General features: G+C 30.7%; 5 protein-coding genes and 1 non-coding gene across 7 annotated transcripts; 2 read left to right on the plus strand and 4 right to left on the minus strand.

The window, feature by feature from the left end:
- The first annotated feature begins 4,718 nt into the window (after window positions 1-4,718).
- Window positions 4,719-7,811, plus strand: LOC101219438 (BTB/POZ domain-containing protein At1g63850-like). 2 transcript variants are annotated; one of them, XM_031888327.1, is made up of 2 exons: window positions 4,719-6,153; window positions 6,801-7,080. In XM_031888327.1, the coding sequence occupies exons 1-2, from the start codon at window positions 4,981-4,983 to the stop codon at window positions 6,882-6,884; spliced, it is 1,257 nt and encodes a 418-aa protein (XP_031744187.1). In that variant the 5' UTR covers window positions 4,719-4,980; the 3' UTR covers window positions 6,885-7,080. The 2 variants fall into 2 exon arrangements, with proteins under 2 accessions (XP_031744187.1, NP_001274393.1); NM_001287464.1 differs by lacking the exon at window positions 6,801-7,080 and adding an exon at window positions 7,240-7,811 and having other exon boundaries at window positions 4,782-6,153.
- A 1,827-nt stretch (window positions 7,812-9,638) lies between these two features.
- Window positions 9,639-11,733, minus strand: LOC101220077 (protein NUCLEAR FUSION DEFECTIVE 6, chloroplastic/mitochondrial). Its single transcript, XM_011660774.2, has 3 exons — window positions 11,465-11,733; window positions 11,200-11,318; window positions 9,639-10,027 (listed from the first exon to the last, which is right to left on the minus strand). Exons 1-3 carry the CDS (start codon window positions 11,602-11,604, stop codon window positions 10,008-10,010), a joined length of 279 nt encoding a protein of 92 aa, XP_011659076.1. The 5' UTR covers window positions 11,605-11,733; the 3' UTR covers window positions 9,639-10,007.
- A 328-nt stretch (window positions 11,734-12,061) lies between these two features.
- On the plus strand, window positions 12,062-15,541 carry LOC101219679 (NADH dehydrogenase [ubiquinone] iron-sulfur protein 8-B, mitochondrial). Its single transcript, XM_004150369.3, has 8 exons — window positions 12,062-12,245; window positions 13,049-13,124; window positions 13,317-13,370; window positions 13,481-13,572; window positions 13,660-13,773; window positions 14,848-14,915; window positions 14,982-15,093; window positions 15,178-15,541. The coding sequence occupies exons 1-8, from the start codon at window positions 12,192-12,194 to the stop codon at window positions 15,271-15,273; spliced, it is 666 nt and encodes a 221-aa protein (XP_004150417.1). The 5' UTR covers window positions 12,062-12,191; the 3' UTR covers window positions 15,274-15,541.
- A 1,847-nt stretch (window positions 15,542-17,388) lies between these two features.
- LOC101220316 (transcription termination factor MTERF2, chloroplastic) lies at window positions 17,389-22,338 on the minus strand. Its single transcript, XM_004150372.3, has 7 exons — window positions 21,530-22,338; window positions 20,539-20,947; window positions 19,823-20,038; window positions 19,522-19,629; window positions 18,485-18,759; window positions 17,881-18,296; window positions 17,389-17,797 (listed from the first exon to the last, which is right to left on the minus strand). Exons 1-6 carry the CDS (start codon window positions 22,243-22,245, stop codon window positions 18,041-18,043), a joined length of 1,980 nt encoding a protein of 659 aa, XP_004150420.1. The 5' UTR covers window positions 22,246-22,338; the 3' UTR covers window positions 17,389-17,797; window positions 17,881-18,040.
- Window positions 17,577-17,674, minus strand: LOC116405324. Its single transcript, XR_004218528.1, has one exon. It is a non-coding gene; the product is annotated as a U6 spliceosomal RNA (small nuclear RNA).
- Window positions 22,339-58,214: 35,876 nt separating the features above from the next.
- On the minus strand, window positions 58,215-63,423 carry LOC101219198 (probable LRR receptor-like serine/threonine-protein kinase At2g16250). The gene is made up of 4 exons (XM_004149369.3): window positions 60,566-63,423; window positions 60,155-60,283; window positions 59,560-59,582; window positions 58,215-59,146 (listed from the first exon to the last, which is right to left on the minus strand). Exons 1-4 carry the CDS (start codon window positions 62,524-62,526, stop codon window positions 58,533-58,535), a joined length of 2,727 nt encoding a protein of 908 aa, XP_004149417.1. The 5' UTR covers window positions 62,527-63,423; the 3' UTR covers window positions 58,215-58,532.
- Between the last annotated feature and the right edge of the window lie 8,666 nt (window positions 63,424-72,089).

Genomic DNA, 72,089 nt, shown 5'->3' on the forward strand with positions numbered 1-72,089 from the left:
AAAGATCTTCCCTACTATTCTTAGGATTTAGAACTAGTTAGTGGAAACTAAATGATGATCAATATTTCTAGCTCAAACTAGTTTTCTAAAAGATAGAAAAAAAGAATTAATTTACATGATATCAAATTGAGCATATGTGCAGTGAAATATAAAAGTTTGAATTTAATGTTTAGTAAATTGATTTTTTAAAAATAATGAAATGGGTAATGATTTGAAGTGGGAGAGTGAAAGAGAGGAGGAGAAGGCGTAAATTAAATGAAAATCACGAGCAATGTGGGAATTAAATAAATAGAGCAACAAAAAAAGAGTGTAATTGAATGCCCATTTGAAGGAAAATCATAACCTCAAAACATGACCTTAGTTTCAAAAACTGACTTGCCATTTTTTGTTTAAAGAAAAGAATCTTGAAGACCCACCCTATACAAAAACTTCAAATCAGTCCTATTTTTGTAAGTAGTTTTTGGAAATCCTGTATTTTAGTAAGTTTTGTTTTCTCAAGTAGATTATTAAAATAAAAGGTCCGTTGGAGTTGGTTGATAAATACAAAAAGAAAAAGCAAAAATGGTGAGAGGAAAAGCATATTAATTATGATATATATATATATGTGGTTGGTCGGGTGGAAGCACAAGAAGCAAAGCAGCCTGCCTAGTAAAGGGTAATGCTACCTCTTCTTCAATTTTAAATCAATATCTCTTCCATCCTTTTTCTATGTTGTTCATGGGTGGTAGGACTATTTGTGGTATGTGGAGCACCCTCAGGTGGAGATGCATGTGTGTTAGGATATTGCCTTTTCTCGCCCTATCACCATCCTGCCTCCATTCTGCTTCTTGTTTTTGCTCTTGGCTCTAGAAAAATCATTTTTAATGTAAACTTTAAAATCACTGCACCTATGTTGGAAGAGAAGGTTAAAGTTCAAAATAGGATACACAAAAACAGTCGAGAAGGAAAGATGATTTTAACAAAAGTTGTGACTGTATCAATAAATTGATACAGTTAGGGATATAAGTTATCATATGGATAATATGTTATTAGTTATTCAAATCTATTATCAAAACATGCTATTTTGATATCTTTTCTTTGTCTATTTATGCTCAAAATAAACAACAATATCACTTTAGAGTAGTATTATATTGATGTTATTGATATATAGTAGCGTATTAGGAATATTACTTGTAGATGATATCGGTGATGTCTTTCTATTGCTATCACTGATAGATATCATAAGTGATAGTAATAGAAGAATATCATTGATAGTAGCTATCAAAAATATCAATTGATAGCCTAATTAAACCTTATCAATTCAAAATCGATATGTTTATCCAAGTACATATCACTCGTAAAAAAATATCTTTCTAATAATATCGCTTATAGTTGCTATTAGTGATATCCTTCTAATGCAATAATTGATAGATAATTTTACTAATACCTCACCTTCTATAGTCTAATTGACTGAATGTTTTATCCTTATTTTATGAGGTTATTAGCTTTAAATATTGAAATAACGAAGGGTAAAATAAGATATTATTTCTAAAAGAAATTAAATAATATTTTCAATTCAAAATTTGAATTGAATTTTTCTATTAGCCACAACTAATTCTTAATATGTTTTACTTTTTCAAATATTGGTTTTTAATTTTAATTCCCACTAAATGCCTTAAATTTATAGGTATGTTATGCTGAGGTCAATTTTTCTTTTTAATCTATGTTTATTATATTTTAATCAAATGTTTAATTTATTTCATTTTAATTGCTGAAAACAAAACAGTAAATTCATCCTTATATATGATGGGAAGTTTTTTAAAAATAACAAATTTTACTAAATATTTATAACTTATTCCAAATTGTATCGGTTACCGTGATTGATATGTTATAGGGATAGAAATAGAAGAATATTATTGATAAAATCTAAAATTTTGTTATAATTTATAAATATTTTAATTTATTATTTTATTTTTAAAAATATCTCTTATAAAACTTTACTACCACTAATATACTAATTTTATTTATCCAACTAAACCAATCCTTAACTTTGATTTTTTTATTACAATTTAAACTAAATTATAAAAGGAAAATGCCTCTTAACTTTGCATTTTAGGTAAGAAATTAAAATATCTTCAAACTTTTAAAAGTTTAAAAAATACTCTCAAACTTTAAAAAATGATTCAAAAATATCCGTGTGGTTAGTTTTAGATGAAAATTATTAAAGTTTTGTTTCAAAAATACATTTGAAAAAGTGAAAAATTCCAAATATATCTTTAAATTTTAAAAATGTTTTTCTTAAAAAAAATAAAGTACTCTCACAATTAGTATAAGAACTAAACAACTTGTTTAATATCTCATTCAAAACATAACTCTAAATTAAAAATGGTTGTTATGATGTAAATTTATTTGAAATGGTTAGGTTTTACGAGATTAACAATATGTGTAAGGTTTAAAGAGATATTGAAAATGTCAGTGCATTGTTATTGTTTTGAAAAATGGATGGTCTACAAGATACTTTCGTTGGTGGTTGCCTTTTCTATTTCTTATGCCGACGTCTTCCATTTTTAAGTGTGCGATTGTTATAGAAGTTAAGGTTGCTCCATGCTCATTGTAATTTTGCTATCCATATTCATATTAAAAGACACTTAGTTCGATACAGTTGATCATTCATTTTTTTTCCTTTCGAGCAACCTTTATATTACACTTTATTGTACTTGTTCCAGCTTGTGTTAGAAGAAGAGAATGTTACACGTATTGAAGACGTACCTTCATTCTATTTGTTACTGCGCATTGTGATTCCTCAAGAAGGGATTCTCTTCTCTAAATTTAGTGGGAGTCTAAGTAATTATAACAAAAGAGAGATTTTTTTCAACAAACGAAAGATACAACACTGAGACTTAAAAGAAGCTCAAGTTCTTCATAGAGGAAGTATATGTCCCATCTTCACTAAAAAGTATATAGCAAATAAAGAAAATTGAAGATCGAAGTAGTGTCTATAGACTTAATTAATAATACTAATAAAAAAAACTCAAAAACCAAATTATTACCGAAGGAGACCAATATAATTTTTCTTAAATTGATTTATTTTAGAAATATTTTTAATTTAGGGTTCTTTTACTATGCGATATTGATAAAATGTTAAGTGTGTTTTTAAAACTTTTGAAATAGTGATATTTTTTTTAATTCCATTTGAAAATTTGAAGATATTTTTAAAAATTGAAAAGTTTTAGAACTAATTTTTTTTTTCTAATTTAGGTTATATTTGAAAACTATTTTTCACATTAAGAAGAATTGAATATAGTGTGAAATGAGATGTTAGAATTTAAAATTGTATAGTTTTTAATTTGATAAGATTGGTTTGGATAAGGTTTCCATTTATGGAGCACTCTCAATCTCTATGCATATAATTAAAAAGCAAAAGAATAAACAATGATATGTTGTTGGTGTGATGCTTATCTATGTGGACAATTTGGATCTACATATTATTTTTTAGCAACAACAAAATTTGGTTTACATAATAATAACAAAAACATTTTGCCTATTGTTATTATTTTTTTTATATTAGCTGATGTCCAACTTAGTATTAATGAAAATTTAATATATAGTTTGAATTCTTGATGTTGTGGCTAATACATTATATGTGGATGTGTTAGAACTATAAAAAGAGTTATTTTATTATGATTTATAAAAGTGTGAATTATATTTTAACTTATTTAACTTTTTTTTGTCCCTGTTATTTAATTTATTTTTAAACTTAGCATGGCATTTTTAATTGAGGGATGATACTTAAGAAATATGAAAATTTTATGATCTTTCACTTTAGTGATCCAAAATATTGAAGATAGCAAAGATTTTAGAAGAATTTTTCCCTTTTCATAATTTCTTTCTTAGTTTCTTATTTATTTTATTTTATTTAAAAACTCTCTACTCCTATAACCTAATTTAATTCATTTCTCGCCATATATTCTATTTAACATTGCATCATCATATGCAATGAGTTTTTTTTGCAATATTTTCTAAATATATAAGGTGGTATATTCACCCTAACACTTTTTAATTACATAATTTCTCATATGCTATTTTTCGAGTTTATAACGTTTTCAGTATTGTATCATGGTATGCAATTGAGATTTTCGTATATACTATGCTTTTTCGGTAACATTTTCACTTGTATTTAGCTTTTTTAAAGTATATTTCTCAAATATATAAGGAAAATTGTAATTGATTGTCATTTTAGGAATAATAATTAAGGATGTAGTATCATTTTTAAAAAAATTACAAATATAGCAAAACTATCGTTGATATAGACTTGTATCGCTGATAGACTCGTATGATCTATTAGTGCAACATGATCTATCGGTGATAGACTTTTATCATCGATAGAATTTGACAAATTTTGCTATATTTACAAATTTTTTTAAAGGTTGTTATATAATTAATTACTCTAAATCTAATTGCTATATTTGCAACTATCCACGATATAATATGCTATATTTATCGGCATTTTTAAAAAAAAATTATATATAATAATTTTTATGTTGTAACTTTTTTCAACGTATACTGTGTTATCAATGTGATCTTCTTCTTTGTCAAAAGAATCACAAACGAAAATGTATCTTGGAAAAAGAAAGGAACGGTGGATTGAAAAAAATATTTTTGTATAAGTATTGAGTTATTATTATAAATATTATTAAATAGAAAGATTTAGAAATGTTGGTATGTTTTATAAATAGTCTCGATAGTTGGTTAATTTTGCAAATGCCATCTGCATAAATCCCAAAAAATGATGATTGTTGAGATGAACACTGCAGATATAGTTTCCATTTCTCTTTGAATAATTTTATTCATTTCAAGCTTTTCAATGGGAGGTCCAAATCTAGAACCATCTCAATTCTTCCTCTCATAATCCATTCTCCATCTTCTCTTTTCTTTCCAATTGATTTTGCAGCCTTGATTCCTTTAGGAAATTTGTAAATCCCGCCGGCGATTCGCTTGGACATGACCGTCGGAACTTCAAAGAAGAGGCAGCGCGTTCAACACTCTGTCTCTTCCAGCCGCAACTCTTCCGTCGCCGCTGCCGCCGACTGCTTCCCCTTACCGGATAACTCCTCAACCGAAGTCTCCAAGAAACCCCATACTCTCCGCCGTTCTTCATCTTTCTCCTCCATCCCCGCCGGCGGCTCCTTCAACGACGCCTCCACTGCCGACGTTCTTCTCCGTTTGTATTCGGAGGTTACTCCTTTTGATTCATCCGGTTCCGATTCTCTGTCGTCTTCCGATGTTCAGATTTATCTTCATTCACATGTTCTTCGCCGATCGAAGTACTTCTCTGCTTTGTTATCAGATAGATGGAAGCCTCGGAAAGATGATGATTCTGGACCTTTGAGGTTGAGTTTCGGTGTTCCGGGGGCTCAGGGTTCCATGGATGGCCATTTGGCTGTTCTTGAGCTTCTGTATGCTGACGATATGTCGGACGCTATCCATAGCGCGAAGGCTGCGTTGGATCTCCTCCCCGTTGCACTTAAATTTCTTTTTGAGGATTGTGTGAAGTCATGTGTTCGATTTCTCGAGGCTGTGCCGTGGACTGACGAGGAGGAGAAGAGAGTGATGGAGTTGATTCCATTTCTGCAGGAGGAAGAATCGAAGGAACTTCTTGCTAGGGTTTTGCCGGGTCAGAATGATTCTTGTGAGGAAATGTTGCAGGGATTGATTTTGGCTGCTATTCACAATTATCCCAATATGGCTTTCGTGAAGGCATTTGTGGCGAAGCTTTTGAAGGATTTCTCTTCAAAGGAGTCAGCTAAGAGAGTGCTGAAGAGGGCATTTGAAACGAGCTTGAAGGTCGTGAAGGAGTCTTTGGAGGAATATTCAAGCCCAAATTTTAGAGGAGATCATAACGAAACAGAAGCCATTCAAAGACTCAATTTACACACTGCAATGACAAATGCTAAGCATCTGTCATGGCTGGTTGAGAGGATGATTGAATTAAGGGTGGCTGATGTTGCTGTGGATGAATGGAGTGAACAGGCTTCTTTCACTGCAGATTTACAGCGAGCATTTCGAGACGATGGGTGGAGGGGCATTGTGCCAGGATTTCCTTCAGTCCTTCTAAGATGTACCTCCAAGCTTGCCAATGCGGTTGCTGCTGGTAGCATTTTGGCCAACAAACAGGTACCAATCGCTTTGCATAATCTTTCCAACATCCCATGAGTAAAATGATTATGTTTTCAGTTGAGTTTTATGTTTAAATGTGCTACCTGTATGATTTTGAAAAATTAGAAAGTTCTCTTTTTGTGTTTATCTAATTCTCCCAACGCATAGTGGGTTATCTTATCTCTTGTTCATTGGGTTGGATTTTATTTCATATATTTGAATTGCAATTGAAGTAGACAGATCAAATTTTTGTTGTCTGAAACTTGTTGACTGTTAATGGCTTAGAGCATATCATACTTTCTGCTTTTATGTCTTTTCTTTATGGTTTTTTTAGTCTTTTTATAATTTTGCATTTAGTTCTTGTTTTATCTTTGATTCTTGTCAAGTTCTTGTTTTATCTTTGATTCTTGTCAAGTTCTTGTTTTATCTTTGATTCTTGTCAAGTTCTTGTACTCGAGTCCTTGGTTTCCTCCATGGTTATTTTTTATTTGCTCGTTGATGACTGAATTGATCTTTTAAAGTTGGAGTTAGTTATGTCTCTGTTTAGTTTGTGGCCTTTATAAGCTGGTACCTAGGCTTTCTTCTGGACATTCCGATTTGTGTTTTGTATAACACCAGATGAATTACTCAACTAACTGGTCCCATCATTCTCTCTTTACCAACAGAGCTTGAGTTCAAGCAAGAGAAACCAAATTAGTGCAGAGGCAGTTTCAGGGAGCAATAGCTTTTATTGCATTCTTTGCCAATGAGAAACCAAATCATCATGAAGATGACCGGATGAATAAAATCAGGATATAGAATTAATCATAATATTCTTTCTTGTGGTCTTTTTGCAAAAATGATAGGGACGTATGTTACTTTTTTTTTTGGGCAAATATTAGTTGATTGATTCTGCAGTCTCCTTTGGTTTAATTACAACCCCCAAATTTTCCTTGTTGGTATCAATGAGATTGCTTTGCCTCGAGTCTTCTGAGATGATCAAGATAAAAACAGCCAATTACATAAGTAGAGTAATATTAACCCGAGTACTACTGATGGGAGATTTTTTATTGATTAGAAACTGCTTAATTTACTTGGTTTCACTCGGGGTTCCAACTCTCTCAGGTTAGAAAGAAGCTGGTAAAGCATTGGCTTCCAGTTCTGCTTGTCAGCAAAGATCATTCACCCTTGCTTGCCAGCAACAAGGGCTTGTGTATGGAACTGGAGGAAACATTCCTGAGAATCATTTCCACACTCCCCTTGTCAGATGCACAAGAGTTGTTGCAGCAGTGCCTTAGCTTCACCCGACATGTTGATGATTGCCCACATCTCTTCAAAGCCTTTAATACCTGGTTCCGACGTGCAACTCATCCTCCACAGACAGAGAAACTTTGATGAAAGAGGAACTGTGAGTTGTGGTTTCCTATCCCTTTCAGTATTGTACATATAGGAAGTGGGAACTTAAAGTTTGTATATAGACCCAGAAAGATATCGTTTTGCTACAAGAATTGGTCCATGGGACCCCTTAGTGTACCATTTCTTATTAGCACCACTTTTTTTTTTTCTTTTTTTGGTTCTGGTTGTGCTGTAATTATCTAGTTCTTTTGGAAACTCATCTATATTTCATTTTCGCTTTCGTTTGAGCATGTAAGTATCGTATTGGACAATAACCTCAGAACATAGTTTTTCTGGAGAGACTTGTTATCTGTTTCTATTCCCAGGCCGCGACTTGTTAGGTTCTGTCTTTCTGGCCTAGCTGCAAACAAACGTAATCTTACCTTTCAGGAAACCTAGGTGGAATATAAGTTTTAAGTTTAAGCGTACACTTTGTACACTCATCTTTAGGCTGTAGAGTAATAAAGTGAGCTCCTTGCAAGGTTTTTAACGAATGGTTTGTTGATTTATGAGAGGCTCTAGTTAGTTAGTTAGGTCCATGCTGCTGCCTTGCTGCCTTGCCCTCTCTTTTAAGGGGCTCTAGGATGATCATGCTAGAGTGTGCTAAGGTTGCAAACATATTTGGTTTTCTTGAACAAATGCAATACTTTTGTTATTCATCTTTGTTGATATTCCAATAACCAATGTTGAATTATTCCTGATGTTGACTTAAACGGGACGTGTTTGGGACACTTATGGAATTTTCTGTTGAGAGTAAAGTTGTTATTTAACACCGAATAATGATATTAGTGGGTCAACCAAACAACCAACTAAAAAATTATGAGTAGAATTGGTATGTATAACCTTCCAAGTATGAGGTTTAAACTGTTTTTAATTTTATGAGTAGGATTGGTATGTATAACCTTCCAAGTATTAGGTTTAAACGGGTTGAATTAAAAGTTCAATTTTAAAATTGATACCATTGTCATTTCCCTTGTCCCTTCTTAAAGCAAGGTTCACAAAAACATTGATGAGGGCCTAGTGGTTTAAAAGTTCAATTTTAAAATTGATACAGTTGTTATTTCCCTTCTTAAAAGTAAGGTGAAAACATTGATGAGTTGATCTAGCGGTGAAAAAGTAGGCATAATCTTAATATTTAACCAAAAGGTCATGATAAGTTGATCCGAACGCTTACGAATATAAAAATAATCTTTGATACTACATGACAATCATAGTTTCTATCTATTTCAAGTGTTTTAGGTTAACTCTGTCTAACATTTTATTCGGTTTCTACACAAATAGTAATTTAAAAGTGCCTGTGTTCGATCCTAATTTCCATCCCAATTCATGGTGGGAATTTCTACTCCAAAAAATAATTAATTTTTGAAAAAAAGTAATTAATTATGAAACATGAGTAACTTTGGAAATAAATTATTGTAATTTAGCCTTAATGCCTCCCGGTCTCTTAACTGGCGCTATTTTAACTCTGCAAGCAGATCCTATGAGTCCTCATAGTCATTTCTGTCAGTTTAGAAGAATGGGAAAAACAGATCATTGGTTTCTGCACTGCGTTGTAGCCATAATGTCATAAACTGATAGACACCCTTTGCAATATAGTCATAAATTCTGAAAACACATTTAAACTTTGCTATATTTAACACTTTGAGGAAATTACCTGTTTTTAACTCCATCTCCTAATCCCTTGAAACCTCACAGATAGTGAACAATTATGAATGAAACCTCAGAAACACTTACTTTCCTGTTATCCATATTCCATCTTGGAAGTTGCAACGACTTCCACCTCACTATTCATCACACAAACTCATAGTCACCTAACATATGATCATAAGTGTATAGTTTCACGCCTATTAGAAATGAGCAAAAAAACTCGGTTACACCGCTTCTAATGGGGATGTGTGGGAAATTCTTCCTCCAACTTATAGACTTATCTAATATCTAATTCCAAATTCAAGAAGGGGTTTGAAACATATAGTAGTTGATGGCACAGCTACAGCTTACTAAGATTGTTCTATTCTAGTCTTAGCCATACACAAATCCATAACCTAACCAGCTTTAAGGATGACGAATGCCTGAAAAACAATAATCTAACAGGTTACAAAAAAATTGTGAAGTTTCAATTCAGCACAACGTTTAAAAAGCATTAGAAATCCAGCTCAAGACCTCATAATTAGAGAATGCAAGAAATCAATTGCATGTTATTGAACAGGCCAAGAGCAAGAGAGATGCCTAACAAAAATCTAACCTCCCAAGGTTTGTATTCAAAGGCTTAAAACAATAGCTCTCTGCATATCCAGAAAATGTGGCCGCATTGCATTATACAACGATAAAAACTAAAAAATAGTTGTCTAAATGATTCTTCCTTGTGATAAAGGTATCTTACAAAGATAAGTAGGAAAGATGGAAAAACCTCACAAGTCCTATGGAAGGTCATTTCAGCTACCAGTCATTCAGCTGTATTATCAACCAATTACAATTTCGCCTTCACCAACCATGTTATGTCACAAAGATGTTGCAAATCCTAAAAGATAAGGTAAAATGAAGACGTTAGGAAACAAACTCGTTAAGATATACTAGAGACACATGGTTCCACTCAAGATGAAAGTTATAGATTGCCATTTCTTGAATGTAATTCATAAATCAAGAGTACAGACACAAAAGATGCAATGTTAGTCAATAAGTAACGAATCATTTTGTCTTGTATTTTGGATATGATGAGGGTGCTAAAGGGGTGTTAATCTAGTTGAGATGTTCGGGTGTATTATTGATCCTCTCTTTCTCTCCCCCATTTCTAGGCTTCTCTATTATTCTCAATGTATAACTCTCTTGTACTTTGACGAAGCTTATCTCCTTTTCAAAAAAAAAATAAAAATAAAAAACTAATGGATCATTTGGTGACTATTTCTCATTTTCCACTTTTTATACATAGTTTGTGCTAAATGTGATTATTATGCTTTTGGTTTTTGAAACTTGGCCAACATTTCAAAACGATTTTCTGCGTGTAAGTAAGAAATTAAATAAAGAAACTAGTAAGCTGTCTGATTTTTCGAAATAAAATAATCAAAAACAAAATTGTTCTCCGAACAACCAGAACTCAGAATGGATAGGAGGGCAAGTTCAAGGCAATCAAAATTCCAAGAACAGTTATTTTTTAAACAGTAATTAAAGAAGTGGATCTTTGAGCCCCTTTTCGACGTGGACAAGAAAAAAAAAGGACGCTTCGTAGGGGCAAGAGTGTGTAAAACAGTACTCATTTTGGAATTCATCAACAATATTGCTAAAGCTCGTAGAAGTGTCTCCATATTTAAAGGAGTAGGTGAACAGACTTGTGAAAGTAATGATCTTTACATGGAAATGAAAGAACTTGGACTAAATAATGAAGAAAATATTGCAAAATAAAAAAGTGGCTCTAGTCTATTCCACCACATATAAGAAGTTCATTTCTCAACTTCTATTACTTCGTGTACATCAAATAGAGGCTAAGACATGAATTTGAAAAATAGAATCAATTTTAGAAGAATACCAACTAGAAATTTTGCAGTGTTTCGAGAATGAAACAGAGGGTAAGAAGATTTAATGTATTTAACAAGACAGAATTCCAAATCACATAAATAAAAAACCCTCTTCATATCGCAGATAAAAATGCTGACATTTAAAAGAACAACTCAAAAAAGGAAATGAGAATAAAACAACCTTCAGAAAGCCAGCTCCAGCAATGGGAATCGACGGCAATTTTGGACTTCAGCCGAGCCGAGGCGACGGCGGTGTGGAGTGGCATCAAAGACTCCACATTAGCCAAAGACGAAACAATCCTAAAGAGAAACAAAGAACGAGCAATGAAAACGGAAGTAAATAAAGTATAATCAAGATCCAAAAATAGTAAAAGCTGAGTAAGATCTCAAAGAAATTCCAGCACGTAAAGGACTGAATGAAACTACAAACTTTGAAGTGAAAGTACCTGGTAAAGGAAGGAAAGGTTCTGGAGGAAGAAGAAGAAACAGGCAATGGATTTAGGGTTTTATGAGCAAGTGATTTGGTACGGCCGGGCATGGACCTGGAAGCCGCCGCCGTAAGAAGCGATCGGGAAACGGAAGCCATTTCTTTGACACACCGGTGGAAGCGGGTTTAGCAATTGGATTTTTATAGTGCGAAGAAGTTTCTTTGGGGTATTCTTTTTCTTAAGTGAGGGTTTTAAAGCAATAACCTTATACACTAGTGTGTCTCACCTACTAACATCTTTTACTCTAATAAGTATGGATCATGATTGGTTCATCATAGTCATTATTTTACCAAATTGACATATGGAAGTGACGTTTAGTAAATGTTTAAACATCCAAGTTTACATTTTGAGCAAATCAATTTCATTTGAACTTAAATTAGTTAACCAAAATTTAAAAACAAAAATCAATCAATCAACCTAAAAAGTATAAATAGAGTTAAACCTAAAACTAAATAAAACCCAAGTTCTCTCACAACTTGATGGGCCAGTGTGGGCTTATTCAAATTCCCACAAGGAAGCACAAGCCCAAGCCCAAGCCCAAGCTCAAAACGCAGCGTCTCATCAACCGGAATTCGGAAATGATTCAGGTGACTCTAGCGATCACAAAGGTTCAGTCGTTTCCACAGAGAGAAGCATATTTGGGAATCCCTCCCTGTGAGTGGCGGTGAAAAACATTGGCTTTGCCATGGCTGCGATCTTAGCTCGGAAATCCCTTCTCGCTCTTCGTGCTCGTCAGCTTGTAAGGATTCTTCCTTCTTTTGCCCTAATCTTTCTTCTCCGACCTTCACATCCTTTTACCCGCGATGGATTTATACCATCCAATTGCTTCAATATGGACGTTGCTGACCTTTTATTCTGTTTTGGGATTTCTAGCTTTTGTAATTAAATTGAAGTTTTCTAGGCGCTCATTTTTTCTTTTTAGTTTTGATATTCGAGTTGTAGAACACACGGGGTATTAGTTTCCTTTTTGTTTTTACTGAATCATACAATTATGGTCGGTGGGAGTTGCTGTGTGTAATTTATTTGCTCCGTTGGGTTAACATTTTTTATATGGAAATGGGATCGTGTGTCATTTCTTTTCCCTGACATGGAAGGATTTGTTATTTTTAATTGTCCTATTTGGTGGGAGAGTTTAGAACGAGGAACTTGAAATACTGGATACTTGCAGACTGTGAAGTTGATGGTTAGGCTGTTTATACAATGCAGTATAAAGATTTGTAGGCAGATGTTCAAGACTGTGAATTATGTTCTTTCCTTGAATTTGGGCAAAGAACAATTAGCATTATGGTGTTGTGGGTTGGGGCGGGAGGGTTCTGTTCGTATTCAGCCTTTTAGTCTTGTTTTATTTGATCTGAATATTTCACTTTGATATTTGATGAAAAATATTATCCCCCATTCTTTAGTTATCGTGGAGGTATTTACAATATTGATTGTAAACTTGATGGGAATCATGCCACAGATATCATTTTCCTCAATTCTGGTAGTTGTAATTGCTTTTTGTTACCCTTTACTTTATTTATCCGTATAATCTACTGTTGTTAGGCTGTCTCCGGGCAAGCACTGCAAGGTTCTCCTTTTCATGGTCTCCAGTCAACACACTTGTACAGTACCAGCAAAGGTTTTGTTTCTGGTTCTTATCATCTCGATAAATTTACTTGGGTTACCATATTAACATAATTAATCATTGCTGAAGCTGAACTTTGCAGTGTGTACATAGGAGATTTACTTATTTGTTTATTTCTGCCAAAACGTTGCTAGGGATTTTTCTTTTCTTTTTTTAAAATTCTTTTCCATCTCGGTACTTGTGCAGATGATGAAGAAAGAGAGCAGCTTGCCAAGGAGATCTCGAAGGATTGGAGTTCTAGTAATTTTTTTATATTTTTCCATAGTTTCTTCACTGCTTCATCTTTTTCAGTTGTTTGTTCTATTATACTTTATGGTTCTTACAAAAATCAATTTCCTGGCCAATTTTAGTTTTTGAGCGTAGCATAAACACACTATTTCTCACTGAGATGGTCCGGGGTCTGTCACTGACTCTTAAATACTTCTTTGAGAAAAAAGTCACTGTAAGTGCCTTTCAATCAACTTTTTTTGGCACTAAGCTAAAACTCTTGTTGATCCCGATTTCTGATTAATGTAAATGTATCATTCAGATCAATTACCCATTTGAGAAAGGCCCCCTAAGTCCTCGTTTTCGAGGTGAGCATGCCCTCCGACGATATCCAACTGGAGAAGAACGATGCATTGCATGCAAACTTTGTGAAGCTGTAAGAATCTGGACTTATATTTTAAGCTGTCTGTTCAAGTCATTTTGGTTTGGACAAAATAATTCTACAAAAGAATTTTAGAGAGGTCTTTTTATTTCTTGCCATCATTGATTTTAGGTTGAATGACGAGTTTAGTCCTAAACTTTCAGGTTTGTGTTGATTTTCGATTTGGTATTTGAAATTTCTAAAGTTGTCTACTAGGTCCATGAAATTTCAATTTTTGCCAAATTAACCCATGGACTTGAAAAATTGCCTCATAGATTCTTAAGCTTTCTATTATGTCTCTTTTTAAGTTTCAGACCTTTTAAAAATTGTCAAATGGATACTTAAACTTTCAAATTTGTGTCTAATAGATTACTAAAATTTTTCAATTTTGTATCTAATTTGGCTTATTCAACACACATACATATTTTCAAAATTCATGTATCTACTTAACATAAAATTTAAATTGTAGGACTTTATTAGATATAAAATTTTATTATTTTTTAATTGAAGATGTTGGAGACCTATTATATCTTGAATTGAAAGTTTAGAGATTTATTACACCTGAAAGTTTAGGGATCAAACAAGCACACACTTGAAAGGTTTAGACTAAACCGTAATTTAACCTTGATTTTGTAATATCTTTTGTATTATGCATTCTCTCAGTTGAAGGTGAAAATAATAGCTGCTCCTACTGACTCAATACTTTTAGATTGTAGCAATGGAGCATTATAGCTTGGTCAACATTTTACCGTCCCTTAATGCATTAAAGCACATATTGTTCTGTTATGTGTAGTCAAAGTTGAAAAATCTTACTAGGGTAGATGTATCTTAGGTAATTTAGGCATGTCGTTTAATCCTTGACTGAAATATTGTATTTGAGAGGGGTTCTCTTAGAGATGCAACTTTGAGAGCTTTATGTACTCATATTTCTCAGCAGGCCATGCTTGAAATGTTTATGGTTTTTCGATCTCTTAAATAGCCATGGAGGCAAATTTGATACTTTGAAATGTGATGCTTTTGATAGCTGAATCACTACTTCGAGTTGTGGCATTGAACTTGTGCCTGCCACTCTATTGATTTTCTTGTCAGATTTGTCCTGCTCAAGCAATCACAATTGAGGCTGAGGAACGGGAAGATGGTAGCCGTAGGACCACAAGGTGATCACAGCTCCACACCATCTTCATATTGTCACATATGTTTCCCTAAATAATCTTAATTTTCAGGTACGACATTGATATGACCAAATGCATCTACTGTGGGTTCTGTCAAGAGGCATGCCCTGTTGACGCCATTGTTGAAGGACCAAACTTTGAGTTTGCTACAGAGACTCACGAGGTGATCTTATTAATGTTTGAATGTTAAAAGCTGATTCTAAAACTTGCTGAAGATTGTTTGGCTCATAATTTTGTGATGTTGTAGGAGCTTCTCTATGACAAAGAAAAGTTGCTCGAGAACGGAGACCGGTGGGAGACTGAGATTGCAGAGAATCTTAGATCTGAAAGCCTCTATCGCTGATACATTTACCCTTGGTGCAGTCTGAATTTGATTTTTCTTAGTGCGTTCATAATAAGATAAACATGAGCATGCTGTTGAAATTATTTCGTATTTTTGGTACACGAGTTGAGAACACATATCTTGCTGCTTTTTACTTCCCAAGTTTGGGATTTTTCTCAGAAATCTTTTGTTTTTCCTCCCAATAAAAATGGGAATTCTATGGTTTCCCATGTAGTTGTAATTTAGGTAAAATATGAAACATTATCATCTTATGTTCTTCACGGCTTCATTCTCTGGTATTGATTTTGATAAAAAAAAAAAGAAAAAGGAATATATGAAAACACCATAAAATGGTCATTTGAATTTCTGTTTCTAGTGGCCAAACACATTTTTCCCGATACAGTCAAAGAACCATGGAGATCCATCCTTCAACACCTTGACCTTATAAAGGATAGAGTCACAGTTAACGTGGGAAATGGAAATAAGACCTCCTTTTGTAGTGATTGTTGGATTGGTAATTCCCCCTCTTTCCTCGCTTGTACAACTTGACATTACAAACAATTTGGCTACTGTGAGCAACTCTTGGGAAGATGAACATGGATGGAACATTTCTTATAGGAGAAACTTAAAAGAGGAAGAATTTGAAGATTGGTTGACTTTGACGAATCTCCTATCTACTGTTAATCCTACTAGAGATAAATGGACGTGGAACGTCGACAAGAATGGGAACTTCTCCTTCTATTCACTTCTCGATGCAATTTAGGTGGACTCTCACTCAAAAAAGTCAAATTCTTGTGGGAAACTGGACAAAACGCTATCAATACAAACGACTAAATCCAAAGCATTCTCATGCTCATGGAGCAACCTTTCAACAAACACACAAGAAATCATATGGTCTCATTTCATCCATCTGGACTATCTAGAAAGAAAAAAACAACCACATTTTTAATGAAAACGAGAAATCCGACGACACAATATGGAATCTTACCCTATCTACTCAGCCATAACTTGGTGTAAGTGTACTTTCTTTTTAATGCATTTGACCTCACTTCTATCATAACCAATTGGAGAAATCTATTGTAACTCCTTTGGTTTTGGGGTCTTGCCCACCCTCCTACTTTCATACATCAATGAAAGATATTTCTTATGAAAAGAAGTTCTGTTTCGAGTGAGCAGTAGAGATCTCCATACTTTTTTCTTTTAATTTAATTTGAAATGCACATTTGAATTTAAGATAAATGAGGGATATTTTCTATGTTGGAGCGAGGTTCCATAGAACTCAAGACTCGTCCCCAACTATGTGGAATTCTGGAAAATGAAATAGGAGTTAAGAATAGAGACTCGAAAAGTTATCCCTGCTTGTGGACAACTCTAGTTTCAGCATATGTTTGTAGTGTAGCATTTCATTTTTGCTCTTGTTTTAAGGTCGTTGCCCTCAACCATCCCATATGACAATCTGAAAAACAGAACTTGAGTTCAACTTCTTAGTTAATAATCACATCTATAATTTTTTTTTGGATAAGAAACATGTATATTCTAAGAACAAGAGAGAACAACCTAAGGACAAGGGACAAGAGGCACTCACTAAAAAATAACGGCTTTTCAATTGTTGAAAATCATAGAAAGATTGTAATTACAAAAGTGTTTGGTGTAATTCGTACTGCATCAAGAAAATGATCACATCCATTATTACAAAGCAGGGATCAGTGATCAACTGCTAGTTATTGTTGAGCATTTGACGTAAGGTTAATAATATATACTTGATGCAGTTGATGCAGTTGACAATGACAAAGATAATGAATCCATAAATTAGCATACATTTAGTATTAGTTCTGTTTTATGAGGAAATATTGAAAGAAACATCTTATGTTTATGGGGTTGGAGCATTTTCTATTGATAGGAAAAATGCTTGTTCTCCATAAGAGAGCAGAATAATTTGTTCCCTTTCCCTTTCTGAGACAAGCTTCACAATGAACATCTTTCTCCTTCCCCATCCCCATCAATGCAATGATTGACGCTACAGTTGGACACGAATTGCTGACTTTTAAGGGTTACCCCATTGCAAAAGAACCTCTTCGGTTTATTTTTTGAGTGTATGAAAATGTCATGGAAAAGCCAACTTTGTTACTAATCATGTAGGTGAATAGTAGGCAAGAAATTAATCATTATCCAAACTATATCTTTCTTGCATTTCTCATTTGTACAATTCAGATGGAGTCACATTCTTGTTACATTAAAAAGAGAACTTTATGACAGGTAGATGGGTAATACACTTAGACCTTACAGCCACAGTTAGTGTACACCTTTGACCCTTTGTCTTGAGCTGAGACTTTTGATTTAACTTGTGCATGTCATCCTTGTGCAAGGGCCATGCTAATCTTCTCCGTACTGTTCCGATTTTATCGGATGTCCTCATAGGGACGAGACTTTTGATTTAACTTGTCATCGTAGATCTTTTATAACGTTCTTTTAGTCATGAAATCACTCTGCTGTGAATTGATGAGCACTTGTCAATCGTCACTGTCTTGTTCTAACCTTTATAACTCTTTACATGGAAAGAAAATAATTAGATACAATAAGTAGAGACTTCGGTAAAAGTAGTATGATAAAATGATAAGCATTCCTTACCTTCTCTCTCCTGGGATCTCGAATGTCTTTGGGTAGCCATGAATTGTCATGTAAACAAGACTCCATTCCATCCCGATAGTTATGACATAAGAAAAAGTTTAAGCTTTTCTTCGTTCATATCCTTTTAAGTAGAGAAGGAATTTGAAAGTGCAACATCAAATCATTCTTTATTTTCACTCAAAAAGTCATCAAGTCCACTCGAGTTGATAGAATCGTTAGTTGCATGAGGAATGGAGAGAGAACCATCGATGTTACCAGATTCAAATCTTTGGCGTTTTTCCACTATATCTGCAACCTTGTTCTTAAACTCTTCATCTGTGCAAGCTAACATGGAACGTAAATTGATGTTTATACGATTCTCAACTAGAACTTGATGCCTTGGAATGATACGCCCCTCCAGAGAATAGCTGAAAAACCTGCATTTATTATCATAAGTATTTTGACAACAAAATTATGGCTTCATTGTACTTCAAATGAACATGACTGAGCCAAAGGGCATTTTCAACTCCTAGCATTTAGGTTTCTTACGTGAATTTCACTTCAACTTAGCTGAAAAATCACCCAAGCTTATGAGAAGTTAGTAGGTGCATATGTTGATCCTTACCTTGGAAAGTCTATAAGATCTTGCAAAGGTCGAACCATGGTTCTCCGCAAATATTGATACTTTGGTCGAAGAATGTCGATATTATATCGGAGCAGCATAGGAAAATCAGTAATCATTTCTCCTAGATTCCGAGTATAAATGCCGAGAGACAGATAATACTTTAGATTGACCTCAAGCTTATGCACTATGCTATAGCCAAAAAGCTCTGGTCCCAAAGCTATTACTTTCCCGACATCTTTCTCCCTGACTCCTGCTTTGGTCATCAAGAATATGACCTGCATGGTTTTGCAGTTAAGGCTGTTGAGCAATCTTAATGAAAAAAATTAATCTACTCTTAGAAGAGGAGAAGGCATAATGTGTTTCTAGAAAGGAGAAACCATGGCACATTCGACATGTTTGACATGAGATAATGCTTTATTCGTAGCTAGACACAAGTAAGATGAAGTAGGTAGGATGAAGGAAGTCTATTTAAGCATTTCAAACACTCCATATTGTCTCGATCATGTGTTAAATTGTTATAGAGTACATCTGTGGATAACACAAGTACTCGATGGGATTGAAAAGTAAGAAAATAGGATTGGGATTATACTGCAACATTATAGAGAAAAGGTCGGTCATACTATCGCCATTTCAGATGGCTACCACAAACTTTTTATCCCATTTACTCCTCCCATCCATATTATAACCAGTCTTTCATTAACTTTCTAAACAAACTCTTTATATAATGAAAAATATTCCCCCAATATCTTAACAATAGCCATAAGATCTATCCTAGTAGCATTCCTAAAATAACCGTCTCATGAAAAAGAAACGAAAGTGTGGCATTTTCTCATCAACTAGGCAACGGATGCACCAAAGGAAAAACTGATACAGACGGCATAAAGATACAACAGAGTGAAACTCCAAATGTCAATATATGAGAATAGTGAAACTCCAAATGTCAATATATGGGAATGGTTTTCTTGGTGGTTCTATTCAACAAATAAATAATCAGAACTATAGTAGATAAAGATAGAGTACGGAGGATAATAACTCACAACAGGACGAATTTTCTTGTACAAGCTGAATGTCAATAATGATGGAAATTTCACAAGCATGTTACTAATCCCGTCATCTCGAACTCCTACGTCTTTGAAGAATTGCACCTTCATCATGCCGGAAAAAAAGAAAATCCCTTAACCATAGATACATTCACTAGGTAAATTTGAGCGTTGTTATGGCATGGCAGAATCATATCAATATCTAGCCTGATAATCTTCATTATCCAGTTCATTTTTTCTTCTAAAATATGGAAATGAGAGTTTGAAGCAAATTTACAAAGAGACAAAAAAGAAATACCTTTGGCACAATGATTGTCTCCAGATCAAGGCAGAAAACCACTGGCTTGATTGTAAGCATCCTCTTCAAGCCATCTTTGGAAATTCCAAGATAGTAGAAGTACTTAACAAGGGGCTTCCATTTATCCTCAATGCTACAATTCATCAATTGTGGTTTGTACGCTAGTAGTTTGCCAACATCCTCATTCTCAAGGCCAAACTCCTTCAAATAGTTGACCTATACGAATATGGTAACTAACGCATCATGTAAGCGATTAGCCGATCAGATATGTGATTTCATATATCATGATATTTCATAGAAGAGAAAATCTTAACATTAATCCCACTGCTTTGAAAGGGCAGAAAGCAAGGCCAGTTTAAGGAAAGTGAGCTAATATAGAAATTAAAAAACCATTACAACTTGAAATCCCGATTATCATCATCCAAACATCCCTCTCCTTCTCATGGCACTAAACACTCTAGGCATTGAATATTCAGCACTTAAGGACTAAATGAACATAATGGACATGTTACTTTAAATTCAAATGAAAGAAGCAACATTAGCATTATAAGCATGCTGTGATTAATGCGGTTATCAACCAAGTATCGTTCAAAGTCCAAAAACGTAATTGGAACTTTTTACAGGAAAGGGATTAAGATGAAACCATGCTCAAAATTCAAACGCTGAGTCGCAGTTCAACAGAACTCTGACTAAAGATCAGAAAGAAAGCAAAATACCTTTTGGTTCATATCTTCAAAAGTATACTGACCAAGAACCTTGGGGAAATCAAAGACCATTGTGCCAAAGTCTTTGTCATTCATTCCCATATTCAAGAAGAACTCCACACGAGTTTTCAGTTCTTCCATGTTGTAAGACAACAAGTAAGGGCATCGACTAATGACAAAGCCCATCCAAACCATTCTAACTCCATTACTCTCCAAGTAGTCCACGATCTCATCTAATTCCTCATTGCTGCGTTCCAATATATTCCCTCCAGCTTTCGTGAGTGTGAGTCCAAGATATCCCCCCTTCACATGAATTCCTTTCAGCCATTCCACAAGGCGTCTAATAGATTCAAGCTTTCCCCTTGACATGCAGATGAGCTTTCCTATCTGGGGATATGACAATGAGTTATGCTTCAACCACCTGTGAGATGAAGGGTGAGTTAGGTATGGTGAAAAGTCCTTCTAGCCAATTGAAGGCCCTTCTCAAAATTTTCAAGTTAATGAAGTCCCATTTAGTAACCATTTGGTTATTTGTTATTGAAAAATAAAGCATAAACATCACTTCGATTAGTTTCTATGTTTTGTTGCATACATGTTAGGAGCGTTTTTAAATCAAAGCTAAATTTTGAAGAAAAAAAAAAAATTTTAAAACATGTTTTTGGTTTTAGAAATTTGCCAAGAATTCAAATGTTTATGTTGGGGATTTCAAAACTTTTGGTAAGAAATGGTGAGAAAACAAGCACAATTTTCAAAAATAAAAAACCAAAATTTTATCAAATAAGGCACAGGTGTTACTTGACTTTGAAAATCACAGTACTTCCAATGAACTCATGAATTCGGGGAAACTCCCCACTCAGAAAAAGTAAAACCACTGGACTCTATTATGCTTATGGGGTTATTCAACTATGGATCCCATTGCGAATTCTTCCCACAAGAAACCACCCTAAAATAGATAACATAAACAAACAAAACCCAAATAGCTTTTCGCTCCCATTCTACCAACCTGATAAGTGGCACAACATTCGAATCTTCAATGACGGTCTTGGCACGAACATTGAACGATAGATGAGCAAATTCAGGGGACTGTTTCATGGACGCAGCTTGAATCATCACAAAATCAATGAACTCAGACAACCACTCAAGCAAATTGTTGGTATAAGTGATTCCAAATTTCCCCTTCCCCATCGCCTCTTTAAAGATCTCAGAGGTCACCTTCCGGCGAATCTCAAGAGCCCTCCTAATCATCTTCCGGTCATCTTCAGCACAAAACTCATCCCCTCGATTTCGAAACAGGGATTGCAGGGGGGGAAGAGAAGAACCCACATCGAAATCACTAGGGGATTGAACATAAATGGATCCAGGAAATTGAGGGGTTCGTTTTCTCACAAGCGAGAGCTCAAGAAGCTTCACTCGCTCGTCTTCAGGCAAAGGGGGTTCTGGGTTTTGTGGATTAGGGGATTCGCCGGAAGATAGGTAGTGGTTGAGAAGGGAGGCGGATTTGGAGTTGTGTTTGCGGGGTTCGGGACGAATGTGATCGGAGAAATCGGTGGATGGTTTTTCTGTCGGATTGTGGGGGCGGAGCTCGGCAGAGGCGACAGTGGCGATGGGTTTGCGGGTGGAAGTGAAGTGGAAGACATTGGAGAGAGGATTTGGAAGGCAGCAATGAAGAGGAGGGAATTGGGGACATGGGTTTGAGTACAAAGATGAAGAAGATAACATTATAGCTTTCAGAAATGGCGGGAGCTATGGCTGTCAACAATACAGGAAAGTGCTTTGCAGTGGGAACTTTTTTCTTATTATTTTTCAACGGCCAATTCTCGTTTATCAAAAGTTAGAAATATCGTTTTTCTTAAACAACATTTTTGCATGTATGACTAAATTTTATGGACCTTTGATATTAGAATAACAACCATAAAACAAATCATGAGTTTTACTTGGTGAAAACAGTAAAGAATAGCAAAACATAAAAATTTAAAAAGAATTAAATGAATCAATTCCTCAAATGCAACTGTTTAATACGAAAAATAGAATTGTTCACCTAAATCCAAAATAAACTAATTGAAATAACATCGGCAACATATAAATTTTTCCAAAAATATAAAGATTAGAAAAGTTACCACAAATGGGAAGCTTCACCGGTTCATCTTCCTCTTCTCTCTTCTCTCTATTGGCAATTTTGTAGGATTTTGATTCAATTTTCAAAAATACGAAAGAGTGTCGTGGTTCAACCAACTTTGAGAAGAAATCATGAAACCCGATGAAATTTATTTTGGCCAAAATCTCTCAAACTTTCTTATTGACAAGAATCACCCACTCCTTTTTCGGTTCATCAAAGAATTTGCCACAACATTTGACGTAAACAAACGAGGGCATAATAGACTTCTTCAATTCTTCTCTCATTGTGTTTATCTCTTGCTAGCTGCCCCTCTCTCTCTCAATCTCCTTCTTTTCTTTTATCTAATAAAACCTGAAACAAGAAGATTCAAATAATTGCAAAAATGTCGTTGAGGCATAATTAAATTCTAAAACTTAAATTCTAATTGTTATTAAAAATATATATTAGAATTTAAATTCAAATTATTATTAAAAATACATATTAGGTACTATTTAATAAATAATTTAAAATATAACAAATTTGAAAATATTGTATATATATTTGCCATTATTATAGAAAAAGTTTGTTGCAATCTTGTCTAACAACAAAATAGCAAATTTAGTTAAGATTTACCAAATTTGAATGTTGTTTGTAAAATGCATTGCTTTCGTAATATTTTCAATATCATGTTTCATTTTCTGAGGTATTCAATTACACTATATTTAGAATATATAGATTATCCTATATCCAGACGAATGACACTATATCTTGATTACCAAAATTTTTATCTTTTTATGTGTCCCAAATCTATTGTTTATAACATTATTCATACTTGACTTTTGGAAAATCTTAATTCTATTGGTTATTATAAAGTTTGGTTAGTTAAACAACCGTAATAATGACAAAATAATATATAATAATTTGGAAAATAGCAAACCTAAAAAATATTTTGTTTGTAGTAAAACAGCCCGAAGTAGATACTTTTTTGATAATTTTTCAACCAACTTTACCCTTCACACTTTTCTTAGATGCATAGATACAGTGTATTTTCATATCATTCAATTTTATAAAAATATTAAATAAATATTTATTTTCAAGTTTATATCATTTAACCAACATCACCTAGATTTACGCCTTTAATTTATATCATATTTTTGTATTTGTTGGCTTCAAATCAAATGATTAACAATTTATTAATTTGTATGATATAATCCGAAAATCTGGTATAAATTGTTAATTATGGATATAAAAAGGAGTATGAATTAAATAACTATTATTATAGGTATATTAATAAAAATAAATGGTTAATTATTTTATTTGAAGCCTACAGATTAAAAAATTGGTATAAATTGAAGGCATAAATGTAGTAGATGTTGGTTAAACAAGATCAATCCCAAAAACAAATATTTATTTGTAAAAGTAATGCACGTTACGTAACAAATTAAGCAACTAACCAACACGAGTTCAACAAAATATAAAAAATCCTCAACTAAGACCTACAAAAATGATTCGAAATTCAAAAGGAATGCAACACAATTCCTATTTAACCCAAACAACATCTAAACCATAAAGAATGGATCACCAAAATAACCTAAGAACACCACGTATCTCCACCTCAATTCACATTTTATAGTTTCACAACTTTATGGATATCAAATCCTTAAACCAAAATTTCATGCAAAAACACTTCTTCCCTTCGGTTTATGTAGACACCATATAGCTATTTAATTATACTTTAAATGAATAATAACCATAACAACAACAATTATTATTATTCCCTTTTTCTCTTTTCAAATGACCAAAACAAAACAAATTTTTCCACACAAATCATAATAAAATCTCCTCTTAAATCAACTAATCCTACTTAACTTATATAATTTCAATTATTTTGAGACGATTGAATAAGAATTACCTAAAATATTTGAGGCGTCGTGGGAAGAGTGTGGTGAGGTGAGGTGAGGGAGGAAAAATGGTGTAAGGTCAGGAGATGGGGGAGAAGAGGGAAAGAAAAAAAAAAAAAAAAGCTATGTAGGTAAAATAAATACTTGTATATCAAAAGTTTTTTAAAAAATATCACAAACCATCAAAATAAAATATTTACACGTTATATAACAATTTTGAAAACTAAACAAAATCCACAAGCCCACAATGAAAAATATAAAAAAATGGTTACGTTAATCCGCATTAATTGACGTGTGTAATATATTTGGTACACCATCGTTTAAATTTGACTATGCTTTTAATCGTTTAGATTTGAAACGATTTTTTTTTCAAGATTTTTGGCCACAATCATTTAGATTTGACTATTGTTTGGTACACTATCGTAAATGATTCTTTCGTACACGATTGTAGCTAAATCTAATTATTAAACGATCGTGTACCAATATCTAAAGATTTTTTTTTTCAAGAACTTTTATATTTGTTAGATTTGGTTGTAGCAAAATCTAAATGTATACCAATATCCAACAATTTTTGTTCAAATAACCAGCTTAAAAAAATAAAAGAACACTAGATTTTTTATATTTTGTACCAAATATTGAACCAAATAACAGTTTGAAAAAAAACTTGCAGAAGAAGAAGAGTTTGAACGATGGAAAGAAAAAGAAAATTAATGAAGAAAGAAGATAAAAGAAAGGGCAAGCGTGAAATATCTAAAATAATGATCGACTTCATGTATTTTTTAATTTTATTACGGGGGCCGTAAATATTTTGATGTTTTATTATATTTATGAAAATTTCCCTACAAATTAACTATTATATTTAATGGATATTAAAAATAACATTTTTAAAAATAACAAAATAAATTAAAATATTTACTAGCTATGACAAAATTTTGGATTATATCACTGAGAGTCTTCTATCACTATAACATATCAATGACTATCAGTGATAGAATTTGCTATAAGTTATAAATGTTTTGTAAAATTTGCTTTTTTTTTTAAAAATTTTCGATTAAAAATTGTTATAGATTAATGATACTTAAAGTGTATCATAAATTCTTAAAATTGGAAAATGTCCTTTTTTTTGTGAATTTTTTACCGTCTTCCTTGTTTTTGCTTGACAAATGTGTCGTGGTATTGGTAGCCCATTTTTGTTACAGTTAGGAGAGGGTGTATACATCTAGACCTTCGGTTACGACGTTGGGAGATACCATATCATTCGACGATTAAAACTGACGCTAGAAGAGCCAAAATTTCTTGTTGAAATGATCAAACTCTTTATACTAAGTTGAGATCATTACCACTAAAATAAATAAAGACTTTTTATTTAAAATAAAAGAAAATATTAAATTACAAAGAAAATACTTCAAATATTCATTTATAAAATATAAGTAAAGTATGTAAAGAAAATAATAAATAAAATACTAGTTCAGGGCCCTATTTAAAATAAAAGAAAATATCACAAGGGTATGGTAAATACTGAAATCACGACTGCAAAAGAAATCATAGACTTTCTCCTATGGAAGACTAGGGTCACTTCTTGTCATTCGTTAGCTTTCCTCCACCTCTACCTTTGCTTAAAAATTTAAACATATAGAAAGAGTGACTATAAACATATACTCAGTAGAGACTCATACTAGTCACACTATGTGTCTGTTAATTTTTCGTTAGAGTCCTATAAGAAAGTACTGATAACTATTGTGCTTCCAAACACACGCTATCCAATGATCCCATAGGGATACATCTGAGATCTCGGTGAACCTGAAGGAATCAAAAGAGAGTCGAGCTGTAAGTGATTTTGTCAAATCACACATAAAAAGCTAGCCACACATGCATAAATAAGTGGTGATCTTGAGAGACACCCATATGGTACGATTCTAACAGATATAGTTAGAGAACACCATAGTCTATACATATAGCATAACATAAATATCATATCTCAATCATAATGTATCTCAACCATAGTATATCTCATTCATAACATATTTTAGTCATACATAATGTATCTATCAATATCAATCATCCCTAACAGTCACATAATGTATCATAGCTACGTTAATGTAAGGAAGAACATAGTGTCAAAGATGATCTAGTAGTAGAATCTCTTAGCTCGAGATTAGCTAAATTAATAATTCCTTGGTTGACAGTCAATTCCTCCCAATTTACTTAGTCCCCGAGATTAAGGTTGAATCCAACACAACCTTGAAAGGAAAAATTACATAGATCAAATCCTCAAATAAATTCAGCTAACCCTTCAAGCAAATTATCCAAACTTAAATCCATAACTGAACTTATTTGGAATAAAATAGATAATTAATGGGAGTACCAAACTCAATCAAAAACCAGGAAAATTGCATAGGATAGCATTTTGAGAATATGATATAACAATTATAACACATTGTTTTAGAATTTTGCAAATATGGCAAAATTTTCACTTCTCAATCTTAAATTTGATATTATTCCTAAACTATCATTCAATAATTTATTTCTCTTCTTTTTTTAATGCCCTACTCATTATTTATTTATGCTCTCACTTTTTAAGGCCGTAATTATTTGTTTATTCTTATATTATAAAAATTATTTATTCTTTATGTCTTAATCCTAATTTTAAAATATCAATAGTACAATAATTGCAATATGAAATATAATATAATGGTTGTGGATCGGAGTAATTTAACTTCATTTGTGATTTTTTTTTCACTTTCTTCGATGGATATTTTGAGTTGAATCTAATTTCAAATGGTTTTGTTTTATTTTTTTATATTATTTTTTTGGTTTTACTTTGTCGCAGTTTCGTATATCAGTGTTGTGATATACTTATATTATATGTATTAGTTGGTTAATATACTTACTACGTGATTTTTGATTTTTTAAATTTTATGCAGTTCATTAGATGCAGTTCATTAGAGTATTATTAAGTATATGAATGATGTAACTCACTGTACCATTATCAAGTATATCAACAATATATTGTTAAAGAGTATCAGTAAAGTGAATCATTATCAAGTATATGAATCGAGTTTACAAGTGTATGTCAATAGTATATCAAATGTATAAATATGACTTCAAGCATATCAAGTGAATCAATCAATTGTATAAGTGAAGAATACAAAATGTATCTGCAGTGTATCAGGTGTATCAAGCATATATTAGTAATATTTCGATATTGAGTGTATCAAAAAGTATCAGGTGCATCAAATGTATCAATCAAATTTATCGGGTGTATCAAGAAGTATCAAGTGTATCAATTGGTGTATTAGGTGTATCAAACATGTATAAGAGGTATATCAAACGTAAATTAGTAAGGAGGGCATTTGTGACATTTTACTTCTTGATGTGTGGGCTAGCCTTCGTTTTTGCCATTTTTGCAAATAATAAAATGTGTATGATATGAACTTAATTATTATAACTTATTTTGCCATTTTTGCAAGTGCCCCAAAAAACTAAGCAAAACTCATCAAGAAGTGGCTCAAAACAGGAGACGGCTCAGTAGGGGCAGTCAACTCGAGTGCACGACTTGTGAAGGAGGATCGACTCAAATTTCTTACACGTGCGCGACTCGGAGGTGTTACTGACCAACCGATTTAAATTTGGACGACACGATGAAGACAGTATTGACAGAGGCGATGACATTCAGTGGCAGAGGGAGTCTAGACCGACGGTGAGGTGCAGACAAATATCGACTGGCTTCAAACGATATGGACGTGCAAAGTTTGGACGTTTGACGGACCAAACAACTTCGTTTGTGCATGAATGGCGACATGCGACTGCCGACGAAGGGGAGTTGACAGAGACGGTGCAAGTGGCGGCCACTAGTGTTTGTGCGGAAGGAAGAAGACTTTTCTTTGCACACTTCACGAAGGTTAATTGTATATAAATAATAATGATAACATTTATTATTATTATTATTATCTCTTTTCCATTTCCAAATAACAAATTAACCCATTCTCTCTCTTCATTGACTTCTATATCCAATCATCTCTTTTTATCCTCCAAAAAAAAAAATACTCCTTAAATAATTATGTTTTCTTAATATAATTATTTTTAATCCACGAATCCATTTAATTATATATATATATATATATAATATATTCTCAATTAATTTCCAAACAAATACAAAACATAAGATCTTAATAATTATATTATCGTTAATATAATTATTATTCTGTTCCAAACTTTAATTATACAACCACATGCCATTAACCAAAACTCTCAAAATCTCACATAATTAAATATTCTTCCTCAAATATTTAATTCATTCAAAATCCAAAAAAAATCAAATATTTCTCAACAATTATCTAAAATAACATCCAAACCATTCCAACATAATAAATAAATCTAAGATAATTAAAATTAAAATTACGTTAATTTTGTGTGTGTTACACTTATTTTATTTTTTTGAAAGTTTGTAATTTGGTTTAAGATTGTGTACCAAATATAAAAGATCTTGGTATACAATCTTGAACAAAAATTATGGTATTGATTCACGACCGTGTACCAAATCTAAACGATATTGGTGTTCAAGATTGTGTACCAAATATAAATATTTTGGTACACGATCTTGAACAAAAATCGTTTAGATTTGATACACGATCTTTTAGATATTGATACCCATTGTGTATTATTTTCTACGCGATTGTGTATAATTTTCTATGCGATCGTGTATTATTTCTTATGCGATTGCATATCATGATTGTTTATAAGAAGAATTACATGCGCGCGTGTGCTAGGTGTTGATACTACCTACACGATCGTATGTTATATCTTACACGATTGTGTATCATTTTCTACATAATCGTGTATTATGATCGCTTAGAAAAAGAATTATATATGCACGTATGCCTGATTAATCGTGTGCTGACTAAGACATTTTTAGTATTTTTCAGTGAGTTTTTTTGTTCTCGACAATGTAAATATTTTTCGGTTTGTTATATTTTTTAAAACCCCTCTTATAAATATATATAAAAATAAGCTTAAATATTTGAAATAATAAAAAAGAAAAAGTTTTAAATTTGATTTGCCCATTCTTTGTTTCATACTATGTATTTTATATTAAGCAAACTTGTAAATATATTTATATCATTATATGATATCACATTAATACTACTTTAAATATTACTAGCATTGCATGCGTCAAGAAACTAGTTTTATGAAAATAGAAATATAAATAGAATATGTAGGTTGATGAATATTTCAAAAAATAATATATAGAATTAAAATAGCAAAATAAATTAAAATATTTATAAGTTATAATAAAATTTTGGATTCTATCACTATAACACATGAATGACTACCGGTGATAAAATTTTTCATAAGTTGTGAATATTTTGTAAAATCTACTATTTTCTAAAACATTTCTAAAACATTAATTTACATTTAACCTTCCAATATATTATATTTATATTAAAATTATGTTTTTTGTTTTTCTTATACTTTTAACCCGTTTTTTACTATATAATAAGAATATCGATTTAATTATAGACGTGCAACTCAAACATGAAAATGTTGCCAGATTTGATGAAAATTCAATACCATGCAAGGGTTAATGGTTGTTATTGTTTCCATATACGAACAAAACATAAAATAAACTGGAAACAATTTAGTAAAATGTCAGAAAAAAATCATAAAATAAAGAACTGTGATATTTAATTTAGTGAGATTGCAACTCACATGGAAGAACAAAACATTAAAAAATAATAAAGAATACACATGAATTTAATTCATATATGGTGAAGGAAAACCAACATTTTTATCTCCTTAAACTCCTTGTGAGCTTTGAGGAGCCATATTTGGCGATTGTGAGCTTTGAGGAGCCATATTTGGCGATTGGCCATTAAAATTGGTCTTACTTTTTAGAGTTTTGCAATCATCAACTGAATTATATTCACTTGATTCATCATTTGCATAATGTAGTTTGAAAACTCTTGGATCTTCTGGGCTACATACGATCTCCACACCTTGATCAAGAGGACCATAATCTCTGGTTCTTGTCGTCGTTGCTTTTGTAATTTCAATTAGAGTTGTGCTAATAAGAAGAACACCAACAAACACCAACATGTTTTTCTTGGAGATACCCATATGATCTGATGCAAAAAACAAAAGCAGATAAGATAAATTTCTTAACCTGAAAATTTTGATAGTACACAGCTGGTTTGGTATGCCAAAACTTTTCAAAGTAAATATTTATATTAGATTAAGTCTCTTCTCACAACCTTTTTTTAGGATGAGTTTGTTTTAATTGAGAGGAAATAACTTCAATAGAAAATAAAAGGTTGGGAAGTGCAGGGTTATTATTGTTTTTTTTGCCAAACTCCACTATTTTTCTCCTATTTTTACATGCCACTATTTTTACCAGAAAAAAAAAAAGAATTTTCTTAGGTATATGTCACCTATTATTTTGCAACGTTCTCACAAAATTAATCTAAATCAATTTAGATGAACTGAGTTAACATTTTTGGTGGGTGTGACCAAAAAAGTATAAAATCCTCAAGTTATGTATATCCAAAGCAAATCAGTTGGAATTTATGTATATACAACCATGAAGTTAAACGATATGAATTCTCACCATATGTGATTAAAAAGATGAAGGAATAATTAGCTTTGGCTTTGGAAATTACTTTAAAATTTTCATCCAAGGATGAAGGATATAACTGAAAGAGAAAATCACTAATTGCCACCTAGTTTAATCTTTGATAAATGGTTCAAAATAATCGGATTTGGTTTCACCTTTAGAAAATAGCACACGTTTTAAAAAGTTGTCGACCGATAAGAGATTATAACACGAATGTTTGAAATTCAAATTACATAGTATATTGGACCATAAGGAAGTTACCTTGATTTAAAGAATTCTTTCATTTTAAACTTTATGACCGACTTTTCCATTTATTTGCTCTCAAAGTTGATCATCACTCAAGTCCACCGTCTAACATGGGTACAAAATCATTTAAATTTTTTGCCCTAGGTTTCAGGCCCAAGACTAATTTGGGGCAAATCTAAGAAACTCCGATTGAGGATTATAACTTGACATTGAGATTTAAAATACAAACGTCAAATTGTTAATCTCATTAATTAGTAGGTGATAAATTTTTAGTTGGTGTGAAACTGTTGTTCATTGAATTTTGCTCCATTATTGCCTACCTCTAGATTTTGTGTGAAAATTTGTGAGAATTTTTTTTTTTCATTTGATAATTCCATTATTACTTATATTTAGATTTTTTTTTATGCGATAGATTGTCTCATTTAGATTTTGATGTGATTTGCAAACTTGGTGAATGACAAATTATGCACACTTACTAAAAATTAAATATTTATTGCTTACAATAATCAATTAAGGTTGATATTCTTTGAGAATTTGCTATCACAACTTGCTTGATAATTTCTTTTTGGGTAAAGAATTAAAGATTTAAATAGTTTGATGAATTTTGCTATAATTGAGTAAACAATTTTAATATTTTGCTATTTTTTTTTTAAAAAAGGGTTGGCTATTCAAATCTTTATATATTTAAAAAAAAAAACACACTTGCTAAAAATACTAGTTTACTTAAAAATAGAATACATTTAAATTTAGTTTTACCTAAAACAACGGTTGATCATATTACCGATTGTGAACTAAATCAAAATTTAGAGTTAATAAGTTAGAAATTCTAATAGTTCTTGAACACATTAGATTAAACATAAATTTTGCTATATTCGTGTTTTTTAGGAGCAAAACTATTCATTTATCCTTTCAATTACAAAAGCATCCAATTCCAGAAAATTAATTTCTCCATCCTCTAGCCTCTACTTTCAATCTTTTTTTTCCCCTTTTCCCTTTCTTCTTCACCTTGTCTTTTACAATTAAAAATGACTTCACAATTTGACATAAAAAATAAAAAAAATTGGTTTTTTCCATTGCAATTTATATGGATAACACAGCAAACAATCAATCATTTAATTAAAAAAACAAAAGCATATGAACACTTGGCCCACATGAATATAATTCGTAGATGATAAAGGAGTAACAATATTTTAAACTCCTTTGGTCTATTGTGAGGTTTGAGGAGCCACATTTTGTGATGGTGATTGAGCAGGCACATTTTGCGATCGGCCATCAAAATTGAGGTTACTTTTTAGAGTTGCGCAATCATCAACTGCATTATACTCACTGGATTCATCATTTGCATAATGTAGTCTGAAAACTCTTGGATCTTCTGGGCTACATACGATCTCCACACCTTGAGGAGCACCATAATTCATGCTTCTTGTGGTTGCTTTTGTAATTTCAATTAGGGTTGTGCTAATAAGAAGCAACCCAACAAAAACAAACATGTTTTTCTTGGTGATATCCATAATAGATAGGGAAAACAATCGTAGATACGATAAACTTTGTTCGTACTACAATTGCTCGTTTATTTTTGATGAGTTCAATCAAGTACGATTGGTTGTCGAGACAAAAAGTTTTGAAATGCCAATATTTATATTGGAGTAAGATCCTTCTCACAACCTTTTTTTGGGTTGAGTTAGTTTTAGTTTGCATTTTAATTTAAATTTTATGGTAGAAATAATAACTTTGTTAACATACTAAAAAAAACCTTTCTTTTCTCTCTCTCTCTCCTCTATTTTTACATATATATAGATCATAAGTTTCACACCAAGAGATCATATCCATTATTGGCTAATCTAACAAATTTTTATGACTGACATTTCTTTTTTCCTTTTTTTTTTTTTACATTCTAACTAATTGACAAATTAGATCTTATCGTGGGAAAGAAAAAAAAAAACTTGGTTTCATGGTTTTTGGAAATTAAGGGCCCGTTTGGGCGGAGTCGGGTACTTCATACACGACTTTGTTCCCACATTGTGGATCCGGTGCATGATTTCACCCTGTAGACATGTATCTAGTCCATGATTTACCTTACTCGTGGACCGAGTACACGATTTCACTACACTATTTTTTACATTTCTTTTCTGTCTATCCTATTTTTGACATTATTTTTAAAAATTATATTATTAAAATAATTCAAGTAAGCTTAATTTCCAAAAACCACAAAACAACAAAGGAAAGGGCATGTTTAATTTGGTCACTACTTTACTATTTAGTTTTCTAAACAAAACAAACTTATTTTTAAAATTACATAGAGTAAAATCGAACAATGAAAAGAAAAAGCTTCCACACAATACATTTTCTTTTCCAAAAAGAGAAAACAAATTGTTGTCAATGTGTCATCTTTATCTATAACTCCAACACTCAACACTAATACGTTTCGTTGGATCAAACTCATGACCTCTTCGTTAATTTTTTTTTAACTTTTTACCACTAAGCCAACCTATGATGGTTTCAACATTGTTCATGTTTAATAAAGGCTTATATGTTGACACTTGTTTGACGTCATTATTTTTCAAGTCACAACACATATTTTTTTGACATATAAATGATGAATATAAATAAATTAAATACATAATTCAACTTACCCACATATGTTTAGAAAGATTTTTTTTTATTGATAATAAAAAATGAAAATTACACTATCAGTAAAATTTTTACAATAATCTAAAAGATAAATTAACTGTAATACATGTATGTGTGTGACCTAATCTAACCAAACTAACTCATAAATGGACTTGATCGATCTCATGGTTCACAGATTCTTCAACTACCTGCAAATTTGGTGAGCTACTTCAAATGGCAGGCAGAGAGCTTTTGACAGAGAGGGAAAGTCATGAGCATTTGAGAGAGGGGAAAATGTCACCCGAGAGCGTTTGTGAGAGAGAAAGACAACATCGACGTGGGAAGAAGTAAGATTTTTTTTTTGGTCGTGGTTCACAAGAGGGATGAAAACGTCGGGTAATTTTTAATGACAAATAATTTATGTTGTTAATTAACGACGCGGAAATTGTGTCAAGAAAAATTGTGTCACGAAAAATTTCACATTTTTATTTTTAATGACACATTTTATTCCCCCCACCCCTTTTTTCTTGATTTCAAGTGTCATTAAAACTCATATTTCTAAATAAATTTATTCGATGACAGTGACTAGATCAGTAGGTTTGACGAAGAAGGCTTGTTGTGGCGGCAACGACAGAAGTGGCTGGAGTGTGGAATCGACAGCAACAGGTGGCAGAAAATTGGAAGGCAAAGGTTCTTCACAACGACGCGCAGTATCCCACTTTGTTCAACAAGATTTTTTTTTAGGTTTTTGGTAGAGAGAGAGAGAAAGAATTTTGTGTTAATGTTTTGTTCGATGATAACGTTTTTGCTTGAGAGAAAATTTGAGTTTTATTATTTAGTTTTAATTGCGTGAGGGAGGAAAGGTCAACATTTTGAAATTTGGGGTTTTTACATTTGTGTTATTAAAAAAATTTGTCGTTAATTAACGACTAAAAAATTGTGTAAAAACAAATTAAATTGTATCAATAGAATTGTGTCAAGAAATAATCCGTATTTTTATTTTCAACGACACAATTTACCCCACCCCCATCCAATCTTGTTTTTTTTTTAATTTTCAATGACACAATGTCCTGATTAGTAGCGTTATTAAAACCCATTTTTCTATTAGTAGTGAAATTATAGATTTGAGCCAAACGAATTCACGTTATCTCATTAAGACAAATTTACTCACTCAGTGCTTGAGTTTCGAGTGTAGTTGTCTCCAGGTGAAACATATCACATTTCTTCTAAGAGTAGCATCCCGTCTAGAAAATCAATGAACAAAACTTTGAGGATCTACCGAATGTCAAGATTTTGAAAAGGGAGAGACATTGTTTTTTTAAGAAGATAAAGGATTATGAAACACGATTATGGAAAAAATATGTGTTCCATTCAACCAAATAGCAAAAGGACCTTAATTATTTATAGATTTATTCATGGCCATTCGAAAAGTCATATATTTTTCTATAATTTAGTTATTAGTATTTTTCATGAAGTGATGCATCCACTCATGATGCATCCATTCATAAAGATTCATAAAGAAACACACACAAATAACCATTTATTCCAAAACAAATTCTACATAATACAAGATTAATGATTGATTGAAACACATATCATGATTTTTAAAAATATATATAAGAAAAATTACAGAAGAAAGAATATGAAAAGAAAAACAAAAACTGCGAAAAAGGGGAAGAAACAAGATGGAAAGAACGACCAGCATTGTGCGCCTCTTGATTTTGTTACACCAACTATAAACATTTTCGTGTTTGGTTATATTAATGAAAATTAACATTTTTATTTTTTATTATTTTTGCTATCTATTTATTATTAGATTATATTTTCCCCTAAATTTTTGTTGGCAATGGTGATGTGTAGAACTCTTTGTTAGGGAATCTGTTTTTTCAATTTTTGTTCCATTTAATGAGAAGAAGGGTCAACAAGAAATAAAAATGTTTTAGGCAGCAAGTCCTCAAGTTTTGAACTTTTAATCTTTGGTCCCTTATACAAATTTTTCTTTAAATACTAACACGGAAGCTGATGTAACTAGCTAGCGTGAATGTACGAAATTTCATTAAAGGATAAAATAGTAAACTAGATCAAAGTATTTATAAATAAAATAAAATAAAATATAACAATCTATTGGTGATAGACACTGATAAAGATACGTGTAGTAGTCTGTTAGGTCTATAGTGATCTATCGCAAATAAATTGTGATATATTACTATAGTTATAAATGTCTACTAGTATGTTTCGTTTAAAATTTCACTTTTTTTCAACTCAAATTCATTTTTGAAATATAGTAAAATTATTCTTCCAAAATACTACCAAATTAAGAGCAAACAAATTAGAACAATTTGTAAATAGAAAAAGACAAGAGGATGAAAAATTAATAATAATGATAAATTAAATGACAAATAGTTACTAGTTTTAGAGCTATTATCACTATGTTATTTTCGGAACGGTTATGATAACTCTTGTTTTAGGTTTATCGTAACCCTTTTTTCCTTTTTCTTTCTTCTCAATCCTTCTTCAACTCTTTATGAACATGTCTATTTAACTCCTTTATAATTTTATAGTTTTATTTATTTTTAAAATTTTACTCTTTTTGTAATTAATTTAATAATCTTAAAAAGAATATTATTTTTTAATTTATTTATGCATTAATTGTGATTAGTTTATGCATTAAAACATCATCACATAAGTAAATTAAGCTAGAAAAATAAAATAGGCATGACACATGTATAAAATAAACTAAATGAAAATGTTGGTTAATATAATCAAAATAAATCACCCAAAAGAATGAAGAGTAAAGAATTTGTGGGAAGAGAAAAAAATTACCACACTGAACCATAAAATATCCCAAACTTGAGGCAATTAAAAAATTTGTATGTGGTTGAATTGCATCCAGCATATGAATTAAGAAAATGAATTACAATGATAATGGATCAAAATGGTGATGAAAAATTTTTATAAGAGAAAATGAGTTTTTGAATTCTCCAATAAAACATCAATTTACTATCTGACCTTTAATTATTTAAAATTAAAAATTTAGATTATTAAGAGTGATTGTCTTATTTGGTAGCCTAGTTATCAAAATATGTAAGCCACCTCATCATTGCATTAGACCGTTAGTAGAATATTAATGGTAAGGACTGAAACATGCTTTTTTTTTTTTTTTTTTTTTTTTTTTTTTTTTTAAGTTTAGAGACTGAAATAAACATTTTTAAAAGTTCAAGGACTAAAATAGAATAAGACACAAAGTTTAGGGACCAAAGAAGAATTTAATATGAAATTTTATTAGCATTAGTGATCTTAGTAGTGAGTCCCTTTGCGTATTTTATATGTTCACTGTTTCTATGTTTTATTTTTCACGTTTGAGTGTGCCATTGGCACTAAAACAAGTTTTATTTTTATTTGGGTGACAGGAGAGATCTATGACTTTGCCATCGAGACTAGACTAGATTGATTCTTCTTACTTATTTCCACTGGAAAATATTAACGTGCGTTCATATGTAAAGATTATATGGTTTTTTTTTTATATTTAAATATTCCTAAATAGAATAATGTTTGGAAGAGTAACTTTTTTTTAGTTTAATTGGGTAAGGAGATTTGAAGTACAAATTTCATGGAATTGACATTATATCATTTTTCTATTATCTTATGCGTATATTTTTAAGTCTTGATCTAAAAGCATCAAATATTAACATATTGTAACACAAAAAATATATTGCAACATAAAAGCAGAGCCAAAAAATAAATGATGAAGGTTGGATCAATCAATATTATATAATAGAAATTATTATAAGATAAAAAACACATATACCTTTGCCACAGGGAGAACAATGTAAAAAATAAGATCAACCTAAATAGGGAGAAATTCAAATGTTTTGTAATTAAGAAAATGGTTGAAGAGATGTGTTTAAATATAATTGAAGAAACTAAATTACTAAATAGTTACGAAGTCTTTTGAGATCTCATCATTAAATATAAATTCACAAACTTTAGAAATTTAATTGTTGAGATAAATAGATAAAAACCTTTCATATTTTATAATGAAGTTAAGAATTACTCCAAGCTAAATACACTTAACTTTGAAGTTTCTATCATTGAGCCAACAAAAAGAAAAGTGCACCGTGTTGGTATAATTAGTAACTTTTAATTATTTTTAAGTATTTCTTAACATTACTTTTATATTCTCATTTTATGTCTTTAGGATTCCTCTCATTTAGATGTGATATCGGTTAATTAATTCATGTCTCAGTCCTAAACTCAGGGCATTACATGTAACAAGCAGTCAAAATAGTTATGATCTATATAACAAAATGAAAAAACCCATTAAAGTGACGATTTTGTTAAAATATTCTAGATTTGCTCTCCCTTATCATCTTTTTTCTCTTCTTCTGTCATTTTTCTTTCTTCTTTTGCCATTTTTCTTTTATTTAATTTTTTTCAAATAGTTATTTTGTTTAAGATCGTGTACAAAATATAAAACATTACTTTTTTCAAACTATTGATTGTTCAAGATCGTCTACCAAATATAAAGGATCTTGAAGAAAATATCGTTTAGATTTGGGAGATTGTACAAAAAAAAGTCAAATCTAAACTTACCAAATAATCTTTAAAAAATTATTTAGATTTGGGTAGCCAAATTTAACCGTACCAAATCTAAATGACGTGTACTAAAAAATCTTTAAAAACATAATTGAGATTTAACTACTCAAATTTAAATGATCAAATCTAAACGATTATGTATCAAATATAAATGATCTTGGTACTAAATATAAACTATTGTATACCAAAAAATACTAAAAAAAATTTGTTTTGATTTGACTACCCAAATTTAAACTATTAAATTTAATCGATCGTGTACAAAAATAGCAAAATCGAAATGATCGTGTACCAAGGAATCTTGAAAAATAATTATTTAGATTTGGCTACACAAACCTAATCGATCATGTATAAAAGAGTAGCAAATTTTAAACCATCTTTTCCCAAATGTGTTACATACGTTAGATGTCAATTAATCACGAGACATTTTTGGTATTTTTCATTGTAGGTCTATAGATTTTTTCTGTTTTAATTTTTTTTTTTATAGAGTGTAAATATTTTGGTGTTTTGTTATATTTTTTAAAAGACCCCATTAAGATTTGTACATATGAATTCTCTTTAATTTTTCTAACTTAAAATAATGACACCATTAATTTTTTTCTTTTAAAAAATCATACTTAATATTGCAAGCGAATATGATAGTGAAAAATTGCATTAGATGATAAAAATTTAGTAAAAAACAACTTATAATATATATATATATATATATATATATATATATATATATATATATATATATATTGCATATTGCAAATATATGACAAATATGAAAAGTAATTATTAGATATATCAAAAGGGTATTAGAGAGCTATCATATGGTCATTCGCTTTTAAAATTGACATGAATCCTATTATCATAATTTTTTTTTGCTATTTTTCAAACGTCCTTATGATAATATATGAGCCACCACATCTCTAATTAGTCTAGTCACCTAGCTATAAGCTCCTTTCCCTCTACTTTTTTTTTTCTCTTTTACTTGACCTCCCTACGTAACATCGTACAATGTTGTATCCGATCATGCCACACACCATTACACTATCGTGGGCAACACCATTACACTATCGTGGGTTGCTTGCCTTGATATTGGCAAGGTTTGGTTTTGAGTAAGATTTAAGTAGTTTTGGGATTTTATTCTTGAAAAGTTGAAGGCCTTAATATTGTTGTAACCCGTGATTTTGAAAAATAGATAACGAGATTATGTGAGGTTAAAGAGTCATTGTCGAGCAATAATAGTAAGTGATTGGGCGTAACAAGACCTTTGAAATCCTTCCATCTATTATAATTGGTTATTGGATTTTAGGTTTCTAACCCTTTATTCTTCATTCGTTGCATTGGTTTTGAACATTGTTGAAGATTTGGAGTGAATTTATACAAAGCCACACTTAGGGTAAGTTGTAGTTGGAGGCTTTAGAGTGAATTTATGATATAAATTAGGCTTGAAAGGATGAAATAATTTAATATGGTTCATGTCTTAGGATTTGATTCAAAGTTTTATACATGAAAAATAGCTGCTGATTCAATTTGGTGGGAAGCATTAGACTCTCTTTTCCATTCTCTTTCTCTTTGTTTTTCTTAATTCTCTCTGTCTAACCTTCTTTCTCTTCTGTTATGTGTTAATAAGATTTACATATTTGATTTGACATGAAGAATCAATCAATTAATAGCAATGAGAAGTTATTTTGCAAGTAGAAGGAGAGGAAGAAAAGAGGTCGTAACTCGTAAGAACAAATGAGATTTAGAGTGGTTCAACGCTATCATAATGTCTCCATTTACTTTCATTTAGTTGTTTCTTAAAGCTCTTTTTCTAGTTTGGTTGTACTAAAAAAAAAGTTTAAATTAATATTTTATTTCTGAGTATAAATTGATTTTTTTAACCTAAAAGCAAAGTTGCTTGTTGTCAAATTTGATGTTTATTGCTTTTATAGAGAGATATATCATGTACACAATTATTAATTTCATTCTTGCAAAACCCAAAAATAACATATTAATAAACTTTTCACATGATTTTAAACCATGGATGGTTGAGGAAGAATAATCAAATGATGATCTTTATCTCCTTTAATCTCTTGTGAGATGGTGTCAACAAGATGATGATCTTTATCCCCTTTAATCTCTTGTGAGGTGTTGTCAACAATGTGAGGATCTTTATCTCCTTTAACATTTTGTGAGGTGTTGACATCAAAAGTATTTCCTACTTTGTCTCCATTGATACTATGTTTGGCTTTACGTAGAGATTTGCAAGGATAAACGGTATTGTACCAACTTGCATATTTTTGAGCATCATCATCTAATTCAAAATCTATAGACCTTCTTGGTGGACCACATACAACTTTGGTATTATCTCCATAAGAACGACGTTTGATGGGTCTAGCTGCACTTGCAATTTCAACAAAGTTGATGCTAAACAAAAGAATGCCAATAAAAACGGCCATGTTCTTCTTGGAGACCACCATTTTCGATATTGTGTAAGTTGATAAACAATACAGTGCTTTGAGCTACAATTGCTTGTTGAGACCAAGAACTTAAAATGTGAAGATTTATATTAAGGTAAATACTTTTCTGTTGTCTTCTTTTAGGTGAGTTTAGTTTCAATTGCCATCTCCCAAATTTGTTGGAAGTAATGAGATAAGAAAAATGGTTTGAAATGGAGGGTTGCCATTTTGTCCAAAAATAACCATTTTTATGTTTTTTTTTTATAGTCTTTTTAATCACATCTTCATATATTCAAATTTGGTTTTCAAATATATCATTGTTGTTAGTATATACCAACTAAGAAAATTCATCTTCCTCGTTCCAACACCGAAACTATTAAAACTTATATTGAATTATTAAAAACGTAAGTTTTACGATACTTCATGATTATACAATAAAATTTCAATATTGTATAAAGCAATAAATGTCAAAATCTTTAAACTAGATTATTTTTCACAACATTGGTTAGAATGACGTACTTTGATCCATGATAATGATCTTCCAAGAGTTGTGTTTTTCTCGTTGAGCCTTCCTTAATAAGCTAAGATTTGATTACTTTGTTGATGAAGAAAAAACTACTTGATTGAGGTAGAGAGAGGACTAATCCCTAGAATTTTTATACAAACACCTCTCATCAAGGTGTCTCATCAAGGTATTATATTAGGCTTCACACCTCATCTCGTAGGTAGAGATGGTGCTAGGGAGGGTGTGTGACAAATAATAAAAAAATAAAATAAACAATAAAATGTGAAGCAAATATATATGCATATTAATATACATAAGAGAAGGTTACAAGATAATAAAGAAATGAATGCAAGAGAAAGGAAAATAGGGAAATAAGAAGAACAATACCTGAAAAAACAGAAAAAATAAAAATATGTTGAAATTCAAAATAGTTAACTGTTGTTTAAAATGTGGATCAATTTGGAATCTAAGCCCTATCATACACCTCCAACTAAATTAGAGTTTTTCTGTGCGTTGGAATTTTGGTATTGTAGAGAGTCTTTTGGAGAAAGATGAAGATTTAAGGGTTTGTTAGAACTTAGAAGATAAAAAAAAAAGATAGATGTTATAGGTCTTCTGTTTTTCTTTTTCTTTTTCTAAGAAGAGATCAATGCTAAAACAATCAGTGGCTATGGAGATTAAATCAGGTTGGGATGAAGACGAGATGTGAAGCTTGTAATAATCTCTAGGATTTTTATTTGTGGCTTTTTCTTTATGTCATGCCTCCATCCCATGGATGAAGAAAAAAGATTATTTAATTTGAAATAATACTAACATTAGCATTCATCTCAAAATGAAATAATAGAACCTTTTAAAAAGTTACCATAACATTTAGTATTTCTTCACCTACCTTACTTAGTTAGTACAATTAATGTATTTAGTTACTCTAAACAAGTAGTTAAATAACATTTTTTTAAACAAAAGTTAGATTAATCAAAAAATTAAAAAAATAGCCAAATAATTAAGGAAAAAACTAATTGAGTTAATTTTAAATGAGGTTGGACAAATGGCTACACATATTGCCAAAAACAAAATTAGTGATTATCAATAATGTACTAATAAAAATAAGTAAAATGAAATGAAAAGGCAACCAACCCCATTTGGTTTCAACATGATTTTTGTGTCTAGAGAAAAATTGAATAAATATGTTTTAACCCCATAAATTAAATTAAAAAAAAAAAAGACTAAAAATGAATCATTTTTATTCTTTCTCATGGCTTATCATCATATAAGAAAACAACATTGTAGAATATTTTATTGAAATATTCTTAAAAAATACAATATAAATGAACTTAATGATTTTAAATATTATATGGTTGAGGATTAACAATATGTCTATCCCCACGATTTTTTCCTGAGCCATATGTAACCCTATAATTTCTTGCATCATCATCTCCATCATTTGTATAATGCTCGTATTGCAGACGTCTACAAGAATTTATTTTCTTGTTTCTTACATATTTGTCACCATCATGTAGTTCTTCAACTCTAGAATTTCTTTGTTTATGACATAGAAATTTTTGTTTGATACGTCTAGTTGCACTTGCATTTTCAACAAACATCATGCTAAATACAAGAACACCAATAAAAACAAGCATGCACTCTTTGGAGGCAATCATAATGGATAATGCAAGTCTGCTACAATTGTTGGTTGTGACAAAGGACTTGAAATGTAGTTCTTATATTGGGGAGAATTCTTTTCAATTGGCCTGTTTTAGGTGAGTTTAGTTTCAATTGTATCATTGAAATTTGTTGGATGTAAGAAGATCAGTGAAATTTTTGTTGAAAATGGAGGGTTGATATTTTGCCAAAACGACAGAAAAACCTCTCTTTTTTCTTTCTATTTAATTTTGACATCAAACCTCTCTCTACATTGTTTTGTGTTTACCAAAATTATAGAAAAGATTGATTTTCCACATTATACTTTTCACACCCTAACAATTGAACTTTATCATTGATTGGAGAAGAAAAAACAAACAAACCATTATTATTGTTAACTTATAAATCCAATTATCCTCTCACCGTTTTACACTTTTTAAATTTTCCTAGATTTAGACATTTATATATTTTCAATACATTTATATTTTATCTTCTTAAATGACAATTGTCGCCACGTGCCTGAGACGACGCGGAGCGGCCGACGTCCTCAAAAGAGCTAGTTTTAAAATAAAATAGAAGTCGCCACCAATCTTTTTTACGGTGTGATTGGATACCGAAATAAAATAAACAATTTTAAAAATATGGTCTGCGAAAAATAGAATTGAGTTCGGTAGTCATTTGTGTGTGGGGAAGGTATTAGCACCCCGCAACACCCATTTAGAAAAACGGTGGCCAAATTTAAAATCTTGAATTGAAAATATTTTGAAATTTATTTTAAAACTAATGTTTTATTTCATCCCTCATTACTCCAACATTTGAAACAATGATCTCATAAAATAAGTGGAATTATATTCCATTAATTAGACTATATATTGAAGAAAAGTTTCTCACCTTAAGAAAATGAGAAATTATTACAATTTCTCAAAATCTATCATAGACTAGTCTTTGAATAAAGATTTTTTTAAAACATTGATTAAATTCATTTTTTCTTGGGATCAAATCTCGGACTTCCAAAATTAAATAGAAAGAAAAAAGAATAGTTGTAAAGGAAAAAATTTCTAAACAGTTAAAAAAGAAATTTTAAAAAAGATCCTCAAAATTAGATCAATAGGAAATAATGCACAATAAATCAAATATAATATACCATAAATTAAGCGAGTAATATAAGATTTTATTTTTTTAAAAAGAAATATTGGAAATCGAATCTTGGATTCCCAAAGAACCGATTCCCTCACCTCAAGAATTTAAAAATAACGGACTCCCAGATATTTCTAATTCCATCGTTGGATTTTTTTTAGAATGATAAAATGTAAAAATAAATACGATATAAGAAGAAAAAAAATGATTAATATAAAATACCATGGAAACATTCCAAAGTGCAAAAAAATATTCATAAGTTTAAAACTACGTAACAATAATGATTATGCATGCAATAAAAATAATTTAAAATAAATAAAAAGAAAATAGAAACGGTAGATAACGAAAATGAATAAATAAATAAATAAAATTAAAGAAAAAATAAATAAATGAAATAAATAAATAAATAATGAAAAATGAAAGAAGAAATAAGGAAAAAAGAAATAAAAGGAAGAAGAATTAGAAGAGAAAGAAAAACATTTTTTTTAAAAAAACAGAAGTGTGACCGCAAGACCCCATCGTAATAATAATTATTATTATAACAAATAAATAATTAAATAAATAGTAATTATATAAATAAATTAATAATAATAAGTTTTAAATATATAGAAAGCCATGGTTATAATAATAAAGTTAAAAAGAAGAAAAATAGAAGTAAAAAAAAAACAGTAATAAAGTTAAAAGGAAGAAAAACAGAAATTAAAAAAAAAAACAGTAATAAAAAAGACGTTAATAACAAATAAAATTATATTAATAATAATAAGTATTTGAAATTTTCTTTATATATGTTTTTAAAGAGAATAAAGTAAAGATAAAAAAAAAAGTCTTATGTCTTTTTCTTTTTCTCTATTTTAGGGAGAAGAAAACACTAAGGTTTTTTTTTTTTTAGAAAAAAAAGATAATAAGAAAGAAAGTAAAAGAAAGTAAAAATAAACAAATAAATAAAAAATAAAAATACTTACCTTGGCACAAATTTTTTTTTCTTCCGCACAGATTCTCTAACAAAATTTTCTCTAAAGACTTTTTGTAAGAAACTTTTCCTCTCCTCCATTTTTTTTCAAATGACGAGGGTTTGTACCACAAATTAGGAAAAAATAATAAGAATAAAATTAAAATTTGATATTATATTAATAAAACAATTTTTCATTTTCCTAAAATAAATTAAATGAGATATTTTGAGATTTTGTGAAAAATAAATTAATACATTAAATGAATATTAAAATAATTTTATTTAAAATTGATTTTTTTTCTAAAATGATTTAAGTAAGTCAAAATTGATATTAGAAGACAAATTCATTCTTTTTTTTCCTAAAATGATTTAAAATGAAATATTATAAGATATTATGTTATTATTAATTTTTTTACTTTTCTAAAGTATATAAATAAATAAATAATTTAGCAATTATTTCTAATATTAGTATTTAAAAAAATATATATATGTGTAGGATAAAAGTAGGTGGCTACAACAATTATAATTTATATATTAAGAGTTAAAAGAGTGACAACATGTATATACTATCCAATAATGGAAGAATACAAGCATGGCACTTTTTAGGAATAATGGTGTAAGACATTATTTAATTTCCATACCTTATATTGACATGCTATTGAGATGTTCCTTTTAATTGGAAAGAAAATTGAATAAAAAAACGACGTTGAATCTAATGTTATAACTATCTGATAGTATGGAGTTTCATCTCAAAACTAGTTGAGAGAAGAATAGTCCATCAATGTTATAAGAAGTTCTAGTGTTCTCTTAGTTTTTCCAATGTAAGATTCTCAACAATAACAAGATAGGTAACAAAGTAAAGAGAGAATAAAGAGAAAATAACACCAAGCACTTGGTAACCCTAATTCGGTGGAATACATCTACATCTAGGGGCTATGCCAAATTGAAATTTTTTTTTACTAGAGTATAAATGGATTACGAGTATTCAGTTTGTCTTTTAATAGACAATCTTGACGTGCAATAAAATTACTCTAAACCATCACTTAGGCTTCTCCTAAGTAGTTAATACTTGATTGATATCGATATGCATTGCAGAAGTCAGACTTTCTCTAAATATATCAACTCTAGTAATATATAGTGTGATTAGGCTCCCCGTAAATACTATATTTCATCTTCTCAATCAATGTTGAACAATTTGATAGTGACTAACATTATATCATGAATACCAACGATAATCTTTCTTCACAATGCATGAATTTCTTTAATTTGCACTAAAACATTGAGAACATATGGCTGTCACACTCTTGCAAGAACAAAACACACCACCATTAAAAGGACCACACCAAATAAGGGAAAGACAATCATCCAACCACAGAAACCATCCACAATCAATTGACCAAAGCAACAAGGAAAGTTTTTAACAAGGCAACAAATAACTATAAAACGATAAAAGAGGTAAGAAAGCACTTTGTTATAAGATGAAAACACCAAGTTGGACACTTGTAAAGCTTCTCCCTTTTATCTACACGAAACAAAGCTAATTCAATTTGGTGGGAAGCTTTTAGACTCCATTTTTCATTCTCTTTCTCTTTGTTTCTGTTACTTCTCTCCGTCTAACGTTCTTTTTGTTAATAAGATTTGCATATTTGATTTGAGTTAAAGAATAAATCAATATCAGGAGGCTAAGTTATTTGCAAGTACAATGAGAAGACGAAAAGAAATAATTAGAACACTTAGGATTTCAAGTGGTTCGACCACTATCACAATGCCTACATCTGCTCTTATTTAGTTGTTTATAATCTCTTTTACTTCTATTAATTTCGCTGTCCTAAACAAATTTAAATTAATACAAGCATGAATAAGTCTTATGTGATATACCACTATATACATTTCTTCAAATTTAACCTAAAAACAAAGTTATTGTCTGCCGTCAATTTTGATTTTTTTTTATTGTTTTTATAAAAAAGAATAACATGTACAATATTATTTAATTCTTCGAAACACAGCAAATAAAATATTAATAAACATTGCACATTATTTTAAACAATGGATGGTTGAGGAAGAATAATCAAATGATGATCTTTATCTCCTTTAATCTCTTGTGAGATGGTGTCAACAATATGATGATCTTTATCCCCTTTAATCTCTTGTGAGGTGTTGTCAACAATGTGAGGATCTTTATCTCCTTTAACATTTTGTGAGGTGTTGACATCAAAAGTATTTCCTACTTTGTCTCGGTTGATACTGTGTTTGGCTTTACGTAGAGATTTGCAAGGATAAACTGTATTGTACCAACTTGCATATTTTTGAGCATCATCGTCTAATTCAAAATCTATAGACCTTCTTGGTGGACCACATACAACTTTGGTATTATCTTCATAAGGACGACGTTTGATGGGTCTAGCTGCACTTGCAATTTCAACAAAGTTGATGCTAAACAAAAGAATGCCAATAAAAACGGCCATGTTCTTCTTGGAGACCACCATTTTCGATATTGTGCAAGTTGATAAACAATATAGTGCTTTGAGCTACAATTGCTTGTTGAGACCAAAAACTTAAAATGTGTATTTATAGTAAGGTAAATACTTTTCTGTTGTCTTCTTTTAGGTGAGTTTAGTTTCAATTTCCATCTTTGAAATTTGTTGGAAGTAAAGAGAAGAAAAATGGTTTGAAATGGAGGGTTGCCTTTTTGTCAAAAAAAAAAAAGAAAGAAAGAAAGAAAGAAATGAAAAGAAAATGAAAACCCCCCATTTTTTTCATTTTTTTTTTTTACATGTACATATATCAAATTTGTTTTTTACATATCACTGTTATCTTAATTGCGTCGTTAACGTTTACCAAATAAGAAAGTTCACTTTCCTCATTCAACACCGAAACCATTAGAACTTATGTTGAATTGTTAAAAATAGTAAATTTTACAAGATTGAGTTCGTGATTATACCATAAAACTCCAATACATTGTATAAAACAATAAAATGCGAACAATATTTAAATTAACTAGATGATTTTCACACCAACATTGGTTAGAATAATATAATGTTGCTATGATTCTTGATAATGGTCTTTTAAGGATTGTGTTTCTCTCACTGAGCCTTCCCTAATAAGATTTGATTGAGTTTCTTTTCTTGGTGAGGGAAAAGAACTACTTGAATGAGGTAGAGAGAGGATCAATCTCTAGAATTCTTATATATAGACACCTTCCGATAGAGTGACAAATTAAGGTATTATCTTTTTAGTTTAATGGACCTAATAAAATAATAGGTCCAAAAGATATAAAACAACGTATAATGCACATGAGTCGCATTAAAAATAATATTATATATAAATAAATCTAACATTCTTTAACTTGGTCCTGCGTTTATAGACATAATGTGCATATATTTTTTTCTTTAACTTCATATCATGATATCAATGTCAAGTCAAAGAAACTATTAAAGGATCATGGCAGTCCTATATTATTGCATTAGCATACACCCTTCCATGTATCACGAAAATAGTTCTTTGTTTAACATGATATATTAATAAAGATAATCGATAACGATTCAACAATGACTATCTTTATCAAAGCAAAGACGATATCCTGTTTGATTTATATAATTTATGTATGTATATACTAAACATAAGAATAATATCATAAGATAAAATAAAAAACAACGCAAATAAATATGCTTAGAATGCCAATAAATTAAACATCATCATAATTTCAATAATGGTATCTTCTAATGCACATACATTTAACATGTTCAATCCATATATCTTTGGTGGCAATACTTTAGTCAGTGATCTACAATCATAAGTTTAGTGCGAATGTGTTCGATTGACACCCTTTGTTTCTGATCTTTATCTTTAATGGCAAAGTATTTTATTTTCATGTGTTTAGCATCTTTAGAATATACTTGTCAGTTTTTTTAGAAGAAGACTATTATAAAATTACCACAATACATTTTTAGCAGCTTGACAATACTAACCACAACTCCATGTCCTAAGATAAAGTTTCACAACAATAAACCATGAAATGTAGCCTCAAAGCATACTACAAATTTAGCCTTCATAGTTGATGCAACAATAATAGGTTGCTTTTCACACTTTTCCATGAAATTGCTCCTTCAACTAATATGAACAAATAGTAAAAAGTGGATTTTTGTGTATCCACACATCCGACAAAATGTGAATATAAATATCCAATTACTTCAAGATGATCAAATCTTTTAATAAGTATAATCCTCAATGATCCATTCCTGGATTACTTTGATACGTGCTTAGGATCACAACAACAAATATAACGACCAAACTTTTCAAAAGTAAGCTGAGGGCGTTACTTAAAGGAAAATTGTATTAGATGATAAAAAAAAATTAGAAAAAAGCAACACAATAGCCCCTCTTTTTTGCATATTGCAAATATGACAAATATGACAAATATTAAAAGTAATTAAATATATCTGATAATTGTCAGAGGACTATCAGAGGACTATCTGCTTTTAAATTTGATACTTTTGCAATTTAGAAAATATAGTGACATGAGTCATGTTATCATAAAAGTTTTTGCTATTTTTGCAAACACCCCTTACTTAAATGAAAACAACACTTCAAAAATTAAAACAATGCATAATCAAATTATTTTATTAAATAAAATAAAATAAAAACAATCTCAACATAAAACCAAACGTTTGTCGAGTGTAATTTTATTGAAACAACTAAAGAAAATTACTAAAAAGAAATATTTTGATTGTGCCCTAAATAAAACATGAAAGTTTTTGGATTTTATGTCCTAAAACACGTAGATACATTAACTTCCTATTAGGTCTCTACTCTGAATCACATCAGTCCGTATGTATAGGGGTATAGTAGTAGCCTAATAGCGAAAGGTAACAGTTACCATAAGTCCAAATACAGTCAAATATTAGCCAAACTTAGTTCAATATCAATCAGATAAACATATCATATAAAGATCATCCAACAACCTCAGTATTTACATAATTAACGTGCTTTAAATTTTACCAAAATAATCACAATTAACTTCAGTATGATGTCAATGCAATTTAACCCAGTTTCATCAATACTTATACTTGGCAACACAGTTTAATCTAATCAACAATCTCAATATTCACATAACCATTCTTATCATCGAAGGTCCGATAGTTAATCCCTTACCTTAAAGCTTAGCTAAACTTCATTGGTTGCAATCAAGAATCCAAATTCAACGAAAGCAAAACAAACTTAAATCAATAATTTTGCCCACCAATTTTTTTAATTCTAATGGATCTTAATTAATTCCAATTAACCTACCCACTTGGAAGTTGAAAATCCAATTCCACACCTTAATTAATTTATAAGTAAACTTTGAATTTTATATGAAATGGCGCCCACTGCCATGAAATTATGGATCTGCTGCTGCTTATACTATCAACCCCCAAATACACATTTGATTTTTCCATTATCCCAAATATTAGCCAAAAAAAATTAGTGATCATCGGTAATGCATTAATAAAATAAATAAAATAAAATAAGACTAAAAATGAATCATTTTTATGCTTTCTCATTGCTTATCATATAAGAAAACAACATTGTAGAATATTTTATTGAAATATTCTTAAAAAATACAGTATAAAATGAACTTAATGATTTTAAATATTATATGGTTGAGGATTAACAATATGTCTATCCCCACGATTTTTTCCTGAGCCATATGTAACCCTATAATTTCTTGCATCATCATCTCCATCATTTGTATAATGCTCGTATTGCAGACGTCTACAAGGATTTATTTTGTTGTTTCTTACATATTTGTCACCATCATGTAGTTCTTCAACTCTAGAATTTCTTTGTTTATGACATAGAAATTTTTGTTTGATACGTCTAGTTGCACTTGCATTTTCAACAAACATCATGCTAAATACAAGAACACCAATAAAAACAAGCATGCACTCTTTGGAGGCAATCATAATCGATAATGCAAGTCTGCTACAATTGTTGGTTGCGACAAAGGACTTGAAATGTAGTTCTTATATTGGGGAGAATTCTTTTCAATTGGCCTGTTTTAGGTGAGTTTAGTTTCAATTGCATCATTGAAATTTGTTGGATTGTAAGAAAATTAGGGAAATTTTTGTTGAAAATGGAGGGTTGATATTTTATCAAAAAGACAGAAAAACCTCTCTTTTTTAATTGTATTTTTACATGTACATAGTGCACTATGTATAGTCGGGTTCGGCATGAATTACAGATTGTTAATTCCTTAGTGAAATTATGTAACTAATTTGTAATTTGATTACTCTTAATAAAATCTCTTCAAGTCGATTTTTGGGTGGATGTAGACCAAATTGCTTGAACTACTTTATATGCTTTTATCGCCTTGAGTATTTGTTGGCTATTGCATTCTGCTTGGCATTATCTTATTAATTTATTTAGTGTATTAATTTTAACATTTTCTTTATTGACACATACTATGAATGTGAGATTTTCCCTCTAATCAATTATGTGTGGATTTTTCACCCTTGGAGAAGGAAGGTGTGAGACCCTAACCGTGATCTAACTTCATATGAGAGGAGCCCATGCGGCAAAGACCATCTATACGGTATGAAAGATTACACGGAGATCCTTGCCGCAATATCAGATTGCTTCACCATGAAGTAGTTGACGTCATCCTTAAAAGAAGGTCGGTGATCTGATTTGACCTTGCCGCCCAGTTGAGTATTTCTGGATAAGGAGATGACAGTAACACGTTGTGAGTCCCTGATTCGAAAAAATGGAGTCCTGTCGAAGAAGAGTCTTGTTGGGAAGTTATTTTAGATAAGTGCAAGTATGGGGTGTTATGCAAGGAAGGGTACATAAGGGGAGAAAAGGCAAAGTGAATAGAAATGTTTGAGTCTAAGTTCTATCAACTAAGGTAAGCGAAACAATAAGAATAGCTGGCGAGGAAGAAATATGTGTTGGATGCCAAGAGTTAGACGTTTAACGTAGTAATGTGGGGGGAAGTACCTACGCCTAAGGGAATATGACGAAGAAGTAGGTGTCCTATTGAAATGACTAGACGACTCTCTAAGAAAAGTAAATGTTTGTTGCTTCCCGAGAAAGATAGGAAGATTTAGGCGATTAAAGAGTTTGGTTTTCTAAGGAGATAAAGTTGGTGTCTCAAGGAAACGTCAAATCATCACTGACATTTTAGCCTACTTGTCAAGTTTGGGTTGGTTGCATGGCGCAACGAATCAGTAAGGTGACACGTGTAAAGCATGGAAGTGACTCTAGGATGTGAAAGGTCACTATAAATAAAGTCAAAGGCAAAAAAAAAAAAGAAGCTCGAGATGTTAGATTTTCTGATAAAATGTCAAGGGGAAGTTCTGAGTACTGAATGATTGATTGCAAGAATTGTTAGAAGAGAAAAGGAAGCCGAAAGCAAGAAGGAAGGAGTTGAGGCTAGGTATTTTTGTGAGTGATCGTTATAAATGAATAAATGTTTGTGAGTAATTCTTCCTAAATTAATACGAGTATTTCTATACGAATAAATTGGTTGTTTATAATGAAATGTTTATATTTATAATCTTCGTATTGGAAAGAAATGTTTAATAAATGTTGTGTTATCGGTATTCTTTCGTAACTTCGTGTTTATGCTTATTGCATGACTTTGTTATTTCTGTGATAACCTGTGTTAGGAGTAAGCTGTGAGCTAATACTCCATTGTTGTTATCATGTGAAATTGTGTGTTGTAGTGTGATATGACCTATCGCATGACTTTGGTGGAAATACCAAGTAACTCGCAAGACGCTGATTAAATGTGAATGCCAGGTTTAGACAAAGGGAGTATCCCAAGTCGGGGCGAGTTAGAATGAGTCCTTGATGCTAGATGTTGGTTGAGTGTGAATCCCAAATTTGTGAGGAATAATGTATGAGAGACGTTGGTTGAATGTGAATTCCAAGTCTTAGGAAAAAATGGAATGTGGCAAGACGCTGGTGGAATTTCTTGGTAACTCTCGTGACGTTGGTCAAATGTGAATCTCAGGTCCAGGAGAGGGAAGAATCCCAAGTCCTAGTGATGACTTCGGAATGCGTAATAACTTATGTGCATAAAATTTATTGTGCTTGTTGTGATGATGGCTTGATTGATTGTGGTTGGATGCGATGAGAACCATATGTTTGTGATTTGACCTTGTTGGTATTATTATCTAAATTTGTTGTATTCACCAAAAAGGTTTTTCTTAAACTCATCACTCACTAAGTCCTTTTAACTTACTTTTTAAGTTTTCCCTTCCCAGATTGTCAAGCGTTAAAGCTAAGTAAAGGATGGATCTCAGACGTTAAAGCTAAGTTAAGAAGAGAAGACATGATTGTTATGTAAGCTTATGCGGTGTGAGAGTCGTATCATTATACCTCGCGTTCAAAGAGCCGATTGATAAGCTCATCGCTCCTTGACGCAGATGGCTCAATTCAGAAGGAAGGCAAGTACAATACCTAGGTTGGTAAGGCCAAGCCCAGGAAGCAAGAGAGACAGAATTGAGTGAGAGAAAGGAAGCTATGAGACCCATACCTAAAATGGGCCAAAATTTGACTAAATATTTGAAGAAGGTGTTTTGAAATGAAAGTTGCAATAAGAAGTTGGTGTTTAAGTTAAATCATGAGGAAATAAGGTGATGTGAGATGACTTTTGGCGTTTAAGTATCGTTAGGTGAGGAAGATGTCTAATCTTGATTTGACTGGGATTTACGTGTAAGGTTAAAGAACTAAGGATGCTTAAGTTAAACGTAAAGCTTACACGTGTACCACTAAGAATAGAAGAATGATGATTTCTCTTATACAAGTTGCATATTGCATCACCTAAAGTATTATTTTGAGTTTAGAAGGTCATTAGTATTTGCTCAGATTGGCACTAAATGGTGAAGGTATTGTTTATGTTGTGAAGTTACGTTACATTTACATGGTATATTATCGACAACAAATTACTTTGAAAAAACTAGTGTTAATTGTCAAGTTAACTCCATATAAATTAAACAAAACCTACAACTTATTAAATCAACAAAAGATTATAACTTAATAAATATATGAATATGGTGAAATGTGAAGCATGCAAAATCAAGCCACATCTAATGAATTATCTCCCAATATCAATGCAAACAAGTTAAATTCACACCAACTATTGCTCCAATCTACAAATTTGCGTAATTAATTTTAACTTCACCAAAATGACACAATTTTGATCGTAAATCGAGAGAAAAGAGACTTAAACTGTTCATTAGGCACGAAAGGATCTTAAGAACCATTGCCCAAACAAGAGACATGCAGTTTCCTCTAGTGCCAATGGTAAACATAAACAGATTAATTAAAAAGCCAAACCCTTACAGAATTGATGCACAAATTTTCTGTAAGCCCATATTTCTTCAAAATAGCACGTATAAAGTATTATGTAAGCCTACATTTCTTCAAAATAGTACGTACAAAGTATTCTGTAAGCTCACGTTTCTTCAAAATAGTACGTATAAAGTATTCTGAAACCTCATGTTTCTTCAAAATAGTACGTATAAAGTATCCAACTATAATACTCTCAAAATTTAGGTAATTTTAATTTAATTATGTTTGAGTTTATTTGGTTATTTGAAATTGGAATTTATTAAATATTTGTTTGAGTGAATTTTGTTGCTGTATTCCTGCTAGTTTCTACAATAATGATATTGAACGGTACTAATTGTTGCTTGATCCAATAGACTTGGAGGTATTTGGGAGTGATTTTGAGATAGACAAAATCATTTTTTTTTCTCTCGTTAAAATCACCTTTACTTCAAATGATTATATTTTTGGCTTGAACTGAAATTGATTTAGAAAAATCTAAAATTATTTCAAATTGATTTTGGAGTATTTGGTTTATAGGCAATTTTTGTCAAGCTATTCGAGAATGAGTGCCATTTTGTGTAAAAATAATGTTATTTAGCTATTTATAAATTATTTTTTTAGGAGTTTTTTCAAAAATAGAAAAATTGATAAACTATTTCCACTCTGTAGAACAAAACCACACTGAAGGATACAATTCATTATATTTATTTTTTCTATGAAGTATAAATATGTTGGGTTCTATTTTTAGGAATTTTTCTTTGTTTAACTCTAAATATTGGAACAAAAAATGACTCGAATGTCTGTTTTTAATTTTTTTCTTTTAATATCTATTATAAACATTAACCTTACTCAAAATATCTGCATATAAGAATTAACAAAAAAATATATATATATATATATATATATATATATATATATATATAAATAGATATTTATTATAATTATTTCTTAAAAGAGAAAATATAGTTTTAATTAAGAAAAATTGTCAAAAATAGAATATTTGACAAAATATTTAGAGTTTATAGAGAAATGAGGTGTAATTAATTCTATCTTTAGTTTTGTTCATGGTATGTAAATAATTTGTCATGTTTTTCTATTTTTGAAAAAAAACTCTTTAATTAATTGAATAGATCTAAATTAACTCTTAAAACCAAACCTAATAATTAAAAATCAATTCTAAATATATAAAACAACATTCAACAGTTAGATCTGAAACATAAATTAAAAACCAATTTTACAAAACTAATTGTCCCTAAATCTTTTTTTTTCTAAAATTACTGCCCAAACTTGAAAGACAATGCAATTTTCCTATAGAAACTAAGAAGAACATTTGGCCGAAAGTAGATTAGGGTTTATTCCAACTACCGACTTTATTGTAGACGACCAACACCCAACCCATTCAATTTCGATTAATGATAGACTCCTATCATTTATAAATTTTAATAGATTATTTTTTTAAAATGTTGTTATATACTTAATTATTTTGAATCTAAGTAACTATACATTTATATAAATAAAAGAAAATCAAAACTATTTACATTTTATTGCAAAAACAAAAAAAAAAATAGAGCTTTACTAATTCGTCATATTTATACTTTTATATTATTCTAAAAATACCAAATCTTCACGTGATTACTCGGTTCTCAACATCTTCTTATATTTTTTTCAGCAAGTTGATCATAATTTATTTGTATTTCAATCTGTTGATTGTTAAAGTTAGTTTTTATCACACAGTAGCAAATATCTCCATAGTCGATGTTTCCACATCCAACACCAGCAACAAACGTTTTTTCTTACTTTTTTAATCTCATTCAACACTCAATTGTAAGTGATAGATATTAAAATTAAAGTGTTTGTGGTCAAATAATTAATTTGAATTTTGTGTATTATTTTCAGTAAATTGTTTATAGGTTTTAGTGATGTTCATAAAAAGATAATTAGTTCGTCCTCAGTTTTAATTTGTCTTTGTACTGTAATGTATAATGATGTATGTATAATTTGAACTTTTTTTTATGTGAAGATGCAATCAATCAAAATCTATCTATCAGTTGTGTATTGTGTAAAAATATAATGATTAAAATTAGTTTGAATAGGATTCTGTCACATTCTATCAATCATAGACCGCCGTTAAACTCTATCATTTTCTATTAATTATTGTGTATTGTGTCAATATGGAGTGAGTTAAAAGTATATGCTCGTAAAATATCTAATTTATTTTGCACTCATACTAATTTTCTAATTTTTTTCATAAGGATAATTTATATAAATAGAACAAAATCAAAAAATATTTACAGTTTGTATAACAAAAAATAAAAGTCCACGCCGTAAAATATTTTCATAATTTCAAGATTTGCTTTTAAATATTTCGGACGATTCGTTATTCTCTTCTTTTTTCTTTTTTGTGATTTCTTCTCATCTAGATTTTTTTAATTTTCTCTTTTTTATTTCATTATTTTCGACAAGATTTTTTGAAGCCATTTCACGATTATTTCAATATTCTTTTTCATTTTCTTCGTATTCAAAAATATTAAAATAATTTACATATCATTTTAAATATCAACGTGGATCGTTTACCATGGTCAACACAATCGTGTAAATTTGAAATATTTTTTTTATCGTATAAAACAGACTATATGATCATGTTGACATGATCTAAACGATTGATTACCACAATCCACATGATTGTTTAGCACAGTCAACACACGATCGTTAGATTTAAAGTTTTTAACGATCATTTACATTGGACTAGACGATCGCTTATCATAATCAACACGATTGTTTTTCATGATCAACACAATCAATTGTCATTGTCAACACAATCATTTAGCATAGCAAACACGATCGCTTAAATTCGAAGCTTTTTTCCTCATCACTAAAATGAACTACACAATCGTGTATCACGACCTAAACGATAGTAGATAATTCATTTAGACTATGATACACAATCGTTTAAAATAAGATTACTCGTGAGTTCTTGTGGCCGATTAAGGGTATTGATGGAGATATTTTTTGTATTTTCCATTATGGGTGAGTTGGCTTTTTAAGTTTTCGAAATTGATCTATAAAATATAAATATTTTACGAATTTGTTACGTTAAAAAATAAAAACCCATTTCATAATGCAATTCATCATTAAGTAATATATTATTTTATTTTAAGTACATCACAACCATTTCTTCGATTGAGTTGATTTAACAAACAAAATCAGTCTTTTTTTTATGACAAATTTCTTGATTTTACACTTTTACCTATGAATTGGCAGAGTTTTACCAAAGCTCACCATTCCTCATTTGAACCCACACCCTTTGGAACTAGAACCTTAATCTCATGCCTTACACCAACCCAACCATCTCAACATCTATATTCTACTAAATGAAATAATGTTTTTCTTCGTTTGTTTTTTTCAAATCAAGTTTATTTGATAATAAATTCAATTTTTTGTTTTACTATTTCAGAAAACGTATTTAAGTTTTCAAGGAATTTTGCAGACGAAAAATTCATTATGGCTATTGTTGTTATTTTGTAGTTTTTTTGTAAACAAAAATTTCATATCAACAAGAAACAATATAAAAATATATATAATTTTTATCATCAAAAGGTAAAAATAACAAAACTAAAAAATTATGAACTCTTTTACTCAAAATGGTAGTTTATAGAGTGATGAATGAAGCTGTAACTCTTTTATTTGGAGAGAAAGAAAAAGGATCAAATGGACTTGAAATCCAAATGCAAAAGGGAAGTGATTTGTTTAGACTGAACTTTCCTTTTTCCAAAAAAAGGAGAATTGGCTTCAATGGAGAATATAAAAAACAAACTTACAATTTACATTCCAAATGCTACAAGAAACAAATGATCAATTACAGAAACAAAAAAAATAACCCTCATTTGCTCCAAAACCAAGCTAAAACGGGCTCCAATTTGAAAGTGTGCTGTGTTATTAACAAAGAATCAAAGACAAAAACCAATGTCTTTCTGCTTAATCATTCTCCAATCTTTCGATATCTTGCACGTCGGATGGTTCGGGGAATATCTCCTTTGAATGCTGTCGACGAGACGATGAATGTTCACCACCGCCATTCTGACCACTTCCTTGGGAGCCCATTGTTCCTGATCTTTTGAAACTACTTCCGCCTGCTTTTAACAAGGAGGCTGATGGAAGCACTGTTAGATCCGACAGACTTTGACGCCAGCTACCAAACAATGCAGCATTCCAAGAACTTCCAATGGAAGTCGATCTAAACCGTCCCGAGCCTGAATTCTCTTCCCTTACAACCTTCAATGGGTTTTCCAAAGCCTTGAGGATGTATTTCATCAAGGGTCGTCTTGAAGGTTTTGGATTGAGGCAGGACTTGGCAACAACAGCCACAGCCCACACTTCTTCCAATAGATCTTCGTCCACAATCAAGGATGGATCGAGGATTTTTGTAACGAGTTCCTTGTTGTTTATACTGATGCATGATAATGTCTGATCTAACCATTCTTTGATTTCGGCTTCAGGAGAGGCACTAATCCCAAGCTTTCCTGTTACCAGCTCTAGTAACACCTTTCCAAAGCAGTAAACATCGTAGGTACATACTGCTGTGTGCAATCCTGATTTGTTAAAATGGATGAATTTAGCATATACTTTCTAATAGCTATTCCACGCTCCCAAAAAGTGAAGTAAAATCAAGGCCACATGTTCGAGTACCAAAACAGTTAAGAATCAAGAAAATTTCTGCTCGGCAGGTAAAATTTTGGACAAAGAAAAGTTCAGACTCATCAATGATCACTATACCCCTAATTAGACAATTACTTCAGGAAAAATAGATGTTTAAGTTGAATTCTTGCTTCAAGGGTATTGGAATTTCAGTCTAACAAAAATGAACCAAAATTTCCTCTCTAAGAACTTTTGAATGTTATATGCTAAGCAAAATCATGATATAAGTTGAATGAATTGCTCATGTGCTCGAATCAACAGTGACCAAAAATTAGAAATAAAGACAAACGAAGAAGTTTTTACATACCTAAAGAGCCTTGCTCCGATGACCTGCACGTCATTTAGAGAAGATTATAATCAGAGAAATGATTCTAAGAATATCATTACACAATGATCAAATCTATGGAAATCGAGGAATAGACATACATATGTATGTCAGTGGCAAGTTGTGGCTTGATTGACAAATACAAACACACTACAATTATACGAAAGTCAACAGCAGAACAAATGGAAATAAATGTGATAGCAAGTAGCAACAAGAAACCAACTATTTACAGATTTTCATACAGAGCTGGAAATATTTACAGCAGAATGATAAACAACATTGAGCACTAAACTTCAGAGCGAGTATACTGGTTGCTAAATGGTGTTCTTTTCTGAACTTTTTTCTTAAAAATTGAAGAGGGTAAATAAAGCTATCCACCCATTTCTAAAACCTTTTGTAACGTTTCATAGTTGGATAAGTCACAAAATTAATAACAGAGAACACAAAGAGATACAGATATCACTTGAGTTCGATAGCTTACTGTACTGGTTTGCTGATTTCAAATAGTTCATTCACTATAATCACAAATGGGGAACAAGAAACGATAAAAAGAGTCATGTGAGCAAAAATTACTCACTGTGGCAATTTCAGAAGCTTGGTTATCCTGCTCTGTTGACCATCCCCTTCTTGACTACACACGTTGCTCAAGCTTCCAAGCCTCACTTCAAATTTATCATCAAGAAGTATGCTACTTGCTTGAACGTCTCTTCATTACCAAAAGAAAGCAATGTTAGAAATTTAATTGTTGGGGAGTTCCTAAAGGCAACAAGGGTTTTCAGTTATCGAGTTGTTCACTAGAGGCTTAACCACAAGGCCCCATCAGGAGCCAACAGGTAGCCGAACATGATAGCGAGGAGCCAAACTATCACTAATGACGAATGCAAGACAGCATTGCAGTTTGTGAAGAGCACTAACAACAATGATTGTCCAAAAAAAAAAAACTGAGATAAGGTGAAGAAGCATAAGAAGAAAAGAAACTTTGTAATACCTGTGTACAAGGGGTGGAGTACAATCGTGATGAAGAAAAGAAAGACCCTCTGCAGCTCCTAATGCAATTTTTAGTCTTGTAATCCAATCCAATGACTGCAAACCGTCATCATCTGTCTTGACTTTCTTGAACAAGGAAGCTGACAAGTCCCCGTTTGGCAGATATTTGTACACCAGGAACTTTTCATCATCATTCTCCAAGCAGTGACCAGTAAGCGGAACCAATCTTACATTTGAAACCTTGCTAAAGAACTCTAATTCCACCAAATAAGCATTGTTTTTAATTACACGCAAATCAACCCGTTTGATAACAATACGGATCCCGTTTTGCAATACACCATGGTAAAGATCACCAGAATGGCCATGTTTTATAAGGTTCGAATCACTAAAATCGTTAGTTGCTTGAAGCAACTGTTGCAACTTGAATGTTTCTCCCAAACTTGCAAAGTCAATTAACAATCCAGGAGGTGTTTCAGCAGTGTCCCCAGAAAGATCTGGTCCCACAACGACCCCTCCTCTTTGATTAGTTGTGCTTCTTGTCCGTCTCCTCAGGAAGATAAATATCAGCAATACTAGTAGAAAGATAAAAGCAGTTCCACCAATAACACTGCCCAAGATAATAGCATTTCTGTTGCTCTTCTTCTTTGGTGCTTCTGCTAATGGTGGTTGCGTAGCCTTCGGGAAGCCAAAATTATCAAAAGTTAGGCCCCTTGCCAAATAGAATGATGTACATACATCCAACGTCCTCTGTCTCGACACATTTTGGAGGCAGTTGCTAGCAAAAGATATGTTGGTGGGTAGATATTCAGGAACTTTGCCTTCAAAGTAATTTTCTGACAGATCAATGGCACTGAATCTTCTCAATACTGGTGTAAGGTTCCCATAAATCATATTTTTAGATACATTCAATACAGCACCAGTAACATTCAAACTTGAGCTAGAATTAGGCAACTTCCCAGTGAAACTATTCCCAGATAAATCAAGGAGCTGCAACCCAGGCATTGACCACAATACCTCAGGGATTGAGCCAGTAAAGTTATTATGTTTAAGATCCAAGGATTGCAACTGTGTTAAAGTGTGGAACAAGTTGTCAGTCAAGGAACCGACAAGCAAATTGCTCGCAAGCACCACATTTCGCAAGCTCGTTAATTCACTTAAATCCAAAGGCAATGGTCCAGACAAAGCGTTGACACTAAAATCAAGGTCAACTAGACTAACAAGCCCTCCAAGTTGAGTAGGTATTGAAGAAGATAAACTGTTACTAGAAAGATTTAGGTATTGAAGCTTCAATAGGCCCCCAGTGCTTGGAGGGATTGGCCCAGCTAAGTAATTAGAAGAAAGATCAAGCAGAGAAAGTTGAGCAAGAGATCCAATTAATGACGGAATCATTCCAGTGAGTGTATTATGAGACAAATCAAGCAATGAAAGGCTCAACAATTGGCTGAAAGTAGAAGGTATTGTCCCAGTAAGTTTATTATCAGATAGATAAAGAGCAGTCAGGTTGTTCAAACTCCCAAGACTTAATGGAATAGAACCAAATATAGAACAAGACCGCAGATCAAGCACTTGTAGCAAGCTGAGACGCTGCCCAAACCATTCAGGAACAACACCAGGAAGCAAGAAGTTAGAGGCATTAAAGGACTGCAAAAAGGTTAAATTGCCCAAGGCTTCAACAGAAAATTGAGGGTTCAATCTACCAATTCTTGTTCTTCTAAATCCAGCAATATTGATCTCAGTTACCCTACCATTCTGACACTTGATTCCCTTCCAACCTAAACAAGGATCACTCTTTATGGGCCATTCCTTGCTTCTCAAACCTAAGGATGATCTGAGCTCAAGTAACGCAACTCGTTCAGCCGGTAAAGATCTCAATGAACCTTGTTGTTGAAATGTGGGCTCAAAGAGCAGAAACAAGAAGAAGAAGAAGAATGTAAGGTGTATCATAAGGTGCTTATAAACCATTGTTCATAAACAGAAAGCTAAAACTAAAATCCTACAATTTCCCATCTCTATCTCACACTTTTTTTGTTTACATAACGACCTACTCTACTTTCACCACAATCAAATAACAAAAAATTAAATAACCCAATTCCCAAAATTGCATAACCTTCTTCTTCCCCTGTACCTCAAAAATCCTAAACAACTCTTACCCTTATCTTCTTCCTCGCATGTGGCCTTCAATCTTCATCTCTGTCTCACTAACTTCCTTCCCCTGAGAAAACCTTGTTTCTTAAATTTCTTTGATTCGCAGAAAGAGGTATCAAAGAAAACGAAATCTCCCAAATAAAAAACCCCAAATAATCAGAAAGTCACAGTAATATAATAATTATAGAGAGAGAGAGATAAACTAGTCAAATACAAGAGTGGACTATCACTCTCTCTCCCTCTCCTTTTCAATCCAACCCTCTTTCCCAACTGCCAAGCCGGAAAGTAAGAACGAAGAAACCTTGGGGGCTTTGATTTCAAGACACCGACAGTTCCACAAGACGATGGCGAAAAATCTACACCGAGCTGCCTCTGCCACCGTCCACTACGGTGGTCCGGCCAAAGACGAAGATAAGTTGGAAACACCCCAGAAAGTGAATCTGAAAGTGATATTTAGCTTCTTCGGACGGTAATGTGGAGTGATGGGTGTGAGAATCGGCCGCCGGTGAGCACCACCGTTCACGGCGGAGGACGAAAAAACAGGGATTTTGCGAAGTGGGTTTTTTTGGTTTTCCCTGTTTTCGTATATTTTTCTGTTGTCGTTGTCGATTTGAGGATGGTGGATGGAGAAAAAGGAAAAGGGGAGTTGTGAATTGTGAACTGTGAATTGTGAATTGTGATCGTGTGGGAGGTTAAAGCCATTAAATTAAGAACCTTTGCCCCATAAAAGAATCAAAAGACAATAAAGACTATATTGAATGAATCATTTAGTCCATAAAACTTCAATTTTCATTTTTAATTTTCATTTTATGCCTAATAATTATAGGACTAATCCTTTTCATATTTTATAAATTTCAAAAAATTCTTACACTAGTAAAATAAATCAAAATTTTATATTCTTTCCTTTTTATTATTATTAATTATGCTTAAAAACTTATTTTCAAATTCCAACTCTTGTATTTATAATCTCACTCTATATTACTTTGAATTTTGAATTATCTATTTTAATCTACCAATGAAAAAAACAGCATAGCTCTTTATTTAATATTTCATTAAGTATTTCACATAAATCCAAATCAAATTAAAAATATATATATATATATATATATATATATATATATATATATATATATATATATAACCTAGAGTGAATTTAGAACCTTCTAATTTACTTATTAAAAAATTTAGAAGAACTAAAGATACTGCAATAATATTTACAAAATCATGTGAGAACTATGATGTAATGAACCTTGATCTATGGTGGAGGAGAGGTTAATGATTGCCAAATGACTCTAATTTTTGCAATAAAAAATGAATTACCTTTTCATGAAGAATATTTAAATATATAAACCAATAGTGCAGAATATGCATTAAAAAAATTGATACCACATGGTTGTTATCACTTTCTGGATGTACTTTCCAAAAAGTAATATTTTTTTTTACTTCAATAATCAAATCTAAAAACTAAATTACTATGCTAACATGAGGGGTTATGACACTTGGAGAGTTGACAGAGCAAAAATTGAAAATTTGAGTGAAGATAAAAGAAGAAAAAAGAGTAAAGAAGAATTAGGGATTTTGTTGGACTTTTGTGGAGTGATGTAAATGCAATTTGTCTTAGGGAATTATGTAAAAGAGAAAAGGACTTTGGTTGTTTGGGGGCAGAACAGAAGAAGACAGTTGGGGAAGCAAAAGAGAAAAAAGATAAAAAAAAAAGTAAAGTTTTTAAGAGATTGTACTTTCAAATGGTAAACTTTGGTGTGTAAGATGAAGGTAAGATCTCTTGCATTTTTGGCTTTACTATAAGATGAAATAATATGTTGGACCATTTTTTTCTTCTTCTATCTTTCCAAATATTCAACTATGAGACACATTAATTAATTATACCATAGTTTCATTCATTTTGATTTATGGATAAAAGAGTGATTAGTCATCTAATATCATTGTTCAAAAAAAGATGTTGCTACTACTAGTGTAGTACATATATATACTAACTCACTCTCTTGATGTTATTAGTTATAAAAAAATTGAGTATTGAAGGGTAAAATTCTATTCCACTCTTACATTTGAATTTGAATTTTCTATTTGGCCTTTTGAGGTTTTAAAAGTACATTTTTTAAAAATTGATTTATGATATTTCAACATTACCATGTAATGTAATTAGGTAGCATGAATTAAATGGGGTTTGATTTTCAATTGGCATAAAATTTGAAAATGATTTAAAAAAGTTTTCAAGTATGAAATGATTGACACTTGGTTGATATCATAATTTGATATTGCTGATTATACCAAAATAAAATAGTATCAAAGTTAGATAATATGATTTGTGTATGCATTTTTATGATTCTATGATTAAAACAAAGTCACTCCCCACACTCAATCAATCACTTTTTCTAATATTTCAAATAATCATTCTTCATTGGATTCTAATATTTAGTTTTCATAATCCAATCTCTATTTATTTATTGATTAAGATGCTATGATTATATATAATGGTATTAGAATTATCATTACTCTAAATTATATAATCACTTTTTTCTTTTTCCCTAATGAATTCCTTTGGATATAATTGTTCTTTTTACTTTTCAATTTTATCATCTTTAAAAGTAAAATAAATTATAAATCATACCAAAATAAATTATAAATTGTAGCAATTAACTTCAACATTTTTACCGGATACTATTTTTTTATTATGTTAGTGAAATTTTAAATTTTCTTTCAAAAATAATGGCTTAACTATTTTCATAAATATAACAAAATATTTACGGTTCGTGTAACAAAATAAAAAAGTTCATGATATTTTCATAAATTTGTCTAAGATTAATGCATACAACTTTCCACTCCTTTTTCTTGGTAATTTATTCACCTTCTCTTTATATTATTACTTATTCTTCACTAATTTTATAATATTATGATTATTTATGTAAATATTACCAATTTCTTTATTTTCGCTTCTAGAATTTTTCCCTTGTTCTTCTTTGTCCAAGATCTAAATAATATTGGTACAAAATCTAAATGATCGTGTACCAATATTTAAATGATCAGTTGTCTATTCCAAATAGATAAAGATAGACCACTATCACTGAATAGATAATTTAGCTTTTGTACAAGATCGTTTAGACTACCTAGGTACAAGGGTACAAGATCATTTAACTTTGATATACATAAGATCTTTTACACTGGTACAAAATCATTTTTTTCACACATATAATCGATTAATTGTTGGGTACTTTTTTATTTCACGTTGTGGGCTTATGAAGAATTTCCTTTTTCAAAATTGTTTTATACGATGTAAATACTTTCGTGCATTAGTTCTATTTTTTAAAAGAGTCATATAATATAATATATATATATATATATTTAAAAGAGCAATATATATATATATTATGATTGTGGGTATTTAAAATTTTAAATAATTGGTAATAAGGAATAATTTATATTATTATTGTTAGGTAGTTGAGAATTATTTTTTGTTTTTGGCAAAAGGTAGTTGAGAATTATTTGAGAATCAGTTGTCCTTTGTATAGTTTTATAATTATCAACCTCCCACCTAATAATCACCCTTTAACCTAATTTATTCTAATTTTTAAAAATCAAACTTATTTTTATTTTATAAAATTCAAATCAATTCCCCCAAATTACACACATATTCTTAAAATATTAATCCCTATTTTAAAATGAAAAAAAAAATTTGTATAAGAGTTGAAAATAGCAAAATAAAATTTGATTAGCACGTCTTACTTCTATCTCACCCCAAACCTAAACAATTGTTTTTTAAGGGTTAAAATTAACAAAGCATGCATAAGGATTCTTATCATTATTAACTTTTCATAATTAAAAAATATGAGTTAAATTCCAAATGATATAATGAAAGTAAGAACATAAAGTTATATATATATATATATATATAACCACAGCCTAAGAAAGAGAGGTAATAATATATCATACTATACGTGCAATACACGTAAAAGTTTAAATTTCTATGGTTTTTAAATCATAAAAAGTATTTTTGAATAAAATTATCATCAAACAATAATTTATGAATGGTTTACTTTTTATATATATATAAAAAAAACAATAATTAATAAATTACAAAAATGATCACAATCATAACGTCTATTTTATTTTTGACTTCAATTATATATGTCGTTATTTGGATTTGTTTTGTACATCGATCATTGCTTGTAAGATCGAGTTTAAGTCCTTTCTTATTTAATTAAACAAAGAGTGAACTAATTTAAGTTATAAAAAAAAACTAATTTAAGATTTGATCAAATCATTTATGAAAGTTGTTTGAAGTTTGAATGAAAAAATGATGTCCTATTATTTATTATCTTATCTTAAATCTAAATCGTCAATTCACCTAAAAAAAATTAGAATAACAAATTTCGTAAAAACATCTTATTTAAACTCCAAATTTGTTTCTATTTGATTAACTTAAATAAGGTTAAGTGACTTCTTCTTTTAACTGCGTTTTTATATGTATTATTTATAGTTCTCTTTAATATACATTTTTTTTAAAAAAATTAAACCTATAAACATCACTTCAATTACCTTTAAATTTCTTGTTTGTTTAAAATTACATCAATTTGTGGAAACAAAAACAAAATAGTTTTAAAAACTTATGTTTAATTTTCATATATGAGTATTAATTTAGAAGAAAATGAAGAGAAATATGCTTAATTAAAATGTTTACCAAAGTGATTTAAATAACGAAGGAAATCCAACTATTGCTATTTTGTACCATAACCGAAAGTTGAAATTAGAAGATTTGTGATATTGAATAGGATGCTCTCCATTTGCATGGGAATCAAACTTATCCTCAAATTCTTCCTTTTGAGAATTATTCAATAGATTGTAGGAATTGATGGCAAATCCACAGCCTCACATATAATTCTTAGATCTTTTTTTTCTTTTTCTTTCTTAGCAATATTATATTTTAGACTCTGTTCATCTTTCACTTTAATTAATAAAAGATTCAATTGTAAATTTGGTTTTTATAGTCCCTAAATATAGTCTCTCCTATTATGTTCAGTGTAATCATGTCAAAAGGTATTTATTAATTGGGGTTGGAAAACTTATTTTTTGAATATATAAATAGAATACATATGTATGATGTTTTACAAATTATTTTTAAATGAAATAGTAGATTATTTTTGCTATGTTTTTATATATACATATTCTAAAATTGAGTGTTGTTACATACTCTTATGAAAAAGTCAAATTCTTGAATGTGTAATCATTAATTACATTGCGCATATATATATGTACATATAATCGATTGGTTTCTTTAATATGACTTAAATTAAGTTAAATATTTTGGGTGTTAAAAGTACTATGGAATAAATAATTAAGTTTAAATATCTTCCAACAGATTATATAATTATAAAAGGAATGAAAAGAAGATTAGTTTATTAAATAAAAGTAGTTTCTAGAGCAAAATTTTAAATGATATGTTCAAGATAAAATACACAAGTTTAGTCTAACATTTCGTGTTTAATTGGGTTTTATAAAAAAAAAAATTGTCTCTAATCCATCGATGAACTTTCAAGTCATTAGGATATTCTTATTCACGTTGAATGTTAGAAAATGTCGAACCCTTTGATTTAACAGACTTATTGATATTTTAGTTTTTAATTACAATTGAAATAATTAGTTCTTGAAAATATTTACTGTGCTGTAATTAATCATTTTAAGTAACATATACATAAGTAAAAATATCTACATCTATTTTTTTAAAATTAAAATTTGTGGTCTTGGAAATAAATTTGGGATAAGTTTAAACTCATAAGGTATAAGAAAAGCATTTCTTGTTCTTGTCATTGAAAAATAAATTCTCATTCTCCAATCCTAATTTGTTATTGATCAAGATTCACATTTTTCTTTCTCATAAAGACATTTGGGTCTAACAAGTTTTAAAGAAAATAAAAGAAATAAATAGAATGTTTAAAATCAAAATAGTGAAACGAATAATAAAACTGAGTCATGACACAAATGATTGATTAATTGTGTTTATGGTCTAACCTATAAATCGAATTTCTCTTAGGCTAATGAGATGATAGGGCTCATATGTTCAAGACCTAGAGTTATTAGCACTAAAGAGAACAATATATCTACTAACCCTAATAACGGATATAGGTGAATTATGTTGTACGCCCTACATTTTCAACTATTCACCCGAGCTTACCCATGAAATAGGAGAGGTCTATTGGGTCAATGCTATTGAGCTGCACTCATTTATGCAAATCTAAGAATAATTTCAAGTAAATAAGAGTTCATATATAACTCAGAATTAAGGTTGAGTTACCTGCATCATCAAAGTCGAAAAGTAGTCAGTTTTAATTAGTTAGGCAATGTTATGAAGTAAAAGTGACTACTTCAATATGGTCTGATCTTATTAAATCTCATTGCATAAGACACCCTAACTCGCATGTCTCTACATGAGCAACTCGATATCACATTGCTTGTCAGGATACAAAGTGAGTGCATTCGTAGTGTCCTTCAGAATAAGACGTCCAACCTTATTATTATACTATAAACCGTTTAGACTATTATACTTAAACTTGATCTCAACATTTATGTCACTACATAAAGTTTAAGTACACTCATACTATAGTCAAGGAACATCGTTCATTGGATTTTGAGTTTATAACAAACAAATCTCTTATTCAGAACAACTTGTCGAACAAATACTTCAGTAGCTACTTTGTTAAATAATAGAATCTTTTTAATATTAATAAATAACGAGTTTTATGACATAAAATCTAACAGTAAATAGATACATTACATACGACCTAGGTATTTAGTATCTTTCATAAAAGAAATCATATGATTCAATAGATAATTATACTTTTGGCAGAAAAAAAGAACTAAAAAAGTTCCTTAGACCATAAGGTTGCAAATCTTAAATTCTAAGTGGTTGGATATTCCTTGGCTTCCTTATATATTAAATACGAGTACATCTTAACAAATAGTGAAATATAAAATCTATTTACGAATTATAATAAAATTCATCAAGTCTCTCTCGTTCATTCAAATTTTTCTTTCGCTATCTATAATAATTTCTTTCAAATATATTAATTTTATCGTCCACCTAATACACAACATTCACATTTTTCTTTCTCGTGAAACAAAAATAATGTACATATCCCTTATCCCACATAAAATTTCTCTAAATATTATTTATGAATTAGAGTTTGAAAATATTTTTTCTGGTTTCTAAAAAGAAAATTCACAAGAATCACACCCTAGAAGGTCTAGGGATCATTGCACAATATTCTCATTCTCCAAAACCATTATTCCCAAATTTTCATCATATAACAAAAAAATCTTAATTCTTATCAATGTTGCACATGATTATAAATTCATTTTGTTCATCATGCACAATAATATACACACACAAGTGTTTTATTAGAAAATAAATAAAAGAAAAGATTTAAAAATCACAAAAAAGTACTTGTCCCCTATCTCTATATTGCCTTTAAATACATGAATCACATGATAATTTTTTTGGTATATTTTCAAATGTAAGTTTATGTGACATTTGAAAGTGGTTGGAAAAGGGGGCAATAATAATGGATGGATATGGGAAAAGAAAAAGATGTACGTAGTCAAAACCACAATTTGTTTAGTGGTCAATTCTCTGAAAAATTAGTGTGTGTGTGTAAGTGCATTACTCTTGTCTTTCATGCAACACATCTCTTTCCCATTATCATTACTTTTTTCTTTTTTCTTTTCTTAAAAAACCTCCTAAAACCCACCATCAAAATCTCTCTCTCCATTCTCCTTTACATACTCCAAGAAGCATCATCATAAGTTTGGTTTGTATGTTTGGGCAATGAATATAAGTTTGGTTCATCACTCCTAATTGCCTCACGAGAGCTAAAGTGTTTTAATTAAAGCAGTGAATAATTAGTATTAGATTCTGTTATATGTAAATTAATTTTGTTACATCCTAGTAAGTCAAGAGTTGTTAAGATGTAATTGCAGATTTGATTTTTATGCCATGCCAAAATCACTATCAAAACACGTACCTAAATCATTTTTGAGAAATGATCTCAATTTTTTTTTTTTTACAGAGAATGTGAGTACATCTAATATTATTAACTTGTTTTGGAGGTTGACGTTGGGAATAATGATTTGGAGTCTTAACATTAATGTGATATATTAATAATTGATATTAATAGAAGGAGAATAATTTCTGAAAGAATGTCCTCCTCTCCAATAATACGTAGTTGAAACACTTGTAAAGGTTGCTAATTAATAACCACTTAATTCAGTGATTTTGTATATAATTGGGGTCTAGAATACAAAAATATTTATTTCAACTACTCATATTTTTCTTTAGATTAGAAGTATTTTAACACTTTTCTGCTTATTTATGTGGTAGAAGTGGGGAGATTTTTCCTAACAATAAGCATGTGTTGGATAAAATGGAATCATGCATTATCTTATTGTTATGAAATTGAAAAATAAAGAACACAGTTAAAAATAACAATAATAATAGTAAATCAATCCAAGAATTTATACGATTGAGTGTGTTTTAAGTATGTCACGATCGAGTAAATGGAGAACAATTTTATTAGAAAGAATAATATATAATTACAAAATAAAGACCGTTTAGGGTGTGAAAAATTTATATAATATTACACTTTTCTAAAATTTATAATCGTAGACGTAAATAGCATAAAAATGACACATACGCACACTTGGTCGTTTGAAGCAACAAATTAAAGAGTAGAGGCAAGGTATATGGTTATCCTCTTCAACCTTCACCTTCACCTTTAATTTCTTCACTAGAAAGGGCATGTAGATCAGATCCTATTCAATTCAACACTTCTTTATCACTTTTTATTTTCTAATAAGAACATATATACAGACCTTGATGCTATCTAATGTGGAATATCTCATTGTTCTAGATCTCATTTTTGCACTAACATGGAGTAGATTTGTTGAACACCATCCATTCTAATTAATTTTAGAGGATATTTAAGAGCTGCATGGCATATATAGCTGGCTTTCACTTATTAGGAAGTGGTTTTTCCACATCCACCAACACTTTTTTTCTTTGCTTTTCCATCAATTTGTAGACATTGATGTTTTTCTGAAAGATAAAAAAAGAGAGCAGAAAAGGGAAAGAGAGGTAAATGTTTTTGTTTGCTTTTCCATCAATTTTCACCATTTATCAAACCCATATCATTAATCAAACTATATACTTGGATGCACTCAACAATTTATATATGGTTAGGTTCACCATTGTAGTTTTGATATGGATCTAACAATTATTAGTATAATATTGTGGAGGCCATATGAATTATAATTTTAGATAGTGTTTAAATGAACTAAAATAATCATAGTGAGAAGAGATCAGGATCTTGAAT

Source organism: Cucumis sativus, chromosome 7 (assembly GCF_000004075.3).
Source record: "Cucumis sativus cultivar 9930 chromosome 7, Cucumber_9930_V3, whole genome shotgun sequence".
NCBI classification, from domain to species: Eukaryota; Viridiplantae; Streptophyta; class Magnoliopsida; order Cucurbitales; family Cucurbitaceae; genus Cucumis; species Cucumis sativus.

Coding starts and splice junctions, on each gene's coding strand:
- LOC101219438 (NM_001287464.1), top strand. CDS start 4,981: ATGACCGTCGGAACTTCAAAGAAGAGGCAGCGCGTTCAACACTCTGTC. Junction 6,154..7,239: donor GCATTTTGGCCAACAAACAG/GTACCAATCGCT, acceptor CAACTCTCTCAG/GTTAGAAAGAAGCTGGTAAA.
- LOC101220077 (XM_011660774.2), bottom strand. CDS start 11,604: ATGGCTTCCGTTTCCCGATCGCTTCTTACGGCGGCGGCTTCCAGGTCC. Junction 11,319..11,464: donor ACCTTTCCTTCCTTTACCAG/GTACTTTCACTT, acceptor GTTTCTCTTTAG/GATTGTTTCGTCTTTGGCTA. Junction 10,028..11,199: donor CTGGAGCTGGCTTTCTGAAG/GTTGTTTTATTC, acceptor CTTATCTTTTAG/GATTTGCAACATCTTTGTGA.
- LOC101219679 (XM_004150369.3), top strand. CDS start 12,192: ATGGCTGCGATCTTAGCTCGGAAATCCCTTCTCGCTCTTCGTGCTCGT. Junction 13,573..13,659: donor TCTTTGAGAAAAAAGTCACT/GTAAGTGCCTTT, acceptor TGTATCATTCAG/ATCAATTACCCATTTGAGAA. Junction 14,916..14,981: donor GGTAGCCGTAGGACCACAAG/GTGATCACAGCT, acceptor CTTAATTTTCAG/GTACGACATTGATATGACCA.
- LOC101220316 (XM_004150372.3), bottom strand. CDS start 22,245: ATGTTATCTTCTTCATCTTTGTACTCAAACCCATGTCCCCAATTCCCT. Junction 19,630..19,822: donor AGACAATCATTGTGCCAAAG/GTATTTCTTTTT, acceptor GGCATGATGAAG/GTGCAATTCTTCAAAGACGT. Junction 18,760..19,521: donor ACAAGAAAATTCGTCCTGTT/GTGAGTTATTAT, acceptor AAAACCATGCAG/GTCATATTCTTGATGACCAA.
- LOC101219198 (XM_004149369.3), bottom strand. CDS start 62,526: ATGGTTTATAAGCACCTTATGATACACCTTACATTCTTCTTCTTCTTC. Junction 60,284..60,565: donor ACTCCACCCCTTGTACACAG/GTATTACAAAGT, acceptor TTGGTAATGAAG/AGACGTTCAAGCAAGTAGCA. Junction 59,583..60,154: donor AAGCTTCTGAAATTGCCACA/GTGAGTAATTTT, acceptor AATGACGTGCAG/GTCATCGGAGCAAGGCTCTT.